Consider the following 72,089-nt stretch of genomic DNA (forward strand, 5'->3'; position numbering starts at 1 on the left):
TTCCTTAACAAACGGCATGAGATGATTCTTCAGTTTCCACCCCACAGTGGTTCATATTGCAAACACCACTTGTTGTCATCATTTTTCAGACAGGTGCTCAGCCGAAAGAATCCCATGAGACATGGGCACCAAGGGTCAGTGACGAAAACCTCGCTCCTCCTATTTCCACCTCAGAGATCACACTGTGCAAAGGGCCTACACAGTAAGCAGTCTCCAAGTAGCTGTGTATTTGCTGAAGCCTGAAGCTTTAGCTTTCGCTTAAGCTCCACACAGTGTTTAGCAATCAAGCACATTTAAGTCAGCACCGTGGAGCCCAGCAGCTGACCCTTTGCTGCTGTTAATATAGATGCTAATGAGAAGTACAATCTGAGGCAATAAGCAGTGGGTTGCTAAGGTTGCATTCAAGAACCGTTATCAAAGTGAGAGCAGGTTTTAACTGGATGGTCACATGCGAGTTCAAAGGAGGAAAAAATACATTCCTTGCATCTGTTTGTTAAATCATACGAACTGAGAGTCCATGCTGGCAGGTGTGTAGTGTTTGGGAATTATTTTTTTCATCAGATATTCTGCTTAGATTATTGTTGCCCAGTAGGGTGACTGGATTGAAAATAAGTTACTTTTATTAAACCAAAGCATTCCTGGAGAGTCTTGGAATGAGGATGTCATGTTGGTCACGTACACGGTGGAACCAGACTCCACCTGTTATAGTGTGCTAAGTCAGAAGTCGGGCAGGGAGCTGTGCATTGCACTGTGAGGAAAAAGATGGTGTGAAAGGCGAGTTCTGAGCAAGGGAAGCCATTTCATATAAGAGCTGTTTGAAGTATTCCTGGGGGATAAATAGCTAGGATGTCAAGTCTCTCATTCTGTACTGAGCATTCATTTTCCAGATAACAGGAAAACTTTTGCATTGACTGTTAATAACGATAGGTGTGTCTGAGCGAGGCGAAGATGCTGCTAAATGTTTAAGATATGTGGTATGTATCACAAGATAAATATTTAAGTAAGTAGATTAGAAAAGTGAATTATCAGATAGTTGTCTGTGTATATGTATGTATGTGGATGGTGAAACAAAAGCGCTCATGTCTGCAACCACATTTCTATCTCCCATGACTTAATCCAGAAATGTACCTGCATGTGAGACTTTAGAACTGGTACACTTCTCTACCTGGTTTGTTGTGTTTACTAATGTATATTTTTCTAAATATACAGATATTTCAATCTAAAAGTTCTATATTTATCTGTAATTTCTATGTTTTAAACAGTGCATGGAGGTGCTGTAAAATTCTGTACATATAGAGAGACTTATAGAAGAAACACTGTTGTTGCCCTCTGTATGAAAAGCTATACATAAAACCGCAGTCAATATGCCAATACCCGTAAGTTACTTCTTTAAATGCACCAAAAATTCCTCAAGCTCTACACCAGTCTCAACCTTAATGTAAATACTGTTTGGTGCATTTATACCCACATGATTACCTTGCTGTCTCTGTTAGACCTGCAGGTCTACTTTAGGTTCTAAGTCATGTGACAACATGCAGTCAATTAAAGTTTGGTGTAATATGTCATCTTGCATAGACTTACAAAGGGCTTTAATAATGTAAGCATAAAATGGAGGTAAAATTGGAGCAGTATCACGTACTGACACAGGCAAGGGAAATAAGCCTTACACCTGGTTTGGTACTCTCAGGCTGCAGAGTTCTCAGATCAGTGCAGCTCTGTGTCTCAGTCATACAAAAGCTGCAGGATAGCAGATTGACTCTTTCTGAATCTGTGTTTGTATTATCTGTCACATCCTTGGTGGATTCAAATGGAACTTTTTTTTTCCTTATCTTCTGTCCTAACTCATTGTGTCCTCTCAACTCCTACCTGAGTGATTTGCTGTACAAACTGCCGGCAGCTCAGCGTTCAGGAAGTGTTCCATGGTTTGTTTGTATGGTTGTTTTTTTTTTAAGACTGATTCAGATAATAAATAGGATGTTTTCTTTTAACTTTTAAAGACAGAAAATTCCAGGCTAGGGCCCCTTTGAAGCCAAGTTTGCAAAGGACCAGTGGAGAAGGACAAGTAGACACAACTCCGGAAACCAGGAGAGCTGGGTTATGTTTTTACACAAGCCATTACTGTGAACATGATCCAACCCGACCTTCTCTCCCTATTCCTTGGCTTCCCATCTAGTCTTCATCTATCTTCATCTTTCAGACTGAACTTGGAGGCAGATGCCAATTCTCAAAACATGTACAGTGCCTGCTGCAGTAGTTGCCCAGTCACTTTTTGTGCCTGTAGGTACAGTTTTAACACTAATTACAGGGGGAAGTCTGTCACATCTGTCATGCTAATATGAGTATTTGCTTCATGCAGGGTTTCTTGCCTCACCCAAATTCTGAAGGGTTAAAGCATTGTGTTGTTATTGCCAAGTTTAACAATGCTTCTTCTGCAAAAGTGTTCAGAGATTGATTTATCTGCGTTTAGATAGCGGTTACTGGATACAAGAGACTTCTAGTCTGCCAGACCTCTTGCCTTAAATATCCCTGTAGTTCTTACAGAAAACCTCTCCTGGGCTATTAACAAGATTTCTTCAGTGAAAGGGACTTTGATTTCTCTGCTGGACGGTCATGCTTGAAGGTGGAGAGGTTCTGGCCCTGGTTTCTTTGTTTTTTCCCCCATCCTTTTTGGTTTTCGCATCTTTAACAATCTTTCTAATGTGAACTGTCTGGGATTCTCACCTTGCCTCCTTCAGAGGACACAGTGGTCAACGTAAGCATTGGTACTTAAGAACAGTGGAACTTGCTGTTGGCAGTCCTGTACAGGATGCAAAAGAAAAAATCGTATTGCATTAAAAAAAAAATGTAAAATTAATAAATTTTCAGAGGCAGCTTTGGCTTCCAAATAGTATTAGTGTACTTGCACACTGACTTATATAGAAATAGATAAATAGAACTTAGGATTAATATACTGCAAGTATTTAAAACAGTATTTGCTAACTTGAATTTGCCATTTTGGACCACAGTGGGATACTGTTCCACAAACGGACACGATAAACTGCTGAATTCTTTGTTCATTTACTGGTACTGGAGCTGGAATTTACCTGCTTACATAAAAATGCCAGCTTGGTAAAGGCTGTGGAGGAGTTTTACCTCCAAACAGATTTTTTTTCTTCCTTTTTTAAAGGACAGTTTCAGCAATATTTATATTTTATAGGATACAGTACATTTAAAGTAAGTGTGAATTTTGTTCTCAATATTCTTAACCTTTTCTCATAGTAGTCGGGTATGGATTTTCTTTTGCTGCTCATGCAGAGGTTGGATGGGCAATAGGACCAGCCTATAATGATAATAGGGTTAAAGTAGTCCTGGAACCATTTTCTCCCATTTATTCATTAGCTCCATGGTAATGCATGTCCCTACAAGTGCGGCTGTCTTCACAGCTGATGCAAGTCAGCACTCCATGGGTAGGCAGCACTCACCTGGAGTATGGTAGAGCTCTTCCTACAGCCCCAGTAACTTGTCAGTCATTTGACATCTTGTATGACGTGCAGAGCAGCATTAATGACACCGCTCTGTACAGTTCTGGGAATGGCAGCAAAATCATTGGCTGCAAAATTCTTGTGGGTTGTTTTTCTTCTGTTTTTTTGGGGTTTTTTTGACCAATTTGTGTTGGTTCCTCTTGTGCAATTACTTATGGAGAGAGCTGCAGAAAGGGATTTCTCCCCCACTGAAAATGCATGTTGAGCTTTCCCTGGCCCTGACTCCTGCAGCAAGCATCTCCTGTATGTAACACGAGTACTCCGAAGTAAGGAGGAACCTCTTCCTTAGGTTTTAAAGCAGAAACTTTGGCACCCTCTCACCCCAAGCTGGGCTAAGAACTATCAAACCTTGTTTAAGTGTTTTGATTTAAATGTGTGTTAAAAGTGTCAGTGTACATCTCTTTCCCTCGCTTATTCTCATATCTGTTTTTCCCTCTTGGAAGCTTTGAAGAATTATTTTTTTTCCTTCTACAGAATATTAAACTAAACTGGATTTAAAACTTGTAAATGTTGAAGAACTGCTCTCCTGTAAAGAAACACTTTCTATTAGCTGAAAATATCCTACAAAACAATCTTAACTATTAAATAAATTTTCTAGTGCAAAACTGAAGCTGACTTAGTAGCAGCTAACTGTTGTTTGAATACAGTGCTTTAGAGCAGGCCTAGGAGGTGGGACTCAATAACAGGCTGACTTTCTATTGATCAGCTACCACATAGGACATTTTTAAATTGTAACTTGTTTTCTAAAACCCCCATTTGTCTTTTTCACAGCTAATATTTTCACAGTAAACACAGCCAAGCGTAAAAATATTAATGTACAAATTGTGAAATTCTCTTAATTCCCAACAAAATATTTTTGTATATAATAAAGATTTAATATTGAAAAACTACACTCTTTTTTGTTGGATTTTTTTTTGTCTTTTCTGTGACTTGTAGCTAAGAGATGCTATCCACAGGCTGTGAAGGCTTACCAGGAAGAAAAGGCAAGCAGTGCTGTGGAATTCCCCTGCCCTCCTTCCAGATTGAAGGGCTGTGCTCCTGTGCTAAGCTCTGGGATTCAGCTACAGCTCGGAGGGTGGGAAATGAATGGCATTCAACATTTGAAACTAATTTCAAGGGGGTGAAAACAGGATGGAGATTCTCTTGTGAAAGAAAGGTGTTGGTCACAGTTCAGAAATGTGACTTTTTGGCTTTTGAATGCACCCATTCCGGATCCTATGCAGAGCACTCTGGGCCTCTTCAACCATCCTATAAATACCACTGCCAAAGCGGGGCTGCTTACTTTCTAATCACTACCCTATTAAGGGTGTCAGTCTCCTATGTTCACATTGTAATTCACCAGCATACATAAAGCTCCGGCAGCTGAGGCCTGCAGCACAAGGTGAGCACTCATTACTCGTTACATCAAGGCTGAGGCTGCTGGAGACAAAAATAAAAAATAAATCAAAGAGACTGAAAAGCAACTGCTGACCTCACCTTCCCTTATCCCGATGTGATTCTGAAATGCAAAGCTGAGGGGTCTTCCTCCTTCTGTAGAAGGCAAGTGTATCAGGAAGCAACAAGGGAGAGACAGAGTGAAACAAAGCGCCAACCTCTCCTGAAGGACCCCAGTGCCCTCTTACCACCTCTGTTTTCTAGGCAAGACCCCAGCTAACCTTGAAGGAGCGCTTTCTGTACGAGGCCAGCCTGTCACAAGCAATCACTGCTTCAGCCAGGATGCGCTGAGTAGAATCTGAATTCATTTGGATCAGTGCAGCCAGGGTCCCTGAAGAGGCTCTCCTCATTTAGCTTAGGGAAGGGCAGAACAAAACTTAGAGAGAGACTCATTGCTGCTGCTGCCTCTTTGGATTTATGTATCCCCAGCCTGAGCTATTTTGAATGTTCACGTGCAGAAAGATGCTACTTTCAGAAGGACAGAGAGCACATAAGAGGGCAGACCCACGCCTGGTGGCTGCCGTGTGCAACCAATGCCTTTTTTTGTAACAGTTTCTATAGAATACCTGGGGGTCTTTTTCCTATGCAAACAAATCCCCTCATACATGTTCAGTACAGGCCACCAACCCTGAAAGCAGTTAAGTGCAGCACATACAAGGCTTACAACAAGAGTAAAATCAGGGTACGTGGACAGCAGCACTACATGGAGTCACACACATCTTGCTGTCTGCACGCACCAACTTTCAAAGCCAAGAAAAGGACTGGAATCAGAAAAAGGATGAATGGAAATCACGCAAATTGACTTTTAAAATTATTCTACTGTCCTGACATCCATGAAATACATCCATTAAATACAAAATTCTGATAAAACAATTACAGAGGCAACTTGCTTACGAGCAGTTGGCAAAAGCAAACCTTCCCATGTACAGACACACAACTCACACAAGCAGGGTAAGGTGCTCTCAGGGCATTTCTGTACGCACCAGTGCAGCGTTGGGCCAAAACTATCAGCTTCACTTCACACTCACATTACAAATGAGACACTGAAACACCACCACCTCAGTCTGAGCACCTCTCCTTCCAGGTGCCTAACTGTCAACCATCCCTCAGTGCTGGCTAAAAGCACCAAGAGCCTGCTTCATTGGAACAGCTTCCTGCATTTACAGTGATCTCTCCTGCACTTCTGTCCCATTTCCATGATCACAGAAAATTATGATCAAAAAAAGGCAGAACAGTTCAAAGCACAAAGTGCTTTACATTAACTGTGCTATAGAGCTCTGCTGTTAGTGAAAGACAAGCAGAACACTGACAGCGTCACATGGGTAAAATGACTGCTTTGTGGAGTGCAGCAAGGACTTCTGCTATGCACATACCAGAAGGCATCACCGTATCTCAAAGAGAAAGTTCAAAATACAATGTAAGCAGCTGAAACTTGCTAAGCTTAGTAAAAACTTATTGGAAAAGAGGTAGAAATCCCTAAGGTGGTCTCAGTTTTGGAAAAAAAGAAAAAAGAGTTCATTATTTCCTGCAGTGTGCAGCTCACATCCATAAAGCCAAACTACACTTAATGAAGAAAAACCTAATGAAGTGCCCTCCACTTCACGTCCTCCAGAGTGAAGGTATTCTGCACGTCAGGTCTTGAGTGAGCAAAGCACGTACTGCATTGCACAATGCTACATTTCCACAGCCTTTTTGCTCGCTTGCTTACAAAAAGCAGTTTGTACTTTGCAGTTTTCTCCCACACATATTAATGCAAGCAATCAGGCTTCCACTGCTCTGCAGTTCTGACAACTATCAGAATAGCTATGTTCAATTTCTCTTCCAGGCTCATCTTTTTTTTCCCTTCTTCCCCTGCATCCCTTATTTACTTATTTATGTATTTTCCACTGCAGACAAACCTTAGTGGAGCTGCAGAGCAGCAGTGTGCTCACTCCTTGCCTGTGCTGCCCTGTGCCACCTGGCTTCAGTGCTCTGAGAACTCAACCCCAGGGCTCTCACATGCTCACAAGCATCAGCGCTACACTGCAGAGCTACACAAGGAAGGACAGGGAGGGCAGTAAGTGCTCAGAAAAGCTCCTCTACAGCCCCACTCAAACTGTGAAGCCCGCAAAGCGCAACATAAAGAACAAGTGGGAAGAATCTGGGTTCTCTCATAGTTACAGCTTTTACAGAAGACTCTGTCTTCTCCAAATTAATGTTCGTTGAAGCAAAAAGCCTTTGCACGACATCAAATCTTCCTGTGTCAGTGAGAGTTGCCACCAAAGGACTGCTCAGTGCCAAGGTGCCATCAGCTGAAGCGATGTAAGGCTGTATTTATGAGAGAGAGAAAAAGAGAAACAAAGACATTAAAAAGGCCTTTCAAGCAGTGCTGTTTGGTGTCACAAAGCTTAGTTCTTTCTTACAAAGCCACTGGAGAGCTTACAAGGCAGTGTAAAAGGGAAAGATTCCCTGTTCCATCAGCCTTGACAAGTACAACGTACTCATCCCCAACCAAAGCTCACCTCCCACAGTTATGTTTCAAATACTCCATTGATTTATGATGGCCCCCAGCCTGGTACCACCCATGCCCTGGTTCACCCTCGTGATGCTGGGGATACCAGCACCCCCAGGACAGACCTGGGATTTACTGTACCAAGGAAACCCAAATGCCAACAATTTAAGTGTCCTGATGCAGGCACCAAAACCTGAAGCAGTTTTAAGGGATTCCCAAATAACCCTCCAGATTCCAACCATGATGAAGTAGGTGACTCACTACTGCTTAGAAAGACAGTTTTGACTTACTATGGCAAAGAGCTGCTCCACAGATTACAATTAACCCTCTTACTCTGAAAAACTCCAGCATTCATCTTCTCTCTACACATCTAAAGGGTTCTACTGTAATTTTTGTCACTGACCTTAAGAAATTCAGAGCCAATGTCAACTCTGTGCCTTCTTTTAAATAGTTTTAATGAATGGCCTCTGAGATTTCAAACTTCAGAATCTGCCAACGCCCAAGCAACACTGGTATCAAAGCAGAGTTTCTGTTCCCCAAGGGCAGGTGATTATTGCTAGTGAGATTTTTAAATGGGCTATGGAGACTACTAGTAAATTAAAACTCAAGTTAAAATTACTATTTTTTTTTGCTCTCAGCTCACAGAGTCACCAAAACGCAGAAATGCTTCAGAAATGAGGTACCCATCTGCAGTAAATTACCCACACTGTTTGCCACTGTCAGGCTCTGACCCTGTCTAAGCAATGCTTCAAGCTGAAATTCACACTGGAGCCTGACATCTGCTTTCTTGGGTGGGAACACAGTGAGCCAGGGAACGCAGCCATTACTGCTGCTGGTGCTCACATGCTACACGGGCACGCTCTGATTACTCACCAAGCAACACAATGCCGGAACAACCTGTAGATCAGAGCAGGCACGCAGCAGGACAAGAGTGTAATCAGACAGCTCTGTGAAGGAGACATTAATAGGGAAAGATTGTTTCCAGTGAGCAGCGTACAAGGCTGGCTGCTGGAGCTCTGCTATTGGGCTCTCCTGCTGAGCAGCAACAGCAGGCTGCATTTCTGAGGCCCACGCAGGTACAGAACCCTGGGAAACAGGAACAAAGAGATTCTACACCAAGGAGAGCTGTGACAAAGTGCTCTGCTGGACACAGGGAAGAGGCTGATCCAGACCTTTCCGGTTTGCTTCCTAGACTGTAGAATCAAAGGGGGTGGGCAGTGGGTGGAAGCAAACCCTGCCCTTGACAGATAGGTAGTGGTGGGAAGGATCTCCTCCCTGGCATTTTCTTCCTCTCCCCAGGTATTTCCCCAGTGTTTCTGGGAGCCTGCAGGCAGGCATATGATTTAGGCTCTGAATGAAACAAGAACCTCTGTTCTCAAAACCTGCTGTAGATGCTGACCTCAGCCAAAACACGATTTGAGAGGAATGACATAGCTTACTCTGCCCTGGGGAGATGGACTGAATGGTCCCTGTGGTGCCCTTCAACTTCATAACTGAAATCCGTAAGAGAAGCAACAGGCATAAAACAGCTTTGGATCTTAATCCAGCTGCAGTTATGCCTGGACACGAGAAGCAGACGTCATGTCCAAAGCCAGGTGATAATTCAGCATGCTCAATTAGCTGCACTCTGCTGTTAATAGCATCTGACAAGCATTACCACACCAGTGGCTGTTTTCTATCTCTTTTCCCTATCTACAAATTAGTTAAGCTTTCCTATCTGTGTACCATTCATACACGGATGCAAACTGATACTCTGCTGCACGGCGTCACATCTAGAAATGCTGCACTGTACCAATTCTAGCTCATATTGCACTGGATTCCTTTGTTAACCTTAATGTCAGGTAAGCCTTTATGTTTGACAGAGAGGAGAAAAAGCCAGGAAAGAATCTATCTTGGATTCTGCAGGTGACCTGTAATTAACACTGGTGTCAAATAAATGCCATCCTCACCACCTAGTTGGCATTTATATTTAATCTCCTTTTTCAGTGGCTGCAGAATAACTCTTAATTGCAGTGTCTCCATGTTAAATTCATTTTTGCTAAATATAGTTTGGCCCTCAACTGTTACAGAGAAGACACCACCTCATTTGTAATTCTCAGCATTTGGGCAGGAAGAACTCTGGCATGCAGCAAGAACAGAAATTAGCTTCTCAAATGGGAAATGCCCACATTCAGCAGAAACTAGAGTAATCTTGAGGGAATGTGTATTTTACAAGTAAAATCTGCCAGAGATCAAGGGCTGAATTTAATTCACAGCTAGGAATGCCTGGCATCATACAGATCCCAGAAACAGAACAGAACCAATTACATTTGCTAAGCTCATCAACTGCTCGAAAAGAGCCACATTTTGTGCAGAGGGACTTTCTAGAAGGGATGGAACAAAAAGGCTCTCTTCTTCATTCACAACATACCAGAGATAGCACTGATGAGGAGGTGAACAGCTGAGAGCAGTTCTTCATCTTGAAGCTGATAATTCTGCAACAATAGCTCATCCTGTACACTGCACCCCACCAGCTGGAGGAAGTCAGCCAGGTCCTGCTGCTGTGCAGGTTTTAACTCCTTCAGGTCTGGCTTGTCTCCTGCACACAGAGCATCTAACTGGAAGCCAAAGAAAAAAACACAACTTCTTGAGAAGCTCCAGGGAGACCTCATTAAGGCCTTACAAATTTGAAAGGAGAGTACAAACAGGAGGGAGAATGACTGTTTACAAGGGCAGATAGTGATAGGACAAGGGGAAATGGTTTTAAACCGAGGCAGGGGAGGTTTAGGTTAGATATTAGGAGGAAGTTTTTGACACAGAGGGTGGTGATGCACTGGAACAGGTTGCCCAGGGAGGTTGTGGATGCCCCATCCCTGGAGGCATTCAAGGCCAGGCTGAATGTGGCTCTGTGCAGCCTGGTCTGGTGGCTGGTGACCCTGCACATAGCAGGGGTTTGAAACTGGATGAGCATTGTGGTCCTTTTCAGGCCATTCTATGATTCCATAAAAAAAGTTTGAGTGCAAGATAATGCTCGCTCTGTTCTGAAATTACTTTTAGGAAGCAAGGAAAAGTTTCTTTATCTTACCACATCTTCCAGGGCAGTTAATGTTTCTTCATGCAGCAGGAGTTCGCACAGACTTTTATATAAAGCTCTTTGCTTGTCTTCTGGCAGCTTCACAAAGGGTTGGAACTGAGCCTTCAGCTGTGACAGACCTTTCCCAAAAAAGCAGTAAAAAGTAGAACTAAGTACTGCTACACCAGTGCCAGTAAAAACAGTTAATGTTTTTGCTATGCATTTCATAAGCTAGTTTATCACTGCATCTCGCCACCCTGATTTCAATCAGCGCAAGTTATAATGAAAGGCTGGAACACATCTGAATATATTTCCCTCATTAGCCAACAGAATGGCCATGAAAATTCTGAGGAAAAAAATACTGCTGCTAAGGATTAACATTCCATACGTTCTGTATTTTGGAAGTCAGTATTTTAATATTAACTGAATTAACCATACATTAAGTGTACAGCCTGGATGTTCATCTCTAGACAATGTCCATTCTAAGGCAGAATGCAGCTCATAACCTCACTTTCTGAACTACGGGTTAATGCCAATTACCAGTCAATGCTCTGAGTCCACACACAGAATTGGAGGCTTCTGCTGTGCTCAATTGTAAGCATCTTTCTATTTCAACAGAGGGATCCAAGCATTACACACCTTCAGTTCCCAGAATGACCAGTTATGCTTAATGACAAAAATATTTTCTTGATTGAAATACTGAATTCATTACAGTTCATATACAGAAACGCAAGAGAGTTCAATGCTTTTCTTTTCCACCATTCAGTTACAACTCTACAACAAAATATCATACGATTGTATCAAAATTGACTACTTAGGTAAAACAAAAGAAGTTTTCAAGTCAACAGTGTCAACTGGAAGACTGGAATGTGCTCTTTCACATTCCAAAAAATACGGGCATGAAAGCATTCTTAACCTTGTTTAAAGAAGCAAAGAGACTTTGCTTGATGTCTCTCCAGTAAGATGCCTTTCATATCTGAAAATTTCTTTATTAAAAAAAAAGACAAAACAGCTCACCCACAGGCAGTTTTTTTTTGCATCTGATGCAATACGATGTACTTGGACCTACAGACCCCTTGTCTATCCAAATAACAGCGTAAGAAACCTGCCTTAAATTGCGCTGGTAGAAATATTCTCCATTTTTTACCTAATTCAGTTAATTAATTAAAGTCTCCAAGTCTTCAAAGAAAGGCAAGAAGATATGTTAAGCTAAAACAAACTGCAACAGTGGCATACTATTTTTTCACAATTTTTTTTCCCCCAAAACACACAGAGATAGTTATTCCTTTATGACAACTCAATAGTAATAAGAGAACTGTCAGGACAACACACATTCATTTTGGTAGAAGTCAGTCTGTAGAAAAGTCATGAACAAAGGGTGAAATTCAGAGATAACAAAAGTAATGCTCAGCACCAGAAACAGCTGTAAGAGCTCAACCCAGAACTGATGAAAAGCAAAGTGTGTTCAGAGGCCTTGATTTGTTACCTTTTTCCATTCCTGCGCTAACCTCACCCCTCCTGCACCCCTACAAAAAGCACGTTATGCCTGGCACATTACATCCATTCACAAACTTCCACTTGTAGCATATTTTAATTTCACCAGCCTTAGTTGTTATGAAACATTCCTTGTAAGCTTGTCAGCAAATAATCACAGAATCACAGATTGCCAGGGTTGGAAGGGACCTCAAGGATCATGAATCTCCAAACCCCTGCCACATGCAGGGCCACCAACCTCCCCATTTAGTACTAGACCAGGCTGCCCAGGGCCCCATCCAACCTGGCCTTGAACACCTCCAGGGACGGGGCATCCACAACCTCTCTGACAGCCTGTTCCAGCACCTCACCACTCTCATAGTAAAGAATTTCCCCTGACATCCAACCTAAATCTTCCCCCCCTCAGCTTAAAACCATTTCCCCTTGTCCTGCTGTTATCTACCATTTCAAAGAGATGGCTCTCCCCTCCTGTTTGTAGGCGCCCTTTAGGTCCTGGAAAGAGAATAACTAAAGGAGAAGGAGTGGATGCCTTGGTAATTTTTGAGACTTTAATTGAATATTCAGAGTTTTTTCCAGATCATGAACAAATATTTTCAGTGAACTTTTCTGTATGAAAGCACAAATTATCACTGATTTTACAGAATCACAGAATCACCTGGGTTGGAAGGGACCTCAAGGATCATGTAGTTCCAACCCCCCTGCCTAGCAGGGCCACCAAACATACACATTCAGATCAGGTTGCCCAGTCCAACCTGGCCTTGAACACGTCCAAGGACGGGGCATCCACAACCTCCCTGGGCAGCCCGTTCCAGGGCCTAACCACTCTCCTTGTGAAGAACTTCCCCCTAACATCCAACCTAAATCTTTCCTCCTTCAACTTGGATCCATTTCCCCTAGTCCTGCTGTTGTCAGCCCTTCTGAAGAGTTTACTCCCCTCCTGGGTGTAGGTTCCCTTCAGGTATTGATAGGCTGCAATGAGGTCACCCCGCAGCCTTCTCTTCTCCAGGCTGAACAAGCCCAACTCCCTCAGCCTGTCCTCATAGGGGAGGTGCTCCAGCCCCCTGATCATCTTAGTCGCCCTCCTCTGGACCCTTTCCAAGATCTCTATGTCTTTCTTGTACTGAGGGCTCCACACCTGGACACAGTACTCCAGGTGGGGCCTCACAAGAGCCGAGTAGAGAGGGACAATCACCTCCCTCTCCCTGCTGACCACCCCTCTCCTGATGGAGCCCAGGATCCCATTTGCAACCCATTTCATAGAGGTTATGCACAATATAACAGAACTGACATAAATACAATCTTAAAATAGAGGGTTTTATGGCAAAGGGATTCAGTTTGTTGCCAGGGACCAGTTCCCTGCATGGCCCCATTACAGAAGTCAGTCTTTTTGTTCTTCTAACATCATTTCTTATGTACTATGCTACCAGATTATTGCCTTCTATCACACTGCTTAACTCCCTGCAATGTAATCATGTAAAACACTTCTGGTAATACCTTCTTTCAACACACTTAAAGAAGCGTGGCTGGGAATGGGGCTTTCAGCCCCAGAGTGCATCCCATTATCAACAGCATCTGGGTGATACAGGAACGAAGTATCTCTGAACAGCACTGAGTGGGGTGACGTCGAACCTTCTGAGCTTTCTCTTTCAAAACCTCCTTGCTGTTCATCTAGCAGACAGAATTCTGAAATCAGAAATACATTTTAAAAAAATGTCACAAAACACACAAGCAATAACTGAACAAGATGCTAGCTTACATCATCAAGTGTTCTCACACAATTTCTCCACACATCATCTCTTCTAAATGGAGATAATGCCAGTGGTTGCTTGCTGCGTGCTATTACTGCAGCCCTAAAGCACCAGCAAAGGCCCTGTGCTGCAGCCGTCAGCCACAAAATGCAACATCAGTTCCCATGAATTAAAGTACTGGAGCCAGGAAGTAACATGAAAACTTCTCATAGACACTGTGAACGCAAGTGCTGCGTGCAGATGTAGATAGGAATTGTTTGTGATTTCTATCAGTAAGAGATGCACTAGAATACCGTCTACAGAATCCACTCACAATGGAGGCACATGAAAGCACTTCCTGGGATTTAAAACAAGCTCTCAGAGCATCCCTTGCAGAACTTCTGGTCTGGCATTGACAGACACCTCCTTCTGAGTCAAGATGCAGATCCACACTCGAGTCTCCAGGCAGGTGAAAATTCATTGGCTCTTCTGGGTCTCTGAAGGACTTCTAGCCACGCTCACTAACCCTTCAATACACTGTCTCTTTTGCAAGAAGATGGAGAAAATAACATACTCTTGGTCTATTCCTCTTTCTGATGCATCTTCATAACATTCTCTTGGGATTCCAAGCACTGCTCTACCTCACCCAAGCAAGACTGTCTATCTCTTACTACTAGACTGCTCCTCACTGCCCCAGCTTTGTGAAGCTGTGGGACTCCTGAAAGGAAGGAGCCTTTGTAGAAGTTTTGCTGAGAAATTTACAGCATCATGTAAATTCCGTGCTCACGCATCAGACTCTCTGAGTCTTTGGGGCATGACACAATCAAAGCTCTATGCATTATTTTATAATTTTTGTAGAGGGTTAAATGTAAGATTTTAAACCATAGCCCTGGCACTCCAAAGCAGGCCTAAGGAGAACACAGGCAGGTTAGCAAGAGAAAGTCAATTTTGAAGTAGTACCTGACAGCAAAGGGAAAAACGTAACTCATCAAGCACATGCTCACACGTACTGGGCACAGAACCTAAATATAACCTTCCCACAGTTGTAACAGCCTGTCTCACCAAATTAAGGACATTGAAAGCAGATGAGAAAGCACAGAGAGCACTCCATCAGCAAAAAGCTTTTTCAAAGGGAGAGCAGACAAAGAAATCTCTGCCGTGGAAAATGAAAGAGACCTTTATGCCTGCATAACCCTTCACAGAGAAGAGCAAGCTACAGAGGAGCAGAAAGTGATTAACCCAAATTAAAGAACTTCCCAACGCAACAAGACTCAGGACGGTGGCAAAGGCATCACAAGGCCAACATGTTCGTGTAACTTTCATTGATGATGATAAGGCTTTCACATGAACCCTGAAGGAGGAGATAGGGCTAATAAACTACCTGCACTGAAAAAAGAGGAAGACAATAAAGGAAATAACGCGCAGTATCGTGCAAAGTGCACATCTGCTGTAAAATCTTGTAACAGGACTGTTTTGCTTTGTATTAACAAGACTGTTAATTAGTTTTATAACCTATAAATTTTATCAAAGAAGGAAAAAGACATGAAAGAAAGAATACATCTAATACTGTGGTATTTTTTTCTGTTGGATTCTATCACAGAGCTCGCTGACAAATCTCCACTGGCAGTTAGATCTTGGCAAAAACATCACCAAAAAACATAAGAAATACAAAGATGACCAATAAAAATGATGCACTGATGATGCACTGAGATGCTGTAAAGATTAGGACAGTTTAATTCCCAGGCACGTCGTAAGAACATCACAAATAAACAGCAATGAAGAGAAAAATGCTGGCCAGCCAGGTGCCACAGCCTGTTTTGAGAAGGGAGAACAAGAGGGCTTGTGGTAAAACGAAGAGAGAGAGAACTGAGCAGCATTTAATGGAAACAGCTATTAGCTCAAGGAGAAAATTAGCCTGCAAAAATCAAATGCATATGGAATGAGTGGAGGAAAACATTGTGGTAAAGAAATTGGAAAGGGATCAGACTTATTTTTTTCCTTTTTCTTTTTATGCTCAAAAACGTCCTGTCACATTAGCCAGGGCATTTTTAAGAAAGTTTACACACCAGTCTTCGGTAGCAAATAACTCCAAAGCTGTCTGTCAGTGGCAAAGAAAAAGGAACAAGGATAGGTGCACCTTATTCCACAATTAGCTGTGAAGAAAACCCCATTATGTTACACCTGCTATTGGCCACTTCCAATCCCATGAGAAAGGACCGCATCAGTCCCCAGCCTTAACTTCAAAGACAACTGTTATCTCCATAAACAGACACCGACCACTGCTCAGACATTAAGAAGCTGAAGGCTGAGCTCCACCATACTTACTCTTGCTAGAAACTTAACCTTTTCAATGACACAGTACTAACTGAAAAAAGTAAGATGGACATCGTTTGAGAGAAAGCATGAAACAAGCTGTGATGTTTCTGAAGCTTGAGATATAATGCTCAATGTGAGACAAAATGGAAAAAAAAACTAGAAGAAAAAAAAAGCAGAGAATTACAGATCATTAACAACACTCACATATTAATTATCAGCTAGAAAGGTAAGATTTTCCATCTTGAAATCATGTAAGCAGGCTATCAGCTATAACTTCATGGTTGTATATCAGCTATCAGCTATACATCCATGCTATCATACAATAGCTTTAATTGCACCTGATTTCAGTGAATTAGAGTTCTGTTTTGACCATGAAGTCAATGCCCTCTAGTGTATCTCTGTGTTCACTGTACAGCAGAGCAATTCCACATTTTTTTTTTACAGGTTATGTGGTACTTACACATATTCCTGAACCTACTTGCTTTCTTAATATCAGAATTCATCTGAAGGAGAATGATGGAGACTATTACGTGCATTTCTTATCCAAATAAAGCGCACCCTAGATTCAAATCTCAACTGTACCTCATGTTTCTTTCTACACCACCACTGTCTAACTTCCAGTCCTACTCAGCCCGCCCGACTCCTCTCCTTTTTGCATAACATCCCCTGAAACCTCTTTTAAGTCAGGGAGTTTAACTGAGGACAGGCAAGAAAGAAAAATCCAGCTGATACCACAGAGCAGAGTTACCACCTCATCTACTCACCAAACCAATTAAAAAATACATTTAAAATAAGGAACGCACAACCAAAAGAGATAGCAAGAAAATTTCTGCAACCATTCAGTGAACAATGTATATACACAAGTGTAAACTAGACAAAAAAATGTCTGAATTCTGGTAGTAGATTTTATGAGCAATTCTTCTGTTAGTATGACTGCTGTCTACACATTCCTGGTTGACTCTACATTTAGATCAAACCTGGAAGGATTTCCAGGTGCCTTTGCAGCTCTTGAGGTTCCTTGCTTCTGGGCTGCACTAGCAAGAGCGTAGATAGAGGACTGATCAAAGTGACTCTTCATTTGGCATTTGAGCAACTTCATTTAGAGTGCTGTGTCCACTACAGGAAAGACATTTGTATGCATACAGAAGTAAGTATATTAAGTTGTAGATGCCCCACCCCTGAAGGCATTCAAAGCCAGGCTGGATGTGGCTCTGGGCAGCCTGGTCTAGTAGCCAGCAACCCTGCACACAGCATGATCGTTGCGGTCCTTTTCAACCCAGGCCATTCTATGATTCTATGATTAAATGTAGCAATGCCACCAAGACTTCTGGGAGCTGGAGAACATCATGGATAAGAGGCTGAGAGACTGGATTTGTTCAGGCCCAAGAAAATACAGATAAGGGATGACCTTTCTGCTACCTACAGCAAACAAAGACCGACTATTCCATATGATGACAGGACAAAGATGCAAGAGAGAGAAATTCAACAAATTCTTGTTAGATATTAAGGGGAAATAGGAAGTTCATCCTGATGGTGGTCAGATATGAGAAGAGGCCACTCAGAGGGGCTATAGAATCTCTCTCTGGAGATATTCCAAACTCAAATAGACAAGGACACAAACAATCTGATCTAATACTGAACTTGGATCCTTTAAAGCTGGCCCTACATTGGGGCTGCACTGCCTGTGGTTCCCTGAAACCTAAATTACTTAATGAGCCTGCAATTTAGGTAAACAAACAAAAGAGCATTAGCAGATCAGAAGTGTTGCATTTCAAAGTGGAAGTAACTACCACGGCAGTGGAAACTATATAATATCATCACCTTTGATTACAGGAGAATGCAAAAACCACTGCTCAACAGTTTTTTTTTTCCCACAACTCAATGGTGCATCACAGAAAACAAGCTTTTACTTACCAAACTGCCCATCACACTTTATAAACAGTTCAATTACACCATAGGCAATAGTGGTTGCAGGAGGAATCTCGAGAATCACGCTGGAATCCTTCATCATACTTCCACTGTCACTCACTGAAACCTACAAAACATTAATTGATTATTTCATTCAGCTGTTGTGCAGCTTAAACACAAAAATGAGTACAGAAAAAAAACAGAGAAAGGACATGCTTCATGATGTCTAACCCACAGCACACGTCTGACATCTGAAAAAAAAACAAAAACAAAATGAGCAGCAAGGTAGGAGCACCAAAGTGCCAAGTGCAGGTCTCAAACTTTGCCATTCTGTTCAAAGTTGAGTCCTGGGTGCAGCTTTTGCCATGTGAAGCTCTGTCACCAGAACTGGCATTCTCTTTGGTGTCCTGTCCTACCCTCTCCTATCCTGATATCCCTTTGGCCAACTGGTAAGTGGTGCCAGGAAGATGGCACTTGTGCAGAGTTGCTGAAATGCACTTCCCAAGTGTCTGCCACTCAAGACTCTGCACATAGAAGTGATTTGTCATATCTTGTGACTTTGGCAATTTCTTCTCAATTCACAATGTCCTCACTACGCAATTAATCTCTACTCCCATGATCAAAAATACAGTAGATTCCCAAGAAATATTATTAAACTTGCTAACACTGCAAGCATTTCTGATATATCATTCCTTTGCTGTTCAAATGAATTTGCTTCAGTAATGCTTTCTGCTCTTCAACTTTCACTGAATTGTTGGTTTACGTTTTGCTGTAGACAGGATTCTACAGAGAAATCATGAGGTTGTAACATTGATGGAAATGTCATTTCCACACTAAGAGATGACATCTTTTGCCAGTGAGGCAATGAGGAATACATTTTACATTTGTAAAGTTTCACAGCTAAGTAATGTAGTGAGTTCTTGCCATTGACAGAGTTTAAAACGTTACAGAAAAATGCTCTGAAATTTATTTGGTACAGAGAAATCAATTGCAACTCAGATAATCTGCAGATTTAATGAGACAAACGTTCTATTCCTTACAGATCTGATACATTTTACCTGCACTATCTTCGTACTGCATCCCAGCAGACCGCTGACTTTTTCTTCTGTCTGGATATGTTCAGATATTGTACACCTTTGTGTTGTTATTATCTTCTCCCTCAAGATGCACAGTACTTCACGCTTTCGTTCTATTACTTGTTGCAGTAAACTACTATTTAAATTTATCATTCTGAAACAAAAAAAGACACTATTAACAACAAATACCAGAATGGAGAAAACTTGTTCCTTTGTTTCAAGAAGCTTTTATGAAAAAATAACAATGGTTTCTGTTTGAGCAGTCTGCACAAAATAATTATGTCCTCTTTTGTTATTTGTAGCAGCAAGGCTGTAAATGTCAGTACTGTGCAGCAAGCCCTAATATACATATTGAATTCCTGACCTCCTCCTCCAAAGAAAAATGTCATCTGGCTACCTTCTAAGCAATAATCTGATTAAGATATGTCCGTTATGTTATACTTTTGCAAAATACCCACCAGAAAGGTCCTCACATGAGATGAAGTATTTTCTACGAGCAGAGAACTCCAGCAAGACATCTGGAAGGTCAGAAGATTGCTATCCCTTGCTGAAGTCTTTTTTTTCTCTATTTTACTGAAGTGGCTATTCATGAGGCTACATGGCAATTCCCCAAAAATATGACAGAAAGACTCCACTTTATTTAAATCAAGATATCTCCACTTTTAATTAAAAAGTTTTAGATTTATTACATTCTGGAGTTTGGGATTTACGTGGTCCATAAAAGCCTGAAGTCAGCTTGGCTCGTTATTAAATTAAAAATAGCCTGAGGCAATTTTTGATCTTTGGAGAGTTACATGCTTATATGAAAGTTCAATCAGTTGGAATGAACTGTCTGGAAACCTTAAAGTTGATTGTTTAAACACAGGAAAGAAAATACCTCTGAAGCAATGCAGCAGCCACTAGAAAAGTACCCCCAAACATTCCTCAGATTATTAATAGAACTTCCTTTCTTTTAGTGAAAAGCCATGCTTTATGCTTGGAATGCAATGAATCTTTGGATTAAGAGAAATGGAAGAACTGTCACGCAATCACAAACACTGCCGTTCTTAGAAGCGTCTGCCAAACCGCAGCTATTAATTACACTGTATCTCGCAGAACTCCATCAAGCCTATCATATACTTCACAATAATTATTTATGACTCTGAAGAGGTGTGCTGGGCATCCTGAACACATAAATTAAGGTAGAGAGAGCTTGCAATTTTAATATACGACCTAAGAAGCCGCAGGTGAAGAAATATAATGAAGAAACAAGTACAAAGGCAATCTCTCACTTGCTTTCACATGATGTATTTTTTACTGCTTTAGAGCATGATAAGCCAAATACTGGAGCAAAAGAATCAAAACACTCAAAGACAGAAAATAAAACAGAAGCTTGCTGTTTCTGAATGAGCATGAAAAAGCAGTGAGGCATTGGAATAGGCTGCCCATGAAAGTGGTAGAGTCAGCGTCCCTGGAGGTATGCAAGAACAGTGAAGATGAGTACTGAGGTACACGGTCAGTGGGCATGGTGGGGATGTGTTGACAGTTGGATTAGACTATCTTGCAGGTCTTTTCCAACCTTAATGATTCTACGAACCTAGGAGGCACATCCAAGCCTGATTTAATCATAACCAAACGAATGACCAAAACAATTTGGAGACTTTTTCTTCCATTTATTACCTCAGTATTCTTTCTGAGGTAAACCTGTCTCAGACCTCCTCACATTCCTGGCTCTGAAGTTCAAATGAAGAGCCAACAGCAGAGCAGTGACGTGAGTGCCTCAGAAGAGATGGCTCAACTCACAGCATGGGTCAGTGAAGAAGTTTCTGATTTGCTGTTGCATGAGCCACAGCAACCGCACCACGCACAGGCCTGCTTCAGTCCCCAGGGCAGCACACCTCCAGGGACGCTGCCTCAGAGGTGATTCCAGGTCACTCACGTGGAGCTGCATTGTGTGCCACAAGCCACAGTCTCCTGTCCAAGTGACTTTAGTGCGATGCGTTCAGCTGTAAAGCTGACAGAAATGCCTCTTCCCATTGCATTTTGAGAATACAGGATGGAGAGTTTTAAAGCAATACCCTTACAAACAGTCACACGTTTTCTTTCAAAATTCCTTCCATGACTTCTACCACCAAGTTTTCTTCCCTAGATGCACTCAGGCCCCGGTGTTACATGTGAGGGCACATCATGGGTATCACAGCACGGCCTGGGGAAAAGGCAGAACACCCTGTCCTCCTCACAGGAAGGCACAGACAGTGACTCAAACAGGAGACAACATGAGGTAAACAAGTAACTGGCTTATCTAAAATGGTATTGAAAACAGTCACTGAGGGCAAACTGCACCAGGTTAAAGTTTGACCATAAAAGCAAGGCTGAAATTATCGCAGGGCAATGGCTGCTCCATCTGAATATATTTTTGCAAGGGCTGAACTCATTTGCTAGCATAACACTCTGAATATCAAGAAGAGCAAGACGAGTGGGCTAAGTCCCTGAGAACACAGGCATGCAGGTGCATGGAAGTGCTTGCTTTCTTTTATTTTGCAGGTCACATTTTGGAGCTCTTATTCCTGTCCTGCATCATTCTTCCCATCTCTCTGACCATCTACTGCATAGCAATCCTGCGTGACTTGTACTGCTGCTGAACTCGTTCCTCTCGTGAGAAGCTAAGCTAAGGTACACAAAAGGAAACACTACAATAAAATGAGATGCTAATTTCCTATTATCAACACACACGGTGTAAGTAGGTATAAAAAGACCAATTCAAAAGATAAGGATTATGGGGTTTTTGTTTTGTTATTTGTTTTTCTCAAATAACCTTCCTGAGGTCAATGATTTACTATGCCCATCAAACGAACAGAAAATTTAAGTTCTGGTCTCACTTCACATCTGATTGGATTTAACATTTTCACTAACCTATAACGCAAAGGTTTTTTTCAGGTTTTTTTTTTTCCCCTTCTTGGATGAGGAATGGAGCGGAGAAAGGACTGTCACAAAGGCAATCTGCTGCAAGTGAGGAACAGGAAAGGAGAACAGCAGAAACCACAGAAATAAGAAAAAGCAAACAACACCTAGCACCACAGCAGGCTCTCCCACCTTAAGTCTCACACTTCTCAAACTCAGAGCTGAGACCTCATTCTTTCCTCGGGGCACGCATCTCACACTGGACTAGGCACAGAGAATGTCTGCTAGAACCGTTTCTCCATCAAAACCTATTTAGTTTCCTCAGTAACCTATCCCACAAATCCCCCAAGTAAGGTGTTCACCACCTTGCCCAAACACCACTTCTCCCTTGACACCCACACCACACGGATGTTTTCCCTTCAAAACATCTCTCAGCTGCTTTGCCAGAATTCCTCCCCTTGTTTGGTCTTCCTCACTTCCATCAGCAGTCTGACTTCTTCCACCCAACTGCTGCTTGTTGCAGTGTCAGCCCTTATTCCGCTTTGTTCCTTTCTGGGTAAAGACCTTTAGATCAGTGCCAGAGAGTAAAATCCACCAATGCTTCACTCTGCACATAACACCAAGCAGAGACAGGTATTTCTTTTGTTAATCTGTTTCAGACATCACCTCTCTGACCTACTTTTACTCCTACCAGAACCCAGTATTTGCTGTAGTCAGCTTATTGATGGCATTTCACAATTTTTCCTACAGAATAACCTGACAATTACCTTACAGAACAAGTTACCCAAGAATTCCTTAGAGAGCACAAGTGACAGTTCCTGTGATTTCTATTCAGCGTCTTCCTTATGTTTTATATAACAGACACACAACTTATTTTATTCAACACTGTCTCATAACCGTGACTTCATACAGCTGATGCAGCACATTAAAGAAAACTGATGCATGGCTCTCTCATGATACTATAAATGCTCGAGGAGTTGTTAACAATAAATAACAAAAGGTGTGCATCAGAATGAGACTGCAAGTATGCCTGGACAGGTCAAGTCAGTGAAAACTGGGTGAGAGCGTGACTCTGGGCTGAATTTTTACCATAGTCAGATCAGTATGGTCATTCTGTCTCAGTGTGAACAACAACTGACTGAATCAATGAAAGTACAAATTAAAAGGCAATCTGTGATAGTAGAAAAACATTTATTTTCAACTGCGCCATATTTTATACTATTTATCCTGTTTTACTAACATGCTAATGAGTGTTAGGAATCATTCACAGGAGATGACAGAAATGTGAATGGCAAAAAAAGCCTTCTGCATCTGATGTGCACCAAATGCCTGCCATTTGCTGCCACCTCATTCTATTTCTTTCTCTTCTGTCACTGTCCTCCCAAAGCTTGTCTCCATCACCTAACACAACTTCATGAGATGGTAAAAGCAAATGAATGAATGGAATTCTCAGCTAGAGCAGACTGCCCACTGCTCTGTCATCCACACATTTAAAGCACATGCCCTGACAGTCAAACAGAGCCTCCTCTGTTCCAACAGTTTATGCCCACTCTCTCTTGTCCTGTCACTGGGCACCACTGAAAGGAGCTTGGCTCCATCTTTACACTCTCCCTTCAAGTATTTGTTCACATGGATGAGAATCCATCCCCAAATGAGCCTTCTCCAGGATGAACAGACTCAGGTCTCTCAGCCTTTTTTCAGAGGAGACACACTTCTGTCCCTTCAATATCTTTGTGGCTCTTTGTTGGACTCTCTCCAATACATCCACATCTCTCTTTACTGGGCAGACAAGAATGGTACCCAATACTTCAAGTGTGACCTAACACAGTCCCCAACACATACTGGTACATATGAGGTTACTCCCCCCCACGCACAGAACTTTGCACTTCTTGTTGAACTTCACGTGGCTTCTGTCAGCCCATTTCTCTATCTTGTCAAGGTCCTTCTAGATGGCATCACAACCCTCTGCTCTATCAGCCACTCCTTGCAACTGGGTGTTGTCAGCAAACTGTCTGTCCTTGAAGCACTGATCACCCTCCTCCAGGACCAACTGTTCAACCAGCCTGCTCATCTACCCATTCTTCATCAGCCTCACTGTGAGGATCTTACGCAAGAAGGTACTGATAATCTTAAAGAAGATAAAATATACTCTTAAATCCACAGCAATCTCACTATGTTAAATGCACAAGACTGCCCTAAACTCAGCCTGTATCAGTACTTTGAACTAGAGACAACAAGATAATACAAATGGAAAGGATAATCCATTACAAAATATATTAAGATTATATTCCCAATAGAACCCTTTATTTCTGCACTGCATACTGCATTAATACATGCATTCTGCATTCAGAATGTCACTTTGCAAATCAGGTGGGATCTCATCCCACACCCTTCAGCTGTCAGCCCCGCTCCGAAAAGGAGAGCCAATACAGCACCTGGAATCTAATTAAAGACCGGCAGGTTTCTCCTTTATAGGGTTCACCTGAGAAGCAACAGGAAACTGATTTGCTGCCATTCAGCACTTCAGTTTTCAGAATTTTGAAGGCTCCCATGACTTGGTAGAGAAGCTTTATCAGCATTAACATTTTTTAATGTGTGTTTTCTGCTATTTATATGCAACCTTGACTTAAGTAACCTAACACAAGAACAACAATTTCTACTGTATTTTAATTAGGTTACAGAAATAATAAGGAAAATAATAATTGCTCTAAAAAGCACAAGCAATATACATCATTAGATGAAATCAAGAACACTTAACTGACTCTCATCCCACAAGGACTGACTGGTAAACATAAGTACCATAATGCTTTGCATCCAAAAATCACTTGCTTCCAAGCACCACCATTCCCAAATACTGAATTCTGCAGCATGATCCACAGAGATGACAAAAGCCAGAAGCCATGGACAGGATGTCTCATAAATCATAGAATATGTTTTTTGTAAGGAAATGACACAATTTCCAGTGGGAAATGTTATGCAGAAGCTGGGCTTACTGGATATCAATTATACACTTGGTACTGTAAATTTGAAACAAGCTGTGAGCATAGAACTCGCTGTGTGAACTAAGGAACTGCTCCTTGTACAGAGGTGCACACACTGAACTGTGTTGTTTCACTGCCACAGCCACTAAGCACCCCAGTGGGATTGTGTACGTGCCCACCTTCTTCACAAGAAGTCAGCATCTCAATGTGTTTCCAACTCCAGCATACAAACAAACTGCAGATCTCTTCCAAGTCCTTACACAAGCAAGTAACAAGATTCTAAGTCCTGGCTGATGGTATTTTTTTGATAGTAGATGCATACTAAATTTAGAGGCCTGGTACATTATACACACTTAGCCCAGATGTTTTTTGCTTTTAATAAGGCATTTTGTACAAAGATAGCAAGGTGCCTTTTTAAAACAAGTTGGGTGACTTGAGAATGCTTAAGAGAAGGAATATCTGGCTCTCATTTCTGTGAGAGCAGGAAATTGAATGTTTCTAGCACATCAGTGGTACTAAAGAAAATTACACTGCTTGGAATAACTTTTGTGCTGACGTCAAAAAGTTATCATCCACATCTTCAGAGAATCAAAGGCTATCAAGATGTGTTACACCACCTCCTGCAGACAATGCTGTACAACGTTGCAACAAACAAACCACCTTCAACTCCTCTAAGGCAGAACTCCACCGCTGAGCAGAGAACCTCTGGCTTTTCAGCTGCTTGCCAGGTAGGCTTCTGCCCATGACTTATTGCAAAGGCAATCAGATTCCAGAGGAGCACACAAAGTGTTGCATGTTTTCTAAAATTAAAATTATCATTTGGAATATCTGTTCTTTTCCTCTGTTATTATAGTGCAAAGCAGTAGTTCTCTGAACTGTATTTTGTTCAATGACTAGAATGTACATTGATCACACCTCCTACTTTTCCTCTTAAAGTTTTCTACAAAAACATATTACAATTCTAAAGCTTCCTTACAAGAATACTGGCAGTTCTGAATTCAGTTTCCACACCATTTATCTCACTAACATCCTGGAGTCAAACCACTTTTTTCCTCCTTCAATACAGTCCCCCAAAGCAGGGAGGACTTCACCCTTGTTTCACCTTGTAATTTATGCCAACATGCAAGGTGAAACTGCAGAGAGATGTTTATAAAATGAAAAGGAAAGATTTGACCACCAAGATTTCAAAATCTGGAAACTTTCATTAGTGTGTTGCATTTTTCACCTACAAATGAGAGTTTACAATGAAAATAATTCTTGAAATATGCCAATGCTACAGATTCAGCTGTTCAGTGATCACAGCTGACACAAGTATTTTATCTAATCTTTTTCATCTCAGTCATCTTTCTTGGCTGTTGCAATGCCCACATTTAAAACATACCTGTCCTTGACGTCTTTCATAAGCTGCTGCAAGTCAACCTCTTGTTTCCTCAGGTTCCCAAAGGAGGACTGGCTTTCCACACAGCCCTTTGCTCCAGCTCCCAGGCTGATCTTTCCAAATGAAGTTTCAATACTTCCTTGGACAACATCTTCAAATTTCCCCATGTATTTTGCAAAGTCAGATTCCACGATTACTAGGAAAACAATAAAAGTAACTGCTTACCACTAAGACAAGTGCTAAAACAGTCCTGGAGTCATCAGATAAACAAAAAGTTAGAGAAAACAAAGATTTAATGTCAGTGAGGGCAAGAACAGCAATGAGCAAATAAATGGGTAAGTTCACAGCTCTGCAACTTCTGCTTCACAGAATCACAGAACGGCTGGGATTGGAAGGGACCTCAAGCATCATGAATCTCCAAACCCCTGCAACATGCAGGGCCACCAACCTCCATGTTTAATGCTAAATTAGGCTGCCCCATCCAACCTGGCCTTGAACACCTCCAAGGACGGGGCATCCACAACCTCTCTGGGCAGCCTGTTCCAGCACCTCACCACTCTCTGGGTAAAGAATTTCCCCCTGATATCCAACCTAAATCTCCCTTCCCTCAACTTAAAGCCATTTCCCCTCGTCCTACACATATCAACCCTTTCAAATAGTTGATTCCCCTCCTGTTTGTAGGCTCCCTTTAGGTATTGAAAGGTTGCAATGAGGTCACCCCACAGCCTTCTTTTCTCCAGGCTGAACAAGCCCAGCTCCCTCAGCCTGTCCTCATAGGGAAGGTGCTCCAGTCCCCTGATCATGCCAGTGGCTTCCTCTGTGCTTTCATCTTGGATTAGCTATCTTTTATGTTCTGCCATTTTAGGAAAACATTTGAGGAGTCAAATACTGAACTCAAACACTAAAAAGCACTAAAAAGACTTACAAAGCATGACAAATTTACTTCAGCTACAAGGAAAAACTGAAGTAACCTGCTTGTGCAGCAGACTTAATATTCTGCCATTATCTCTATACATCTTATAACAAGCCTGTCCCAAAGCTCACTGAAAATCAATGGAAATTCTGAATTGGCTTAAATCAAAATCTGAGTCTCAAAATCAAAGGACAAAAAAAATCAAGGAGTCTCATAATCAGCTAATTTTCCATGTTAGTCACAATTAACATCTATGCTGAAGGACTTGTTGTTTATCTACCTTCAGAATCATGACATGCCCAGAAATATGGGATTCCAGATCATCGCTCCTACTAGCTGGTGAGGTTTGGTGCAGCTGGATGGCGAAATAAGAACAAGGATCAAATATTTTTAACAGTCTCTACAAGAAGAAAGGAAGCCACAATAAAACTTGTAAGCATTCTCTGGGCTACTATCACCAGCTTTTGTCCAGTGCTTTTTCACCTGGAGCACAGTACAGTTTCATGCCGTTATCGTCTACCAGAAACTTCCCAAAACAATCCAGGGGAATTCCTGAGGCTGCAGAGAGCACTGTTACAAATACCAACACTGTATGGCTTGACAACCTGCAGCACTTGGTTGCAGTAGCCCATCTAGATTTTTTTAAAAATTAAATATTCAATAGTACTGTTCTTAGCTAAACAAATAGCCAAGGGAGAAAAAGATCCAGTCATCTCAGTTCTAAAGATAGAGAATAATTCAGAGCAAAGAAGCCCTCTAGTAACAGGACTGGGAATAACAAGGAAAAAAGTTAGGCTTCGTATTCTTTTCATGTGCAATAATAGTGCTGCCTGAGTACAGCTTTACCTGGTTTTATAGGTTTGTCTTCAGTAAGCACATCACTCAACGAGACTGCCAAGAAATGATACTTGGGCTTCTGCCAGCACCAGAATTTCTTCCTCTTTGTAACTAAGCTCAGAAGCTGCAGCTTGTCTGAGGCGTTCAAATGGGAAACAGGGATCAAGTCACCTCCACTGTCCGTTTCTCTCACAAAATTCCTTGTTGCTTTTGCAAACATCTTGGTGAATCATTTACAGCCTGGAAGAATAAATCTGTTTTTCAAAACTACAGTTAGAAGATACAAATATTTACATTTGCACTTTAAGGAGCTCTTCACATTACTGGCATCAATATAGGAATACTGTTCTCACTCCACCTTCTCCACTCTAAACTGGGAATTGTGACAGTTACTATCATTTCCCCCAAAAGGTTTTCAATGATGGAATTTTGGATAAAAACTTAAATAAGCAACAGTGAATAAGTAAAGAACAGTGCACTGCAAGCATGATATAGAAGACTTAACCACTACAGTAATCCTGAAATTCGTAAGCACACAAATAATGAAGAAATATATAAGAAAAGAAGCAACCCAATTTAAAACTGAAAAAATCCTTTAAAGAACACCCACAGGTAATTAATCTGCTAGGGAGGAAAAAAACTTACACAACCTACCTGAAGTTCTAAGAAAAAGCATCTCCTAATGAGCAGCCTGCAGAGACTCACCTGGCTCACAGGAACACAGGTGCAGTGGCAGAGCACTCCTGCCTCTCCACAGGCTCCTTTTATGACCTACCATAAAATCACCTTACTCCACAGAAGATAACTGAGTATTATTCATACAGATTACCTTGTTTTAACAGTCCATAAATACATACAGGGATAATAGAAATTATTTCATAGTAAGCAACAAATATTTCTACTGGCAGCTCTGTGACTAAATTTTCCTTCTGAACTTCACCCACGGAAATTCCCAATTCATATTTTCTTCTTTTGAACTTTTTTTTTTTTTTTTAACCTTCAGTGCTTTCCAATTTTCTATTTCCCATTAGCAGAACTACAGCTAAACAGAACATACATTGTTTACAAATGTTACTTACATCTGCTAAACAGCTACATAGATTATCTTATTCTAGCTTTTAAATGTCTTGAAGTTGAAAATACTGCCATCTTTTCTCAGGTAAGGTTTCCTTTATCCAACATGATATTGTGCTATTTACAAGAAAGTTTTTCAATATGAGAAACTGGCTAAAGGCATGGGAGAACCGATAAAAAAGACCACTCAGAAATGCTAAGCATTCAATTCTAAAAATCTACGTTTTCAACCTTACAAGAATTTTTCTTTCAGTTGTTTTATTTGATCTGGTGGCATTTCCACTTTTTTTTTTTTTCCAGTTGGCAGCATCCCTTTGTACCCTCCTCCAGCTGACAAGCATAAATTGCCCCAGGTGCCCATTTATCTTCTTTGAAATAGCGTGCACACACATTCTCCATTAATCACCTATCCTGCTCAAACAGATGTTGGATTTGTCCATCACCAACACAGGCCAGAATAAGCTAAGGCAGGCTTCAAAGGAATGAACAGGAAAAGATATTGTAGTTGACGCTTAAGACTGTGGGAAAATGGAAAAGTGAGTAAAGATATTACAGGCTGGACTATAGGGTTCATGTTTTACTATCAGCTGGGGGAAAGAAGAAAACCACTCTTTGTAGACAGAAACACAGCTTTCCATTAGCTTTTCCCAAATACCATTTCAGATAATATTTCATTCAGTATTTACCAACTCACATTGAGATAGCTACCTTCCTATGAAATCTCCATGGCCTACTCTTAGTTCTCCCCGTAAACAAACAAAGAGCATTACTCAACAGCACCTGCAGAGAAAAGATTTGAAGAATGTCATTCTGTGCTTCCAACACTTTGCTGAAGTATAATCTGGGGCTGCAACAAACAGCCTGGAGCTACGCTGGGAGTATTTCCACTGACTTCCAGTGCATTAGCTGCTGTCACCCAGCACAACCTCCTTCAAACATTCCTGTGCTTTATGAGATTGCTCACTCGTTCTGATCCCATTCTCACACAATGGACTCACGTTTGTACTCTCTTAATTGAAAAAGGCCCACCAATTTCCAAGGAGCTCACGAGAAGAGAAATTGCAACAAAAAGTTCTTGCAATTTGTCTTTCTGTTACACTCACTAAATTTCATGAGAAGAACCAATGACACCATTCTATAAAACTCCATTCTGATTCATGGTGGTTTGACTTCGCTCCCAGCAGTGAGGCTTCTGACATGCAAAAAGAACATCTGGGAAAGATCACAGAGAGCTTATGAAAACTGTGGAGACTCATACAGCAGGAAAAAGATTCAGCCTTCAGCCACAGGTGTTGGTGACACTTCCTATCATGGGAATATCTTTGCAAGGAGCTTATTTACTGGTGCAGCAGTACCTGCAAAGTATTAATATTCTACCCAAATTATCTCTTTGTGCATAGTACCTTTAACATAAACTCTCAAATGCATTCCACTCTCTTGTTTCAGTAGCTCATAAAAGGACAGAGACAGTGGTAATTCCCCATGGTCAACATCAGTGAGACAATACAGGACTGAGGGTGTCCTGACCACATGGTCACAGATGTAGCACTAAGATAACTCTCCTTTTGGAATTCCTTGCTCTGAAGTTTTGTTGAACCACGTCTGACTTGCCAGAACTAGAGGGACAGGTACGAGAGCTGGTAGAAAAGGCCTGAATTCACTCCTGCAGATTGACAGCTAGGTGTGAAGGCGGGGAAGGAAGGAGTAGGCTTCTTGCCCACTGAGAAATTTAAAATTAGCCTGAACCTGGGCTACAGGCAGATTATTCAATGAAGAGGATGAGATCAAGCAAAGATATTTACAGTAACTTCATCACTTATTGCAACTGTAAGGGAGTGCGTTGGAAGGCTGACGCCTGCAGACTGCAGACTGCCATGCAGAGGACTTCAACTGACCGTGTGCCACCCTTCACATCCTCAAGAACTGTAGAATCGTGGAATTGTGTGAGTGGGAAAGGCCCTTTAAAGGCCATCTGGCCCACCTCCTGTGCAACTAACACACAGCCCCATCAGCCAGGACTCGTGCTGGAAGAAGCCTAAAGTGAGCAAGCGATGACAAGCAGTGTATGGATCGTATTACAAAGCCTTGTTTTCTTCTCCTTTCTAGATAATTCAAACAAAAAGCCATAAAATCCTAAAGGTTTTCAATCCCTGATCGAGCAGTACCAGCCCGGACCTGACCCGAGACCAGACATGGTGCCGGCCACGAGGAGCGGGCACTGAGGCAGCTCGAGGGGGCAGCCAAGCGCCAGGCTTCTCCTCAAACACCACCCATGAACTGCGGCGATTCATCATTTTATGTGAGGGTTTTGGTGTTTTTTCCCCCCGCAAAGAAGCCGGAGAGCACACGAGCAGACAGAGACGGCGGCGGGCCCGAAGCCTCACAGCGGGCTGTGCGCGCCCCGCCCTCCCGGCGGCGAGCAGGGCTCAGCGCGGGCACCGCCCGCCTTACCGCCCCCCCGCGTCAGTCCCCGTACTCACGGCCGCTCCGGCGAACCCCGAAGATGTGCTCTGCACCCCAAGGCGAAGCTCCGCCAAGAGCCTGGAGGAGCGCCGAGAGGAGGGGGCTTCGGGCCAGCAATGATGCGCGGCAGGGCCGGGCAGCAGCGCGGGGGCAGGCGGGGGAAGCAAGGCCCCGCCCGGCGTGCGGAGGGGGCGCGGGGCCTCGCGGCGCCGCCATGTTGTCGCCCAGCACGTGGCTGCGGGATGCTGCCGTTGTCCAGAACAAAATGCCGTAGGGATTGCAGTAGCACCCATTCAGTGAGACCTTTATGAGTCTACAGAAATACCGAGTAGTTCTTGAAGGTATCAAAGAAGAATTTTTGAGTGAGCCGTGCTATGAGCTGGGTCCTTATGTTCCCATTTAAAGAAAGCATTTGGGCGAGCAGCCGCAAGTGTTGAATCACCAGATCTTAACAGAGTAAAGCTGGCTGGTCTTTGGAAGGAAAGGAGTTTGAAAGGTGGATATCTTGAAATGAGCACGCCTGGGTGAGAAATACTGCTCAGTGTTCATAGCTGAAGTCATACTCATTTCTTCCTCTGTGTTAACTACATTCCTTATCCAAACCTTCCAATTAGCTTCAGTGGGTTTTAACCTATAAACCCTTTCCAATTCCCATAAAAGACATCATACCCAGACTCTAACGCCTTATTTTCTTCAGGAAATATTCCTTTCTTCTCTTCGAAGGAGGGGCAGTAGAGCTGTGAAAAGTCTAGAGCACAAGTCTAATGGGGAACAGCTGTGTCTGCATATGTGACAATTTACTTTCTATGAAAAGGAAAACTGTGCTTCTTCAGTCTCATACTGAGAAAAGCACCTACAAGTCCTCAGGAGATCTCTTTTTAGGGTCAGCACCTAGCTGCAGAATTACTAGCTCCAGGCATAATCTCTAGTGGCCAATAGCAGCACGTTTCATTAGCAGTCATGTGCTTTTCTAAGGAGTGGCGGCATGTGATTCATTTCCAATGCAAGTGTCTGCTCAAGCAGATTTTGAGAAATCAGGCCAGGAAGTGACACTGAAACACATTACCATGGAAATGTTCACTAGGGAGGAAGGAGGCAAAAACAGTGAAACTTGCCAGTCAGCTCAAGGAAGTTAGTGGTTAATGTGCACAAACTAAGGGGTGTCTGCACCAAGGATATTTCCACATTTTCAAGAGAAAACATCAAACAGACATCTTTTATCCACTTAACACACAAGCCAGCATACAATAGTTTTAAGCTGACTTGCGTTAATTAGAAGAGACAGAAACAGGTCTGGACACTAACAGTTTTGAGGCCATGCAACAATTAACGTAAAGGCTTCAAACACTGATATTGAAACTGGCTGCAAGTGGGAGACATTTAGGATTGAATACCTGCCTTGATCTTCCATTATTCATTTCCATGAATAATGAAGGATGAAAGTGGTGAGAATCTGGACATAAGCCAGCAGTGTGCGCTTGGAGCCCAGAAGGCCAGCTGTATCTTGGGCTGCATTAAAAAAGGGGTGGCCAGCGGGGAGAGGGAGTTGATTGTCCCCATCTACTCAGTTCATGTAAAGCCCCATATGGGGCACTGCGTCTAGGCATGGGGCTGTCAGTGCAGGAAGGACGTTGGAGCTCCTGGAACGGGTCCAGAGGAGGGCACTAAGATGATCAGAGGGCTGGTGCACTTCTCCTATGACAAAAGGTTGAGGGAACTGGGCTTGTTTAGTTTGGAGAAGAGAAGGCTTTGGGGAGACCTCATTGTGGCCTTGCATTACTAGAAGAGAGTGTATAAACGAGAGGGGGAACAACTGTTTACATGCCTGATAGTGACAGGACAAGGGGCAATGGTTTTAAACTTAAGAGGAGGAAGTTTTTCACACAGAGGGTGGTGATGTACTGGAAAAGGCTGCCCAAGGAGACTGTGGATGTCCCATCCCTGGAGGCATTCAAGGCCAGGCTGGATGTGGCTCTGGGTGGCCTGGTCTGGTGGTTGGTGACCCTGCTTATGGCAGGGGTGGTTGAAACTACATGATCTTTGAGGTCCTTTTCAACCCAGGCCCTTCTGTGATGATTCTGTGATGAGATTCTTCAGATGTGTAGCACAGCCAAAACTCACAGCATATAGCTTTGTCCTGACTGACTGGGGAGCCAGCAGTGAGAACACAGTATGGGAAATGTATGTGGTGAGTGTGTTCTGTGTTAAGATCTGTCATGTGCTGAATCTCTGGAGCTGAGACATGATGTGCATCAGTTACATGTTGGAAGATTCTTTTGCATTGGCACTGTATTAGAAGATCCTCATTTAGAATGGACAGAAGGAGAAAAACAGGAAGTTTTGTTTGTGTGACAAACTGCCTTTGGCACTGTACAAGATTTGGCTATCTTATTTAAATAGAGTGGGACAGGCAATTGACACACGAACTTCACAGCCTCGATTTAAAAAAAGGAGTAATACACATCACCTGTGAGTAATTACCCATATAGAATGGCTTAGACTGAAAAGATTTTGTTGTACTGAGGGACGTGGTTTAGTGGGATAGGTGAATGGTTGGACTGGGTCATCTTGGAGGTCTTTTCCAACCTTGGTGATTCTATGATGCTGTGATATCATATAGTTTTTACCCCCCTGCTGGGTGTCAGGTTTTCCACTCTCTAGATCAGGCTGCCAAAGGCCCCATCCAGCCAGGCCTTGAATGCCTCCAGAGACAGTGCTGCCATAACCTATCTTAGCAACATCTTTTCATGCTGTTGCTCCTACACAGAATGCCACCAGATTGATCAGGCACATGCCATATTTTGGAAACTGTGCAGAAAATTCCCTGCCTTTGGTTAATGCACAACAATCTACTAATGCAATATGTTGCAGACCCTGCAATATTTCTGCAATATGTGCAGAAAGGTTACGTGATTTAATTAGGGGATTGTTGTGCACTCTCTGACCAAGACAGAGGGGAGCTCCCCTTGATACAAGATGGGGAGAAGTAGTGCAAGAGTTAGTTATTTATGGGAGACTCATGGGATTTGCTAGCCAGGAGGAAACAAAATCTAGGATGGAGGCCAGAGGGAAATGGGAAGATGAAAATAATAATTCTGAATAGTTTTTTACGACCTCACCTCTAGGGGAAGCCAGCATGACCTCCTGATAATAAGAGAGAGAGAGAGACTATAAGTGGAAGGCATTTGTGAAAAAATTCCTTGGAAGGTTAATGGATGGTTTACTCTTTACCACTCTAGAAAAACTGATAACTAGCTGGGGCAAGATAAAAGGGGATTATCTGCCCAAAATGCAGCTTAGTTTGAAAGGAAACAAACTAACAAACAAAAAAAGCAAACAGTAGTTGTGTGCTCTTACTATACTTCTGTGAAATTCCTCAGTCATTATATTAAGAAAAGAAATCACTGAGCACCACCAGATGTCAGCATTGCAGAATGGTTATTTCTACCCAGTACAGAAGAGGTCTTTGTATCCTATGAATATTATATATTAATTTTTTTTTCTATGATAGCATAATCTGTCATATATTTTCCAGTCATTAATATTAGGATAGAGTGTAAGACCAAAATTGTCCGCAAAGGGGAATTTCCTAATGGTTATTTTTTGTCTTATATCTTCAAAATTTTTTAAAATGTTTTCACGAGGGCAGCATCAACAACTGTACTAATGGTATATAATGCCTCATAGCAGTCACAGTGTTGTTTCAGGCTGCAGGCAGCCCAGCTAGAGAGTGCTCACTTAAGTCAAGCCTGTACATCAGAGTATCAGGAGTGGTTCAGAGCTCTCTGTTGCTGTATGCTAGGCTTTATTTAAACCCTCATGCTGGCTGCAGAAGGGTCTGCTGGCTTCAGTTCTGTGGAGGAAATGCAGAGAAGTAAGTGTGAAACTATTTCGGGCTTCCATTTAGAGAGAAAAAAAAAGGACAGCTAGTGAAGCAAATTCTTTTGAAGGTGTCCAGCAGCGTAAGCCAAATCACCACTGAAAGGGTGAAAGTCTTCCCCCCATTTCCTGTCACAAGAATACAAGATCTGAACAGATTTTTTGTTTCTTTGAAATCAACCAACCAGCCTCATTTATATTGTACATTAAGATCCATCCCATTTTTGTTGTACATGGATGTTATACAGTTTTCATTGGTGCCAGTCGGTCCCGAGAAACATTTCCTGCTGCAAACAACAGCTTTCTCACTCTCCTGCTGGCACAGCTGTCACCAGCCCCTTGGCAAAGCACCAGCAGCCAGGGACAGGCTTCACAAACAGCAAGTTACAGGATCCTGCTTAGTGGAGGTCAGTTTGCACAGTCAGTCGGAAGGGACTGTGTCAATCTGGAGTAGCCACAAAGCCATTTTGCTGCATTTCTCCACGTGTTTCTATGAGCTGCTGCCCATGAAGCTCTTGAAGAAGGAAACAGGAAGGCACTAATTTTAAGCATTGGAGATTTTCCCCATGAGATGAGTTTGGCCACTGTTTAGAGGTGATCTGTTCTATTGTCAGGTTATCTCCATTGCTTTTGTGTATCAGAGTGAAGAAAAAAAGTGTCCAGTAGTGGATCTTTTAGTCCCATGAAAGGAAACTGAGGAGTACCATGCTGACAGCTGCAGAAATGTGACAGACAGACATGTTCAGTGTAACTCAGTGTATCGCCTGTGCTGGAACTCAGGTCATGGTGTCAGTGTTGATGTGCATGGGAGATGGGAGACACGACACTGTTTACCCTCCTGTAGAGAATATCCTCTGGCAATAGGGCTCACCTTTCTTGCTGTACAAGCTTTCTCGTCTCTGCCATGACTGTGTTTTAAAGTAGCTGTAACTTTAAACATCTTCCTATGAAGAATTTGTGATTATTTGATGATTTTCCCATGATTTTAAGAAAAATGGCAGAAAAGGTAGGCTACGATCGTTGTGGTTACCTGAAAAATCATCTAGTGACGTCTGTAACAATAATAGGGAAGGCAGTTTGCATGAAGATGCACAAAGTGGTTCTACCTTTAAAATGTAGATTAGATGACGGCCACAGAACTTTGCTTCTTTTACAATAATGGTAAATGAAGATATAGGGATAGGTGATGTTTCTTGCGTGCCTCAAAATTCTTTTTCCACAATAGCTTATTATGAACCATCTGGCCTCATTAAGGTTTTATCAAAGACCATCTGGCCGTTGCATTGTTCAGACTGCTCAGCAGCAGAACTTGATCATAAACTAACCAAATGGAACGGCTATCAAATTTTTGCAAGAGCCCTAAACATTTATGCAGGTCCTACATACACACAGTACTTTTAAAAGCACATTATTTTACATTAATCCTAAGAAAGACATGAAAAAATCAAATCTGAAATGATTTTATCATTAATTAATTTTATAAATCTTAAAAATATTTCTGAGTTTCTTTCCATTTTTTTTTTATCTGCTCTTTGAGCAGCTGGAACACAAGCTATACTGTCGAATGACTGCATTAAAGTAAGAAATACTAGGATTTCTTCTAAAAATGTTGCGCATAGAGGATAGATTTCATCGAGCTTCAAGAAGATGAAGCTTTTTACCTTTGCACATTGATCTTTCAGAGCACAAGCACTCTCAGATCCAACTGTGAGAGCAAATTATTCAGGCGGAATTTTCCACAGAACCCACAGAAGTTGGCAATTTCTCACGAGGCAGCAGGCTGGATGGTGTTTGTATTACCATGAACACTACTGGAGCACAGTCGCAGTCAAACCTTGCAAAATGTTCAGCAGCTAACATTAATATTTCATTGAATAACACCAGATGGATGTTTTCATCTATTGCAACATTTGTAGCTATAGCTTTATTATGATTTAAAGCAAATTTTGTGTCTCTCTTTTAGTTTTTGTGGCTCCTTTGTTGTATTTCCCAATTATTATGCAATTCCTTAACCTTCATTCTTATTATTTGTTAACTGTCAGCTCAGTCGCTCTTTCAGAACTGAATTATGACTAGCATTTCTTTTGCAGGGTGAATTGAAAAGAGTCTCTCCAGAAGAATAAAGTAAATGCGTTTTTTGTACCTACAGAGCTGAAAATGGAGAAATTGGTTTTGAGAGCTTTGAAGCAGGCCATGGCTCATATAAGAAGTGGATGTGCTGAGGAAATGACTGCAAGTGGCAAAAAAACCAGAGGGTTTTGAGGAGCTGTGAGGCTGTGCTGCCACAGTGGGTGAGATGGGGCTCCTGGGGTTTTTCAGGGTCGCTGCAGCAGGAGCTGCCGGTGGCCATTTTCATCATCTGCTGCAGGAAGGCACATGGCAAGGAGGGACTAAAGGTAGAAACAGACCTCACTTTATACAGCTGTGATCATTCAGAGACTGTGATAGGAACATGCTTAATTTCCCCAGTCTAATATGAAGCAGGGTGAGAAAAGCACACTTCATGTCAAAACCAGGAGCAAGAGCTGGCAAGCAGCTCAAAAATGTGTGGGCTGCTAAGTGTGGATATTTATGCTATTTGTTATATAACAATTACATTGTAGACCAGGTATTGATTGCACTGCAAAAAAAAAAAAAAAAAAAAAAAAAATCAGCTATGAAATAGTGTTGGTCTGTTCTCACGCTATTAAAAATACAATTTTCTGTGCTCTGTCACAGGAAAAACTGGTGTCCTTGCTCATTATACTGCCCTTGTTTGTCTGAATGACACACTGATTTGGGTGAGCAGGTTCTGAAACGGCCGATGCAAGTGACCTTGGGTGGATGACTTTCTTATTTCCAGATCCACTTTCTTAGCAACTGGGAGACAAGGATGTGCTTCCCTTCTACAGAATTGGTTGTAGTCAGCTTGAACCTTTTATGGTTTTACTTGGTTTTTATGTGGCTGCAGTCCAGCTTCACCAGTACAAATATACTACAGTGTGAGCAATGCAACTTGAAAGAGAGAAGGAAGACCAGCCTGAAAGGAAATGGTAGTGCAAAAGGAAGCAATGAGCAGTACTGTGAACACATGAACTGCATTCTTTCAGCAAGGACCTCGTGACTGCACACCTCAGTACCGAGAATCTTATTTCAGCAATATATACTCTTTCCCCTCATCCCTTCTCCCATCGTTTCAAACAGAGTCGTTCCTGTTGGTATCTGCATTGGAGCCAGTGTCAGAGAACAAAGCATTCATATGAGCAGTTTTCTGAAACTTTGTGACTAGATAAAATACAGTGGAGCTCCTACCATGGCCTTTCATGCAACGTAGCACATCTTTTCCAATTTCTGATATCCACAGAAGGTAAGAATATAATATCCATGAGTTAAGGATAAGCTAGGCTTGCAATCTCTTAGTACCTGGAGAACTCAGACAGAAGAAATCAAGTTTGCCCTCACTGACCTATTGCAGGGCTCTCTTTTAGGCAAACTTCTCAGCCTAAGTTTTCCCACAAAAGGACTTAAGAATATGGTGCACTATTTTTGAACTTTATAAGAAAACTGATTTTTTCATCCCAAATACCTATTCAGCTATTATGTAACTGTTTTCACAAGATTGGATTCAGTGACTAAAATGCAAGCAGCAAACAACTAATATAAGTAGGATGATCTCTTGATTTCACTCCATCTTCAGTTTGACAGTGGCAGAGGTGACAACGAACAGTAAACAAAACAGTAAATCAGTAAAGTTATTGGACTTGTTCTTATCCATTGATAAATCTACATAATCTCCCTTGCTCTAGGCAGCAATCAGTGCATTTCAGACATACTCTTACAAAATCTCAGAAGGAAAAGATTTTTCAAGGCTTGTACTGCAATAACTCGAAGTGGTTTTACTGCAGCCTTTATCATTAGCGAGAAGCTTGTAATTTAGTAATTATAGTTCATTAAATAAATTCTTCATAAAGAAAAGCGATGTTAAATATGCAAAACAAAACAAAAAACCCACATATTTTCCAATTCTGACATCTGATCTTGTTAAACAGAAACTGAACTATCTGCTCAAACAAAATCCTTAAAGAGAGATAGTACCCTAGTAGAGAAAGCCAAGTAATTCCCCAAGTCAATGACATTACAAGCAGTAACTGCAGCTGATGTATTTGTATGTGACATCTTAGCTTCCAGGAATTTATTGTTGTTCCAAGAGCCTAAAAAAATATACATCAATTAATCCAAAGACTCAAGTTCTCAGTTAAATTAAGTCTCCGCCATATCCCACTCAGTTATTTCCTTTGGAGCAGACTAAGCAAAGATAGAAATTCATAACTACACAGTAGAAGTTGGTATCTGGCTAGCTTTTAATATCCTTAAAAACCTGGACTGACCCTATGAGTTTCTATGTATCTTGCACTAGAGGTAGGGAAAAGGGGCCGAGTTAAATATCAACAAATTGAGCATGGAAAGCAATGTATCCAAGAAATGTAATGGAGGCATTGTAAAAAAAGAAAGAAAGAAGCAGCCAATATGTGACAGTTACTGTGCAGAGCAAACTTTGCTCAGCTGTCATTGTTTTTCCTCACGCTATGGTGCTTTAAATCATTTTGCAGTAAGCACTGACTTTAAGTAGAGATTACTGTAAATGAACAGGCAGCTGAGGCGAGACACCAATTGGATGCAGGGCCTGCATAAGCCACGTTCACCTTACGCTTCTATGGGGTAAAAAAACACACTCTGGGAAGCACTGATCAGAAAGAGGGAACTTGGCAACCATGAGGAATTCACCCATATCCATTTCTCTAAGAGAAATTTGTATTGCCTGAGGTCTTCATGATCCAGAGCATAAGTAATAGGGATTCCCTTGCCATCTTCCTCTCCTTTTTATAATCATGGGAAAAAAAACCATCACTAATTCTGTAAAGTTGTTTTTTTTTTGTTTTTTTTTTTCCCTCACTGATTTGCTCTAAATGCCAGCTGTTTCAGGTACAATTAAAGAAGATTAGATCTCTCTGAAATTAATTGGCAATGAAGTGACTCCACTGATAACATGACTAAGTCCTAACCAGAAACTCGAAACACAATCAGAATGGATGGATTTCACAAAACAGAAGGTGATTGTTGCACTCTATAAAAGCTGCATTTCTTGTGGCCTTTCTCCTTTTTCTGCTTCATAACACAGCTGAGGATGTTTTGTGAGGTAACAGACTCATTGATCCAATTTTCCCAGCTCTTCCTGAAACATCCATGTTTCCTCCTACCAAACTTTTTACACGTTGAAACTGGAAAGCACTACAGAACTGCAGTCTGGAATAAGAGCTTTGTCAAGTACCACGCTTACTTTATTTCCACCTTCTTCAAGACCCTAATCCATCTGTATTGCATCTTACACACACACGGTGGGCCTGTCAGATGTCGGTGACTAGCAGAATTGTACAAAACCACTATTCTCTGGGGAGAAAACATCACATTGATAGTTTCCTTCCAGCCACTTATTTTAAATAGTAAACAATATGTTTCCTTGTATTAAAAGTTGTTTTCTGGAGAATGTGCAGTTTGTGGTCTGCACTTTCATGCTAATACACAACATTTGTGTTGCACATCTGTCTACTCAAAACTGCTTACAACTTAGTGCTGTAATTGAATTTTTCCTGCTCCACTGTCTGGTATAACAGCCATGCAACTGTACCATGCATGCAGGTAACTGGCAAACAACTGGAAAACTACTGAAGATAACTACTAGACAGATTGTAAGAGCGATAAATAAGACTTCCAGCATATGCAATTGCTTTTGTACTTGCCATTTTAGAAGGTATAAAAACCACAGCTAAAAAACAGTAAAAAAAATAAATACAGCAGCTAGCCTGGGTTCAGCTGTCACTAACAGCCTTTGAAGAAAGATGCTTACAACTCCTGGCAAAAAGTGAGGGTGCTCTGTGGCCTTTTTCAAGTATGATTTATTAACATCCAACTAAATTGGTTACAGAGACAAAAATGTAAATGAAATTGTGCATCAAGGTGCTCCAACATTATTACAAATTTTTGCGTTAAGTGAAGCAGAAAACAGGAACTATGATGACTACAGAAAATTTTCTCAAAAATCTGAAAGCTGGTGGCCATCCTAACACAGAAGATAACTTTCTTCATCCCAAAATCATTAACGCTCTATCGAAACACACAACAACGTCAGTATTTAGCAGCACCGCATATGTAATACCTCATACATGTGGCATGTTTTTCCAGTACTGGAACAAGTAAAACACTCAACATAAATACAGTTCTCAAGAATACCAAATATTTTCACCATCACCCCAGACATGTGAAGGTGAAAGAGCTCATAATTTCTATTGGATCAATCTCCAAAACTTTCCCGTAAGTTGTAATACAGTTTTGTTTTATACAGCAGTAACATCTAATTGACGACTTGTATATATAAGAAAAAGAATCACTTAAAATATTTTTTTAACATACAGCAACTATTTATGTGGGAAATTTCTCTTATTGCTTTCAAAAACTACAGCAAGAACAGCATCAAAGAACAGAGCAGCACAATAATGTGTTTGGTGGTAAATTACAGCATTTACTAAGTTTTAATAGATAAGCCAGATAAGATTTGCAAGTCCTTAACTCCAGCTGATGGACTGAGTTGCACCCACCAGCAGCTAGAAGATAGAAAAGATGAGTTTATTTATAGTATGCAGAATCCATGAATGAAAACATACCTAATCTAAAGAGCCTTCCATTTGAGCATCACTCCTTTGAATAGCACCTCCCACTCCAGCTCATGCAGGCTGTACTCAGTTATGTGAAGATGGATTTCACCCTTCACTCTTACGTAGGTGTGGCAGTCCAGGTTTTGTATTCCTCTTCAGCATGCCCCCGCTTCCTAGGAGCTACATACAAAAACTGAACAAAACAAAATTTTCAGCTCTGAAAAGTTGGTCATCCAGAGACATAATAGAACAGACTTACACAAAAGCAGATGCAAGCACATTAACTCGGAGTACGCTGAGCAGATTGAGCTGCACCGTTACCAGGCTGTGGTCTGACACCAGAGTGCCAGCCTGCGAAAGTCCTGTTTGCAGCCAAAGGAAAAGTACAGAAATAGGCCACGATGTTTATAGGAAAAAAGTAACTGTTTTGTCATTTAAAAGCTTGTCAGAATGGGATGTTCTACTACTTTCCAGGATTTTCTTTTTAATAAAGAGAAAATAGGACATTGAATAAGGACCTTTAGATGTGAGGGACCTAAAAGCAGTGTAAACAGCTGAGGGAAATTGAAGGGCAGATATTTCGTTTTTTAATTCAAGAACAGCCCTAGCCCCATAGCTGCCTCTGGTTGTATATTCCTTTGTGTTCCTTTCTGTCCAATGACCTCATCTCAACAGCCTGGAACTCTTGCAGGGACACTAACCAGTAAGCTACCAAATAATAAGGTGACTGTGTCTGCAACCACCACCTCCCCCAAGAGCCAGCTTCAGATCCTTCAAAGGAGTACAAGTCATGCATAAATGTAGATTATCCAAGCTCTGTATGAAGAACCTAAGTACTTGACTGGATCTGTACTTCAAAAGCACCCAAAAAATAGATTAATACAGGCAAATTAACACAAAGCATATATCAGAGAGGAAAGATTAAAAAAGAATGCAATGATGAATGGCACACACTACATCCACTCAGTCTATACAGCACTTTGTACTACCAAGAGTAGTGTCCTAAGCAAGTTAAACTGTTGTTTTTTAATACCAAACTTTGCACAAAATGTTCAAGCCTGTAAATCTGGAAGTACAGCTGTGGGTTTCTGTCTCTCTAAACACTATTTCCCTATGACCTTTTCTCTCTTTGCTGTGCAATTTGAAAACTGAGTCAGTGTCGTAACACTTGAAGGCATGAGCTGTTCCATTACGTTGATGTAAATTTGTAGTGAGCTTTTTGCTCTGTGAAGGGGTGCACAGAGAAGGAGAGAGCTAGATGAGTAGTGCTCAAACTGTCCCCCCACAGTATCTTAAGCAATGCTTACAAAGTCATCAAGTAAGTGTTAAAACAGGAGGCAATGGTCCTCAGGAAATCTTAAGATTGATGCACTGAGTGGTACAGTTTGGGAATCACTGCTGTGCAGGAAAGAAAGCAGTCAGTCATCTAATACTTTATTTCTACCACTCAGGGTAGAAATGTCAGTTACTAAACACAACAGATCTCCTAGTGCATTGCTGAAAGAAAATGGAAGTTATTTGGGGAAAACCAAATTTCATATTTCACCAAGAATAACTATAGAGTATATTAAAGTTTGTGAATGATTAATATATTTTTAAACAGAAATACACAGAAATAACATCAAGACAATTTCTTTCCAATTCTTAATATATAGTTGACAGAAGCTCAGCAATTAAACTCAACTCTTTCATACAAACATAGGCAGGGACAACTATACTGCAGCTGGAAATATTGGCCAGAGGATCATTCACCATTGGTTACACCAGATATAAGCCTAGCATAATCTTGGGCATTATTTTACTGAAGAAAATAGTGAAATTCTGATGTTTGCCTTCTTGATAAGGGAATTTTGCTAAAATTTTCTGTAAGGCACTTCCCAGTTCACTGCTCCTTGTCTTTAACTAAGTGTCTTTTAAACATTTCAGACTGTAAGATACAGGAAAACAATGCCGGTTGGATTTCTCAAAAACTGTGACTCAAGCATCAAAATGAGATGAGTTTTGTTGAACACCCACAGACTTTAATGCATTACAGTTCGTTAACTTTGTCCCTAGCCCCTTTATTTGAATGCTATTAACTATTAGTTCGTATGACAAAGTATGGGGAAATCCACTCCATTCACAGAAAATGCAAACCAGCAATCAGATCAGACCATAATCACAACAGCTGCCAAATATGACAATGAGAAGTCAATGCATCCATCACAAATGTTACTCCTTTTCTCAAAAGCATTTTTACACTCCTTTCTCTTACCATCCTTTGTTGTTAAATGCATGTAATTATTAGTTATAGATGGTAATTGCAAACAACAACGATAATTACAAATATCCACTCACTTCTGTGTCAAGTTTGGTAATACAAGAATAAAACAAGAAAGATTCAAGTCATGAAGAGACCTTCATTTTCCTTGAAAAGCCAAACAGCTCCCAAAGGTTAAGATTCCCTTCTGAATAAAAGCCCAGATTTTGTTTTCATGCTGACTTGAAACATGCCTTGTTGCAAGCTGCTGGAGTGCTAGCTGAGTTTTTAAAAGACACATGAAGTATAAGAAAATATACTAACATTTTTGGTGATAAATTACAGAAATGATAGTGAGCCCAGAGTTCCTGAGCAAAGTGAGTAACAGTGAGAAAACATTTATCTGCCTGGGACACAGTGAAGCTTCAAGGTAGCAGAAAGCAAAACTTAAATATACATCTAAATTGATACCACAGATTTGGTTTAAAATGGAAGTTTTCATAGTATTTACTTCATGTTACAAGTATTATATTGATCAATTTTGATGGGTTTTCTTTAGAACAAAGCAGCACACAGTAAGCTGTAAGCTTTTCTAAGCTACTTGTCCTTCTAACAATCACTCTTACCCATGCACTGTCCAGATGTTCCAGTCATAGTTCACGTTAACAATGTTTATCACAGACAGGGTTTATTTTTTTGAAATGGTATGTAAGAAAAAAGAGTGGTGGTGGACATTGACCTGCACCTGAAATCCGTGTTGATGACAGAGAGTCACAGATACACAGAACAGATTTGAAGAATCATGAGTCAGGCTTGAACTGCAGATAGGTTGGAATGCAAATTATCCTGTTAATGAACAAAGCATTGTGATTTCATGGAAAAAAAGATACTGCCCATTACTATAATCTTGACTCAAAGCAAGACTTCTGCTACATTTTTTTCCTGTTATATTTTAATCAGAGACTTAGTGCTTTCGCAAATCTATCTGAATGTATAAAATTACAGGAAAGAGATGCAACTGATTTAGTGCAAGACACTTGAACGTTTATCTAAATATAACAAACAGAGGAAGATCAGAGATTCCATACATTTCTCCATAAGGCAGATGGTCATTTTTTAAATATAAGATCTTAAATATGTCATTTATTTCTTAAGAGGTAGAAAATATCAAAATACTAAGAAAAAATTTCCAGCTTAAAACAATCAGTTAGTTTGCTTAATTTTAAAAAGTTTTACTGTTGCAGTTTTTAGGTTAATAAAAACAAACGAAGCTACGGAAGCACACGATTTCGTGCTCTGTATACATACTACTTCCTGCAGAAAGAGAGCTGCTTCATTTAGACAGTGCTCAAACATTATATACAAAAGATCTCCTCGTGCCCTGTTGGCAACTATAAATCTGAAGATTCTCAGTGGAAAATTTTGGCGATTCCTGATTTTCTAGAACTACTTTTAGCCAGGCACAGCTTATATTTATGACTTGATTCTATGATGTAACTGCAGAACTTCCCCTTCCAATAATGCTAGTAAGAAAGCTAATAGAAAGAAAAGCTTATTTAAATATCTTTTCCACAAGCAGCAAAAGATTGTACTCAGATTTCAGCACCAGCTGATAATCTGTTTTAGCAATTTAGACCAGTCCATAGACAGCTGAATTACTCACTGAACTGTGGAAGCCTACTTACAGTTGGAGTCATAAGGCTTAACGCTCGTTTCTCAGCACAGCTAGGAGACGCTGATGCTACTGTCTTCAATGCAACTCGATAAGGCATAAGTTAACTCTTAACTGACATTACTACACATTGGGAAAGTAGTGTAAAAGCTCTTCTTTTCCCTCTACTTGTTCATTCAGTGCTATTTATTAAATATTTTACAAAAAGAAGTTAGGGTATTTGTACATTCAAACAATCATTGAAACAGAGTAGAGAAAACAAATGAATTATCAGATTCTAAATCAAGCACAGTTCTGAAGATATGCACACTTGCACACATACACACTCCACACACATATAATATATGTGTGTATATATATATACACATACAAAAGTATATATATATATACTTTTTAAAAATCAGATCCAGGAGTACAGCATGGAATATCTTCACTTGGCTCCTCTTTCACCAGAGGACAGGATTGTCCAGTTTGGAAAAACCCGGTTCTTTTCTAAGGTCCATGTAGGTTCCATTGCTCACCCAGGAGTCATCTTTGGATTTCCTATCAAAGATTAAACAGTTCTTTTTTAAACGTAAAGCTTATCTTTTCTATGTGTTTGGTGTGTGATGCAATGTAGCACGCACTACATACAGATACCTAATCCAGCCCATAAACCAGATGCAATGAAGCTCAGTACAACATTCAAACAAGGCGATATAGCTTGGTGAAGATAATTGGTAGATTTGGGTCTTGGGGAAATACAAAACGCCCTTGTTTTGCTCTCCTGTGTCAGTCCTTAGCACTGAAAACTGCGCTCCAGGTTTACTTCATGGTCTCAAATGCCATCAGGCAGCTTTGCATAAGCTTCTGTAAGAATATGCCTTTTTAAACCTGAACTGTCATTGACTCTGTCCTGACTGAGATGGAATCTGAAAGTTTCCTTTTTCCTCTCTGAAGGTGGCTCACCACAGCTGTTACACAAGGAGAGACACAGCTCTCAATCAAGAAGCAAGGCTCATCATTCTATGTGCTGTACCCCTGGATGCACTAATCTTTTTAATGTAGCGTGCAGCATTTTTGAAAAAAAAAAACAACAAATTAATCTATTCAGTAAACCAGAACTTGTGATTTATTGAAGGAATAAATCACTACTAAAAAGCAAAATGCCTAATTCACATCTACTCTAATACTTGCTCATATTTTTGCTATACAGTAATAATATTTTTTATTCTGTTATTTAAACATATAGCACAAATCTCAGCTTTCAAATCCTCATCCTTCTTTACATTCCTCATTGTGAATATACAATAACATAGTACTAGACCTTGCTTCTCTTCTGTCTGTTTAGCCTCCTGGAAGGAAAGCGTGCCTCCATTTCATTAGCTCACCAGCTCTTCAGACAGGCAGAGGTCTAAGCCATTTTCTTTTTGCATCTATTGTAAACATTTCTGTGTTTCTCCAAGTCTTACTCCTCATTAGTACTGTGTCTATCTAGAAAAACAATTAGTATCCCAGATCTGTTAATTATGACACATTCGCCCATACAGCACTCATCTTGGGTCTAACTCTTTCACTGCATCCTGAACAGAGAAGCTGGAGGGCATAAGGCCGTGTTGTCACTAGCATTCATTCTTGTCTTTCAACAGCTGAAGTCCCCTATTAATTGATTTAGAACTGGAAGAAATAAAATGACCTCTAAATCATAATTCTCTTGCCATTAGATGGGGGAAATGTTCAAAAGCAGCCCTGCTGCACAAGGCAGTCCCACCGAGTTCAAGGTTCAGCAGAGCTAATTAAGCTAAAACCACCCACACTTCACCTTGCTTGAAAGAATCAAAGATGCTACATTCACTCCTCAGGCAAACCCAGACTGAGACCAAACACCATTTCCCTTTGGAGCAAAAATTTAAAACAAAAAAATCAGGGATGTGGTAATAAAAAAGCATATCCTGTATTCCTTAACTAAGTCTGCAGTGCTTCAGTATAAAAATCAAGAACAAGGAAGAAACCTGGAAAAACCTGGAGCCTTCTTTATGGCAGATCAGAACCAGATCGATAGTAAACATTTCAATAAATGATGTTATATACAAATTATTATATAATACCTGAAAAATCTAGGCTGATGCTCTAGATTGTTTTCTTCCAGCACCTTTCGTCGTTCTCTCTGTAGCTGCTCAATTCTCTGTTTTTGCATTTCAGCTGCTTCAATATTCCCTTCTTCTAGAAACCTGTACCACCAGCAGTGATAAAAAACATAATTAGTGCTTCAGTCCATTATTTTTGTTAGGTCCTCTAGAACTCCAGAATCTAATATTTACAGAAGACAGCTTGGTGTTTAAAAGATAAACTGTATCTATAGACAATAATTACATTACCAAAAAGCACTTATGGAAAGGTAACTGACAACAAGCTTGAAGTAATATTTGTGTTAGATTCTTTTCCCTAGAAATTAGCAATGGTAGAATTCCTCCACAGAAAGAAGTTTCAAGAGTCTGAGGTTTCAGTTCTTCAAACACAGTATGCTCAACAAAGAATCCCTGAAAAGCTGTAACATCTTTGTAAAGACAGTTATCTAGAAACTGGAGCATCCAAAACCAGTTCCAGAAAACACTGGTCTATAATGACTAGACATCTCTTGATTAGTGATTAAAATTCTGTTTCAGATACAGAATTAATGTAGATATGGGAACATTCTGCAGGTATCTAAACAAAGTAGCCTAAGCTTAGGGATAAAGTGAATGGGCAGATTTTGAGGAAGATACTTAAGAGGAAAAACTTCTTACCTTTGGTCTGGTCTAAAGCGTGTGTCAGTGGATGGGAGCAGTGACCTTGTTTGCAGGTCCAGTTCATTTAACTCCAATGCAAACTGAGTAAATCCATACCACTGTTCATAGTCTTTAGGCATTGGATCTACAGCAGAAAAAAGAACATTTAGAATTCCAATTAAATGTTACTGTCTTTAGAAGGACAACACCAAACTCCCCTCAGTCTTTTTCAAAACCTCTGAATCATGGCCTCAATTTAGGGGGAATAAGTTGAGTCAAAGCATAGCAGTGATGAAACACATTCTACAATCATAGTGATTTTTCAAACTTCAGTAGGTAAAACCCCACAAGGTTTTGGAAAAACTTCAGATATGGTTCTCATTATGGAACTGAGCTATGTGCACAATTTTCCAAAGTTTAATATACATGAAAACCACCATAGTTCACACAAAATAAAGTGGGTTTTTTTGTTTGTTGTTTCTTCTTTGCTTTTAGAGTCCTCAATACTTTCTTCATAGCCAGATATGAAAAGGAGGGAGAATGAGGAAAATATGGGAAGCCATGGGATTAAGTTCCCAATATAATTTGAGTGATTTATTTTTCTGGTCTAAATTTTAAATCCTTGAAAAACTTCTAATATTCTTTGCAATAAGAAGTTGAGGTCTACTAGGTAGATTAAAATAGAAAATAGATATTCTTAAGCATATTCTAAGTTCTGTATGTCAGCCGTTCTGGTCACTAACTTGCTCTCCATATGCAATTTGGAGATGAAGTTGTCCCACAGTACAAACTTTCATGCCACTTCCCAAAGAGTCGATGCACAACATTCCCAGTTTTATCCATGACACTGCCTTCGATCTCATGTGCATTTGGATTCCAATACTTTGCCTAGAATCAAAAAGCGCACAAGAGATCAAGTGAGAGTGATATTGCCATGCTGTATGGTATTTTTTCTGAATTGAAAACTATTCATTTAGGTGCACATTACAGTATCATACATAAAGAACTACGGTTATTACAACTATAAATTAGCCTACTAAAATGGGCTGTTGAGAATTGTATCTATTCTTCCTTTGTTAGGGGCAGCACTAGGCGAAGCACAGCTGACCTTAAACTTTGTCCAATGACACATAACACTGATTCCTGATTTGGTTACCTAAATCCTCCCCAGATTTGCAGAAAAGGAAGAGAAGGAACTGTTACAGTGACCTCCATTTTAGCCAATTTATAATATCGAATATATAAACTAGCAGTCTCTCCATCTCCAAAATCTACTACAACTCTGAAAATACATTACTGTGCTTGGAATAAAATACCAAAAAAGATTACTCTAATGCTTCTTAGAAAGCATACAGTATTCACAAAAAAAAAAGTAAGAGCAGGAAAATGATGATGCTCACTTTCTTTCTGCTGCTGAGTGCACCATGGTGCACAGGCATGCTGAAGTACTTACAGATAGACCATGCAGCCATGCAGATACAAGCAACGAAAAGGAGAGCCTTGCTCCAGCAAACAGATACAGAAAACTCAGGTTTAGGTAAGTTTCTTACAATGCTGAGCAAAACTGTTTCTCAGGTTAGAAATTCTGGCATTATTTTAGGCTTTCAGTTAATTTTTCTTTTCTTGAAGAAGTTATCTACTGCCAAAAGTTAATTTCCATTTCAGTGATGAGGGCATTTCTTGAGGTAGTTATATATCAATGTCTTATCACAGAATCACAGAATTGTAGGGGTTGGAGGGGACCTCCAGAGATCATCGTGTCCAACCCCCCTGCCAAAGCAGGTTTCCTACAGCAGGTCACTCAGGTAGGCATCCAGGCAGGTCTTGAACATCTCCAGAGAAGATATATTATCTTTATCTATTTATCTTTATTATCTTTATCTTTATTTTATCTTTATTATCTTTATCTATTTATCTTTATTATACTGAGGAAAAAGCTTTGAACAATACAATTCCTCACTTAGGCTCCTCCAAGCACCTGCAGAGGGGCTAGAAAAATGCACTGCAAGTGTAAGCACTGTAAGCTTACACCCTGTGTAAGCACTGTTTCCATAGCTGCTGGATGAATGCAACATAGCACATACCAATGGATTAGTAAGAGATGTATGGTAAATCTCTTTCAGTGGACACCTTGTGTCTACTTCTCTTGTCAAACATAGACTAGGTTTTTGATCATATTTCTTCCTTTCCTTCTCTCTTAATTTTTTTCCCCTGCGTCTCATCTAGAATCACCTATGAAGGGTGATTTTCTTCCTTTCTTCCAAGAAAGAAGCTTTTCTTTCTTGCCTGGCTCTACCTAGTAAGCTGCAGTTCATTTATAGTTCACAATTCTCAAAGAATCACAGGTAATTTCAGAACTGTCTGAAAACACAGTTTGTAAGCAGTTGAACTGAGTTTCAGCAGACAGCATCCACCCCCTGCTGCGTTTGCTGGATAGGACACTGCCAAAATTACTGTTACTGAAAGTCACCTTTATGAAAGTCAATTTGCAGTAACAAGTGTCGTCATTAAGATTTTTGATGATGATCTCTCCATAGTGTTCAATCCATCTTTGCCCACTTAAGATGTTATGGATGCAAGATGTCACCTTGTTCCATGCAAAATGGTCTCTAAAACTGTAACAAAATAGATACACGAGAAGTCTTATGCCATGTTTAAGCTAGTTTATAAACTTCTGAAAAAAATTCAAAGAGAACTCAAAAGAAAAAAAAAATATCAAAAACAAATTTTTTAAATAAAGCCTTTATATTCTTGAATACCTGTTTATTATTAGTAAAGCCTATGGCAACAATTCAAGTATTTTTTTCCACAGGGATACAAACAACACATGAAAACCACATGTGAATCAGAAAATTTTCCAGTTCATCAGCTCTAATGGGGATAATGGGTGCTAATCCATAGGTTACTTTACCTCTGAACCTTCACTCATATTCTAAAGACCTTGGAATGCACAGCTTAGTCTAGCTACTACGAACAAGAGAACACAATATCTTTTATACACACTGCCTTTCGGATACTTTATTGGGTTGTTTTTCTTCTTTCTTAAATTTGGCAGAATAATTAAATTTGTAGACTCTTTGGAAAACAAATTTAATTACAACAATACTTAACCCTTAGACCTGTGTTTCTGTTACTATGCTGGATACAGGGTAGTTTTTGAGTGATTCTATTTGTTGATCTATAACAGACACTTTGACAAGCCAGCATAGGAGCACTGTAGATTTTTATTTTTAAAAATCAACCTAAACTATAGTGGTTGTGAGTGCTTACTTCCTTGAATAATAAATACTAGGTATGCTATTGGTGCTATTTGTCACAATAATTATTTCAGCAGTGAGGACAGCTGTCAGCCTCAGCTACAGACCTAGACCCCATAGTGGTAGGGTCTGTACAAATGTAGACACAAAAGAGCAACAACCTCCCAACCTCAAATTCATATTCAAGCAAAAAAACAAAAAAAAAAAACAAAAAAAAAACACCTGCAGCTTCCTTTATCACACAGCTTTTCCATGTAACTAAAAAATGCACTAAGCTTGAAATTGAACCTAAGTATGAAAATACAAACTTTGCTTTTTCACCAAAGCATATGAAATTGATGGCTTTTATCTCATCATTGGTTTTATAACATTTGAAAGATGTACAGCTTGATCTTTGAAAGATTTAGAGCTTCCATTTTGTTATTTTTTTTTCTCCCCTCTTTATTTTTAAACTAAATCTTAATCACCAATTCTTTCAAAGGTCTCATCTGCACAGTACAGGTTCTCATCTGCAAAAATGGAGCTTCGGTGCAGGTGAGCCTCTATGTTGTCTGTGTGTGAACAGCAACGCGTGATCGCAGCACTTACGCTGGAAGAGTTACATGTGTTGTACCAATGGGAACAATTTCCATGGACTTTCCCCAGAATTTGTTTTTCCATCTTACATCTGAAAAAGGATGAGGGAAAAAGAAATAAAAAATAAAAGGCAGGTTCAGTCATTGGCATGCGTGAATCTATAGACATCTTGGCTCTACTTTAAGAAACACAAAATAACAAAGTGTAACATAATAAGGAGTGTTCAAAATAACGCTACAAACAATTAAGTGTTTATTCAAAATATTACTGGTTATTTAAATAGAAAAGCACCAGAGTTTTAAAAGTCGTCTCTTAAAAACATTTTCAAAAGAGAGGAATTTAAATAAGCTGTAGGCAGTGTACATTCATCTTTAATGCTTCATTCCCTAATGCTAGTGAATGAATGCAGACATTTTCAAAAACCAGAAAGAAGATTCCAAATACAAAAATATAACAACTACCAACATCCACAGGGCAGAAAATCAGGTAGGGATTTAGTCTGACTTCCCCTGGAAGTTTAATTGGCCTTTTAAAATCTGGTCTGAATCAGAAGAACTGCCCAAGTCTCGCATCATTTCCTCCAAAAAAAGATGATAAATCTCAATGAAAACTTACAAAAATATCTTGAGGAAACTGTTAAATTAGCAATTCACTTCAAAGTGAAATAAACATGGACAGAGAAGCACAGCATAAGGGGTATGGAGTTAAATTAGGCTAGACAATCAGACAGTAACTTTAGTGCTTGCAAGATAGTATCCTTGCTGTACAAGACACCAGCATCTCCAATTCTATTCACAGATTCATTTGACAATAAAGGAAAAAATCATCTCCAGTCTCAAAAAGATGCTAAGATGGAACGAAAACCAAACTACAGCTTCCAATGCAATTGTCCTTTGCAAGCAGGTCCTACAAAAGTAGTGTTAGTTTCCTAAGTAAGGGAGAAGAGTTTCTGAAATAAGTGTCCTTATGTTGAAACAGGAGCTAAGGTCACTCAGTATCTGGTGGAATGACAGCACTATTGTAGCAATGTAGCTGAGGGCTGTCTCCTTTCAGCAGAGAAGACTATATGATAAGTGGCAGATGTTTGCACAGACAGAACTTATCTTGTTGACAAGATACCTTTATGATTAACTTAATGTTGATCTTTCCACATAAGTTAATATAGCCCTGTAACAAGAGGCCACGGTATTTACAGATTACATTTACATTAGAAAAAAATCATTGTCTAGATCTCCAATAAGCTCAGCTGGACACATTCAGAAACACAACAAAAAACAAACAAAAACAAACCCTGCTGCACCCTGACTGAGTCTTCTGGGTCACTGGGACCAGAACCTCAGACTCTCTCTAATCAACCAGACTCTCAGTGCTTGTTTTAACAGAACAAATTTGTTCTCTGAGTGCATATTACAATAGTTAAGTGACATTAGCTTTCCAAGATCTGTTTAAGAAATGTATCTTCAGTTTTTGAGATAGGCTGTTATCTAGTCTTGTATATACAAGCAAATGGATACATTTTTGGTCATCTTTGCTTTTCAGCTAAGAACAGGATTCTTGCTCTGTATCTGTTTACAAAGCAAAGAGTTAGACTAATGACAAAGCTGCAATTTCTGTTCAATACAATTCCACCTGTAATAGCTCTAATCAAGGCAGCAAAGCCGATCCTAATAGAATTAAAGGCTATAATATGCTACACAGCGAACTGACAGAAGTCTGGGCAAAGGATTTTAACTGAGTTAAAAGGCATAGTTATGTCCTGTGTCCACTCCAAAAATATTGGATTGTTCAGGTATTCTAACTGGCTGACATCTTCACCAGATTTGTACAGCAAACAAAGCTCCATTGCACTATTTATTGGAAGACAATGTTAGTAGTGAAACGGCATGAAATTTGATGCACTATAATAATACTACAAGAGACAGACACGGTGAATGTGCTGTCCCTGCTGTTATACATATTTCTGGAAATTATTTTCAGAACAGAACTGCAAGATCTATCATGGCTCAGGATTCAACGCACAGTTTTCCAAGTTCCATTCTAGGTTGTCTTCATAAATATCTTGAGGTACAACTCTCCTTTTGTAAACAAACCTCTCACCAAAAATAAACAAATGAACAAAAAAACCAAGAAAATTATTTAACAGATTTTGAATACATGCACATAATTGTAATGGCAGAAGATCGAAGTAAAAAAAAATACCAGTAAGCCAAGGATTTCTTATAGCCATTCTGTTATGATTTAAGCAGAAAAATTCATCTTTTCCCTATTTCTGGATATTTCATGTTAAACATACAGTGCAATTATTATGAAGGCTGTGAAAGTAAATGATACTGTATATTTACCTTGCCAAAAAGCAAAATTCACAGATTCAGCATGGCATGCAGAAATAGGTGGATGGTGACTGACCTAATAGCAAGACATGAAAGAAAGAAAAAAACAAAGATAAAAATGTTAACCCCTGAAGAGTAATTTTGTTTTGTTCTACCCCTTTTTTTTTCCCTTTATTTTTCATTCATTTATTCATATAATTCATTCATTTACAATTTGAACATTTACTTTCCTTTTGCAGTTGTTTCCTTAAGGGGGAGCCAGTGGGATTTGTAATGTACTGAGACCTAGGAAGCCTTGAAAGAAAAGGCAAACACTGTTTAAAAGGCCTGTAAATTTGTTTGTTGAAAGAAATCTAACCACGGATTTTGTACATTGTCTCTAATGTAATATTTACACTTCATCTGAAAGCCTCATTTATATTTTAACAGAAGATGTGCTTTGAGAAGACAGCAAAAACGTAGAAATTACCAATCAAAAAAACAAAAACCAAAAGGCCAAATGCTTCTATATAGTAGATCCTTACTAAACCCTGACTATGGGGTGGGACAGCAATCAGCATCACTGAAGGGGACAAATGCTAGAGAAATAAAACCATGAAATTCCATCTAGCAATTTTAAGCCTGCACAAGTGACACATCCAGTTTTTTTTGTGTGAAGCTCTAATCAAACACACTGCATTTTATCAGCTTTGGGTAATAACAGCACATACATAACAATGCAAGGACTGAAACAACAAAGTGAGCATTGTAAGTAAATAAATAAATGTTATGCATACTGTTCAAATAAAATAGTAAATAATAAAGTGACTGTACAAAGCAAAAGCTCTCTACATTCACCCTTCTGGGTGAACAAGACTAAAATCTGACCAGGACCAACACCTTGATGTGTAACGACTACTGTTCTTTTGACAAAGACACTTTTATTTTCAAATCAAGTTGCTAATTCCAACTATGAATTTCATTTCTTAATCACCCATATGACTTGAATGCAGTTTTACTTTCTTCTTTGTTTCATTTTGCAAATCTGTTATTTTATGCAGTTCTCCCTGACCAACCTTCACATGGTTAAAAAAGAAATAAAGTAGTACTGATTACTCTCAGCTATGCCCTAATCCACTGAGAGAACACTCTCTCTCTCTCTTACATACTGTGTTCAGATTAACCCCAGATGTCACTATAATTCCCAGGTTAAACTTGGCTCTCACTTAAACTGTGATAATTCCAGAGTAAGGTCATGGAGCTAAGTAGAGCTATTCTAAACATATCCTAATAACAGAACAGATCTCTATAATTTTATACATTCTACTTCTCTATTTCACACGTTACATGGTACCTGCACTAACAAGTTATCTAGAGCAAGCATCAAAATGCTTGCTCAAACAAGCAATAAATAAGAGCTCCTGATGCAAAAAGAAATATTCAGTGCTTGCAAGCTGTATGAAATTTCTTTCCTCCTATACCACCCTCCCTTCCAAATATTCCTCCACCCCATAATAATACAGTAAAACTTTACCACTCATGTTACATACTGCACATATTTGAACAACAGTTATTAACAAAACAAGAACACTCATATTTTAAAAATCTCCTTTAGGAAAAGTAGCCTTTGTAGTGATTTGTCTAATACTTAGGGGAAAATCTTTTCCTTTAATTCAAACTTACACTAAACTAAGTTCCAAACTTTATTATCTGCTTTGCTACTCCAATTTGACGTTACACTGGTGACTTAGAACTAAACACAATAAAGATTCAGACACATTGCTTGAACTTTAGACTTGATTCTTGCTTTGACTGTTCTGCTTTTTTTTCCTTATTTTTTCACTTGTCTGTGATACTTCCTAGACTAAGGAAAGATCACATAGTGCAGCTTCTTGTCCTCTGTAAAACATGATGTACAAAGTGCATCAAAAACACTTTTCATTTAATAATAGAAGTCTCTTACGAGGCTTTCACTGATCAAATTTCTAGGCTGCACAGCCTTGCCTACTTTAATTTTCTAATTTTTGTTGCAATGCCTAGACAGAATAAGACAGCTTTCAATCCTTCTTATATTCTGACAGGAACCAGATTCTTCAAATTCTACCTCATTTTAACTTATGTCTCAAGCTTAGCAATTTTGGTATCCGGACTGGTTCAAATATTATATATTTTTTACCCACGCTTAATAACCATACTACAGGAAGGCTATTTTCAGCAACACTCAGACCTTGATGTGCTGTATACATCCTTCAGCTACTAAGCTGTGGTACCAGATTTGACAGGCTTAGCCCACAAAGTATTTGGACAGGGAGGATAAATATTCATGGTGCATAGAAAATACTGGTGGTTGATCAACTCATGTGAATGAAATATTTGCTGTAAAAAAGACAATTTGTTATGAAAATTTTAAACGATTGCACACAAAAGAACATGACAAGAACATAAAGCCTTTTGTAGCGATCAGATTTCAGAATGAGAAACTTAAACAAGTTACCTGGTTACTGGAGTAACAGCCTGCCAAGCCTTTGCTTCTGACTGTCAGTGACTGATTGCCACATTCCATCCTAGCGTTAGCTGCCTTTCCTCAATAAACAAAGCCATTTCCTTCATTTATAATTCTAGAGCATCCCTTGAGTTTTGCTGGGTAAGGTGATGCAGAGTAATGTATTTTGCTATAGCTCTGGGGGATACCAGCCATGCATTCAGAATTGAGTAGTCTATCAAATAGCAAAAGTACATGTTGCAGCATACAGTACCTGTTCTGCAAAGAACTGGAAACCCTTATCTTCACGAATACATTCATAGGTTTCTCCAAGAACAGGATTAAATGGCTTGCTTCCAGCTCGGTAGTAACTGGATGCATATGCAGATACTGCAAACGCAGCTATATATACCTGGAAATAACACACAGAGAATTCTGATTACTTTATCACAATCATGCACTTTTTTTTTCCAATAGATTCAGACTTAACAGAAAATATAAACAAAGGCCTTATCCTGATATCACCTATTTCTTTTTTCCATTATTTGCAGACTACAAATGTGTATGCCTCCTCCTGGGAGTTAAGCATTAGTTCATACATTATAGAGTTTTTCAGTTTTCAATGAATCATTCAAGAGGCCAGTGATAGAGTTAATAGGATCAAACTTCACAAATTATTTGACTGAAAACAGTGTCTCTGAAAACAGTTTGAAACAATTCAGTATTTCGGAACACACAGAATTGAAAGCAGTAAACTTAAAAACCACTGACAGATTTTGTATTGTAATTGGCTTTTACAGTTATGGTCTGTTATTCTATGGATCTACTCACTATCCTTTCCCTAAATATGGCACAGGAAATACTGTGAGAGTTTTCACAAAATTTGCTACATTCAATGCAACTTGTACCATTTTTCTTCCTTTTCTTTTCCTTTTCCATGTTTTATGAGAGTAGTGTGTTCCTTTCACAAATTCAGAAACTGACTTAATAAATGAGCTATTCTGAAGCAAAATGTTGCAATTACTATACAACAGTTAACAATAATTTTACCTCAAGCGTTTTTCAGAGTCAAAGAATACTACGTTCCAATTCAATTTCCAGATGCTTAGGTGTGGGAAGGAGTGAAGAGACTTATTTGCATTCCTATGCAAAGACCTACTGTTCATTTTCTTTTAACGCTTATTCTTAACAAAAACAAAAACCGAGTTCTATACAAAGAACAAATTAACAGCCACACTCTGCAGCAGAAATGCTAAGTCATGGCTCCAAGCAGTAATTGAGCACTTGGTAGGAAAGCAGAACCAACCCAAGGGAACACAGGTGCAAGCAAGGTTGGCAGTGGAGGTAAGGGTATCTTGCTAGAGACCCCTGCATAGTTGAGACCTTCTAAAGGTAAGTGTGGTTTTCCTTTATCTCTGTGATGCTGACCATTGCATTTGAGTAAACCCTCACCTGCTGCAACCTAGGACCTTCTATTTTGCTGTCATTACTATGCTCTCCATTGTATTACACTCTCTAAATCCCAAGGACAGACACAAAGTTATGATCCTTGTAGAGTTGGAGCAAGTTCTTTTTGAGCAGTATTTATAATGTAATTAATTACATTCATTAATAGTCTCATTTTAAAGTAAGAAATATTGATCAGAAGACTTAATTTAGTGTATGGTACAATCCATCTCTTCTATTTAAGAGAATGTAGTGAGCTTTAAAATCTTTTATTTATAGGCATACACATTAAGTAACTCTTGTGAATCTAGAAGCAAACAACTGAAATAAATTTTCTCTTGTTATCTATCAAATTCCAAATTCAGGATTCTATGGTAGTGGAAGATGACATCAATATAGTAATCAACATACATAAGCAGTGCCTGGTTTTGAGTTTCTGACCACTTTGTAGCATCTTCAGAATTACAAAAAATCAGCTGATAAAACAAATGGGGCTCACTTAATTGACACAAAGCTATCACAGTAGGGTAGGGCTGGAAGACCCACTATCTACCATGGAGAACTGCTTCCAGATTAGGCAATTTCACATTATAAAGATATATAGTATTGTAATTTCCATACTCATAAGAGAAGCATAATAGTTCACTCCTCTGCTCCAAGTTTTTCTTCTTGGAAAACTAGAAGAGGAAGGAGGAAGAAAAGATACAAACCAGATTTCAACTTGTACTTCACTTAACCTTGCAGGATAAGGCACTTCAGGAGATATACTTCCTTAACAAAGCAAAAGGAATTAGGCAGAATAAAAATTAGTGGGTACACAAATTGGAAAACAGTGGAAATTGGAAAAAAGTGGAAACAAACACAGACATGTTGGAGCCTGCCTTTCTCAGCTGGATGGAAAGAAAAATGGAGTAGAATGCCTTCATGTATTTGACAGATTATTATTATTTTTTTTTACATTGTACTCTCTTCTGGTTGTACTGATTATTATTAAGAATCTTAAGTGTTTACCATCCGTTCAAATGGGTTGGCTGTATGAGCTGCTTTATCTAGTAGCTCACTGTATTCCAGCTCCTCGCAGAGACGCTGAAGGGTGTTAAGTGGCTCATTCAATTCCACAGGCATGGCCACTTTGGAGAGATCCTTTCCTATGTTGTTTCTTAAGATATTCCATAGGCTGATGTTACTAGTATTGGGACATGGAGCTGGTAAACATGTTCTCCTTTTAGAATGACATCCAATTCCACTTTCAGAAATACAGTCTGAAAATAAATATGCAGAACGAGTTAATATGTCATTTACTTACTCTTTATCCCTCTTACAAATATACATTAAGATGTAACTTTTTTTTTGTCAAAACCACCTTTCACTCTCACATTTCATTCAAATAACTTCACCTGTGGTTTAAAGATAGTCTGCTACAAAGGGGTAAAGAATAAACATCACTTTAATATCTCTAAGTTAACTGAAGGTAGAAAAGCAGCGTGAAAACTACCTCCTTTCCCTTAAAGGCTAGGAGAGAGACTCAGGCTTTCTGCTGAATTTGAAAGAGTAAATATTATTGCTGTCTTAGTCGTAACACAGATAGATTCCTATCTGTTTAAGTGACAAAAAACCTCCCTCCCTGACAGAGCTTCAATTAGGTTGCCACTTCTCAGAAGACAAGGAATAAATTACAGATCCAAGCACCAAAGTAACTCCTATCTATTTTTTTTTTTTTTTTTAATACTGCTTCCAAGGAAATCTACTGTGCCACAGATTTACATGAAGGCTTTCCTACTGTGCTTGCCATAGCACTGAGCATTTTAAAAATGTTAAACCACATTGACTTTTAGATATACCCATGTATTGCTTATTTAATTGCATATATTGCTTTCTACCTGCTTAACAGGTAGAAAAACTGAAGCAATTCTGGAACTTAGGGTTTGCTAATATTTAAAAAAAAAAAAAAAGACTTAACCACAAGAATACCTGAGGTGGCCAGAGTTGTCAAAGCAGTCAGACCAGAATAAATAGTTGAAGGTGTGCAATGAAATTACATCTATTGAATTAAAATAGAGCTATGAGATTCTGCAACAGGTACATTGCTTAGTTATACATCAATTTTGATTCAGATGAATGAGATTTTTGTCAGAAGGATGAGATTTCTCTCTACAGTGTAGTTTGCCCACTCCTAATGAAAAGAAATCCCCTCTGGTTTGCAAGACCTGTGGAAAAACAGCCACAACAACACTGAAGGAGACTAAGACACCTGACCTTCTGCTTGGATCAGTGACTTTTCAAGTCAGATTGGATCACTGCTGTCATCTGGTCTGACTTTTGACAGTGCAGTGGTCAAAAGATTTTTATCAAAACCCCACAGAATGTGCTGCTCAAAAGCAGTCCGAGGTGATAAGAGGGGAAAAAGACCACACAAGCTGTCTATATCACAATCTGTAATATCAAATGTTTTCTAACAAAACGCAAATTAATACCCCAAACAAGAAACAAATTCCCAAAACATGATATCATAAGACCCTCAACTTACCTAAAGTTTGTCTTTCATTCTCTATGTCATTGCTTAGGTTATCTTCTGAGACATTATCACTGATATCGCTTACGTATGAATCATCATCTGATACCTACGTGCAGGATAAGATATGTTACTCACTAACATACCCATTAAAGTAATTCCACGTGCACACAAATTGTTACTTTTTGCTGCAATTAATATTTCTTGTAGATCCAAACTTTTTAAGCTGTATTTCAGTATTGGAGAAAAGTACTAAGTGGACCTCACAATTAAATACTTTGGGAATTATTACCATCAGCGATAATTCAGTTTTTTATCTTAATGAAAATGTGCTTTATTCTCTTGGTCTCAGAGCTAGAAGGGCTTTCACCACATCAAACACCAAGAATTTAGGGAGTCCTGGAGAAGTGAGCTAGTAACTTTTAGTATCTGTAGTATTGGCCCCACGGTATACCTAAAGGGCAGATATATATTTATATTTCTGTGATAGAATTTCCTTAGCTCTTGCACGATGACTCAAGGCAGATCATACAATATATGCAGTGCCTGCATATGAGCTACCTGTTTGCCATTTTCCTCAATGTGCATATAAGACTTTTCCACAATAATTTTTTACATTCAACTGTAAAGAGATAACAAATGAACACAAGCAGCATAGTAACTTATTTTTGTCAAATCATCTGATGTGCAATTAGCACACTGAAAGACCACATGTTGAGTAGCAGATAATGAACTAGATAAGAAAAGTGTCAACCTTAAAGCTCAGACCTCATTTTCTGAAGAACTAGCAGACAGTAGGACTTCCTGTGCATCAAAAAATTCTGTAAGAGAGTCAGCAATAGACAGTCTGCTTTCATTGGAGATCTGGTGAACCAGACCTCTGTTTTCTTCTCTTGAATTTTCCTGTTCAAAAGAAATACAAAGTGTTGAGAGGAAGAATACTACAAATAGCATTCACGCATATAAATCCAGTCACATAAGTTAAAGGGTTGTAGAACACCTGGGACAAGATTGCACATGCTCCTTTTCAAACTTAGCGAAAGGTAGCATGTTCTGAGGAGGGTATTTAAAACCAAATGAAAATAGACTAAAAAAGAAAAAAAATCTACAATTCAGTAGATCAGTTCATACTGTGCCATGTACTACTTCCTCTGACAAAAAATGTGAAAATGCATTGATATTTGAGAGGTTCAGCCAGATGCGTATGCAAGTGTATCACTAAGAAATCCCCACAAAGGAGAAAGTTCCAACTTTTTTAACTACATGCTGGATTCTCATTCTTTGCTGATCTTAATAAACATACTAGTTTTCTCTTTTCCCTGGCCTTGCTTAATGCAAGTCTGGTCAAGCAGTAGCACACAAATTCAGAGGGTTGAAGTTATTTTCTATGCAATAGCAATGTTTTCCTGATTATCTCCACTTGGCTACCTTCCTTGCTATGCTTCAGAAAGCTTCATATTCACACCCAAGAACTGTGTATCAACTCAAGCCAGCATATTATCAAAGCTGCATCAATGATATTGCTTTTGCTGCTGAAGTTCTGTTTGTACAAAATGTACAGATTTCATGACCTCCACCTGCAGAAACCCCAAGTTTTCTCTGTAGGTAGTTGGCATAAGCAGAGTTGCCAAATGTAGTATAGCAAAGGTGGGACTACCAGTGAGTATTGGTAGTTCCCTCATAGCTCCATCCCTACTAAGGAATAAGGCTGGCTGGTCCAAATTAGCATATCAGCTGCTCTCAAGCTTCTTTCTGTACGTGATGCATTCTTGTAACCATGGCTGCCCTTGCTATCATAATTTTGTAGGAATTGCAAAATTAAAAAATTTTTAGAGCTTTACTTTCAGAACTCAATGAATTATCTGGGAAGTCTGTAATCAAACTGACAAATCTTTTGAGGCTTCTCTGTTGGTTTTATTACAATATAGAATGTTATTCACTGTGTGCTGATAATGGTGACATTGATAACAGTTTGGTTTGTTACTTACAGAAGATTTCTGCTTTATTTATTTAATTTTTTTTAATTGTATAATCCCAGTAAAGCCACAAGAAAGAAGTAACCTCAAAATTGACTCTTCTGGGGGAAGGCAGTTACATTGGCCTGCAAGTCAAAAAAAAAATTTCCTATGTGCATGAAGAGTGCTACTGGGATTGTTTCCAACTCTATTTTGAATCTCAGAAGCAAAATGAGCAGAAGAGGCTCATAAAAGAACACTTTGTTTTTATATTTAATCACATGAGAGCTTCACTTTGTCTTTGTTCATGTTTCAATTGTGGCATGATGAACTGCACCATAAATGACTCAAAATATAAAGTAAATGTTCATTTTATGCAAAGGCTTGAAAAACTAGTTAATACTGCTTCAATTTCCACAGGCCTATCATAGCAGCAGATATATCATCTAGAGCCAAGCTTTGTGCAGTGACCTCACAACAACAGTACTGTATTGCAGTCCTCAGACAATCTAATATGAAAATTTTCCAGTATAAATGATTTTTGTCTGTAAGTTCCAGAGGGATTTCATCAACAAATGCCCTAAAGGACATTTTAAAAGCTAATTTTGTCACTATATATGCAGTGCATACAGCACGGACTTGATGAGCTATAAGGTCTTTTCCAATCTAAGCAATTCTATAATTCTATGTGTGAGAAATAACCCAATATCTTTACAAGGTCTTCCACTAAACATGATGATTGCTCTTGAAATTAAAAACCAATGTACTCATTCATTAATGCCTCTCTGTATACCAGTGCTACTCAAGAACTTTATGGGATTAAAAACAAAAGACACTGAAATGATCAATTACCTTAAAAGAAAAGAGAGGCAAAATATGACTAAAATCAGTACTTCTAAAATGGAACTAAAATAGGAATGAACAGACTGAATGACTAAACTGCCTTTAAAAATGAAAGGAAATAGTATGTTATATAAAACCCAACACTACATCCATTCAAGTTCTAATGCAGGATTTATTATACAAGCACAGCAGAAGTTTCTGTATCAGTCAGCATGTAGGAAAATTCATCAGAAATAAGTTCTTGCTTCCCTTATTGGAATCTTAAACATCTAGGTCCTATGATCTATAAATACACCACATTCATATGCATTCTGAAGTGAGCCAAAAAACTGCCAGTACTTCAGTGCATCTCAGACTGGCTAACTGGATATGCAGAAGACTCCCTGTTCTCAAACACACAGAACTAAATGGCTGAAGATCCCATACATTTCATTTCTTTGATTCTTTCATGAAAAGTCTATTAATGGCTCTAAACATTAAGTCAGTCACACCAGTAGTTACTGTTCTGGGCTAACAGTATTCAGACAGGCATGAAAGTTAACAGGAGAATGCAAGGAGAGAGAACCACTGGCAGCAGGTGACAAGGCAGCTTTGTTCATGCTGAATGGGAAGTGGGCAGGAGGTGAGGGAGAATACCAGGAGCCAGTAGCAAAAGCAATGGTGGTATGCTTGGGAAAACTGCTCACAAGGAAAATCTTTGAAATTAAATATAACACAATGCATCAACAGAAATGATTCATAATCACAAAAGCGGACCCATTTTGCTAACACAATACACTGCAGGGAAGACATGAAGAACAGGACAAAAACACTATCTAGATGTAGGAGCTTGAGGAAAAGATCACTGAAAGAGGAAATCCATACCCACCTTCACCAAATCTGGACTTGATTTTGCATTAGATGCTGAATCAAGGATCATAGATTCGGCATGTATTCTGCGTAACCGGTCTTTTAGATCTGTGTTTTGTGCTATTGCCTGGAATATTTAACAAAAATATTGGGGATATAAAGTTCTCTCAACTAATTTGAACAGTGGTTTCATTGTGTAAAAAGAAAGGGAAGGAGTATTTTAAATGCAGTATTAAACACATAATTGGTTACTGGTAGCAAATTATTTGTTATAAATGGTTAAAATCTTGTACCTTGTCTCTAAAATTATTTCTGTTCAGTGTGAGGGAGAAGACAAGTGGAGAACAAGAGCCAGGGATGGCACTTTCAAGTTACTAGATTGTGCAAGGTGATATAATTAAGAATGAATGAATTTTGTGCATCATCATTTTTTTAATCTCCTTTCCCTCACCTCTATCTTGTCTCTAAATGTTCTCATTCTTGCCACACTGAAAAGTGACTTTTTTTTTTCATCAAGCTGATATACTGTTCCCTTTGTCTTCCACTAACAGAGATGTAAGACTTCAGACTAATTAGTAAGACAAAGCTATCTTCCACTTTTGTTGCTGCACCTCAACTGAAGTGGTACTACTGCACTAGGCAAGAACAGAAAATATTCTGAATGAATATAAGACAACCACTGTACGTGACATTGTTTTCCCAGCGACAATTCCAGAAATGGCAGGGGGCAAGCTTCACTGGATGTAATGAGGCCCTAGGGGAGAAAGACTCCTCCAACCATACAGAAAAACTATGAACAAACAACATACTTAAGAACCAACCAAACAAAAAAAACAACAGCTAAGCTCTGTTTTTTGTTTGTTTTTTTTTTTTTTTTTGCTGAGAAAAATATGTATTTGTATTAACTACAGTTGTACTATGTATTTTTTAATATTCCATACTATTTTATATTCTACTGCTTTATAATTATGTATAAGCATAATGAGCATTGTTTTAAATTTACTCCATTTAAAAAATAAGCCTCTACAGATATTGATAGTGAAACAGCTCTTTCTTTGCTTCATTTCAGAAACTGGGATGCTTATGCATGAAGAGGAATCCAATTCCTCAGTGTTACAATTACACGTAGCATTGTAAGACCAACTGTACTTATGGTAATATATTCTTTTGCAAGTGCATGGAGCATAAAGTTACACAGAAGCAGTTACTGTCTCCCAGCTGTGCAGAATAATTCAAACAACACACACTCTATGGACTAGCTAGCACTCCTCCAGCCACTGCCCCCACTGCAGTCCTCTAGACAATACTACTTCTGAGATCAGGTGCGTTTTCCCCTGTACTCTGTTGGAACTACTGAAGGTGGAGAAGCTCTAGGAGCCTGTTTGTTGCTTGAGGATTAGCCTGAACCAAGAGTCTGACAAGACTTCACTCTGCTGGGGTGTTTGGATGGCCCTATGAGCTTATTTATTCCCTGAAACCAGAGATTTATTTTTTTGTGTATTTTTTTTTTTTTCAGATGCTTTCCTGCTGCTTTGACTACGTCTATAATTCCTGGATGTTTACTTGACCTCTGAAAGGTATGCTTAGGGGACAGCTGTTATCTCCTCTTGGTGACTGTCAACCATGAAATCATAAAATGGCATGGGATTTTAAAGACTATATGGTTTCAACCACTTTGTCACAGGAACTTTCCTCTAGATCAGGCTGCCCAGGGTCACATCCAACCTTCAATGCATCCAGTGACTGAGCATTCACAGCTTCTCTAGACAACCTGTTCTAAAGCCTTATTCATCCTCATAGTAGAGGATTTCTTCCTTATCTTACCTAAAATCTACCTTTTCATTTAAAACCATTACTCTTTTTATTATCAAGACATACCCCAGTAAAGTCTCTCCTCATCTCTTGTGGCCCTCCCTCTCAAGTATCAGAAGGCTGCAATAAGGTCTCCCCAGAGATTTAATCCCAGCTCAGTCAACCTTTCTTCCTAGAAGAGATGTTCCAGCCCCAGCCCTTTGATCATCCATAAGGATTTCAAATTTGATTTAACCACAGAGGGAAGCAAATATAGGAATAAGCAAGCATAAAACAGTTTTGTTTTTTTTTTTTTTTGTCTCATCTTCTTCAAGAGAACCAAGAAGCATACTTAAGTTTCTGATGGGGCTACGTAGATTACTCTGTTTATTTTAACATGTTCTCCTTTAAAAACTGCTACAAAAGAGGTCTCTTCCACCTGAACATCTTCACATTTCTCCTGTCATACAGAAACACAGCAGTGAATCTTCTTGCTAAGATACATCTGAAATATGCTCCACCACAGAATATGAATGGTTTGATGTAGAGCTAAAGGAAAGGGGTGACTTTGGATAGGAATCTGAGGAATAAGTTTAGTGCTTCTTCATCCTGCAAAATCTGTGCAAATCCTTAGATTGTTGGAAGTACCGAGAGCATGAGATATATTTGGTCTCAGCTTTGTATCAAAGTAAAAGTGAGAATGAAGAAAAGATTTTTCTGTAACATTCTTTTCCTAGGATTTGTTCTTTACATACCAAATCTCTTCTATGGCAGCCTGCTTTAAGCTGTATTCTAAATTAATTAGATTTTTTACTATTTTGAAATACTTCTTCTGGCAAAAGTAGACAGGATAATCTGTCCATTCCAAGTCATTCTCTACAGCTAGCAGAGTTGCAGAACTCTTTCTAACACTGAATCAAAAAACAGTTTACAGTGTGTGTCCTGATAGCCTTTTAATGGAAATATTTAGGGAAAAAAAAATCCTTCTGTAGCAGAGACTCTGATAGACACAAAAATTAAAAGAAACAATCCAGCCATCAGGATGGAACAAAACTGAAGCTTTACTGCCTGCTTCTGCAATGTGAATCAATACGAGAGCATTGCAATTTATGCATTTACTTTGTCCAATTCTGATTCTGAGAGTAGTTTTTGTTGGAAGTAGGAAAGACAGTAGGTCTGAAGTAATGGTGAATAGGAGAAGAAGTGTTCTCTTGCTTTACATTTGTGTGGTCTAGCTTCAACATACTAGCATTTAGCACTCGTCTCTCAAGTGTACAGTCTTACATATTATACCCACATCATCAAACTAATACAATAAAGAATTTATATAGCCTTCCTGTATATCATGCTAAAATCACTTCCTTCTCTTGTGCTTTCTTCCATTCACTTTTTCTGTTCACTTTTGTCTATTTGCTGTGTGGAGGTCAAAAATAGCATGCTGATAAGGGAAAAGCAAAGGCGGAGATGCTTATTCTGAAAAATGTGTTTTATGCACTTCAACTTTGTTTTGATTTCTTCCCCTGCCAGATCATTAAGAACCAAACAGCCTAACAGTTGATAGCTTTCAACCTGTATGAGTTTTGGTCCTTATGAACTGAATAAAAATTTTAATAAAAAACAAATACTGAAGTCATGATTACAAGACTCTCTTGAAAGGAACAGTCTTAGAGTTTATCATATCTGTGTTTCCAGAACACTTCAAAGGAAGCTCATTCTTTTCTCCTACAGGATTCTCTGCTGTGCATGGTGAGAAAGTTTCTGTTGGCATCACAGCTTTACAGAGCTAAAGGCTAAGAACAGCTTTCACATAGATGTTACTTCTGCTGGAACTGCCAGAGTTCAGAAATCGCATCTGGATGGGTTACAGAAGGGTTATTAAATAACAAATAAGAACAAAGAGCATGATTTTTAAAAGACAGAGGATGAACAGAATTTTATCACTTAAAAAAGAATCTAGGTTTAGCTGAGTGTTCACTCAGTTCACAAACCTTAGAACTGATTTTTTTAAATGTAAAATTTTAAGCAAATAACATTGGAAAAAGTGAAGTCACCCAATTAGATGCCCCAAGTGGAACAGCTGAAAGCCAAAAACAAATGAGTGACTGTAGTTTTATGCAACAAGCTCCACTGTTCTCCAAATTCTATGACAACATCACAACATCTACATGTCTAGGGAAAGAAACATTTTAACCTAAAACGCTATAACCACACACAACTTTTGTAATACAAAGCAAGCTTTTATTTTGAACTGATTTTAAGATCTATACCCTTTTATATTGAACTGATTTTAAGATCTATACCACATTTAATCAAAGTCACTCCTGCCTCTGATTAGCAATTTGAAACACAGACTGAAATTTTAAGATCATGGTAATGATGGCCCTCATTGTTCTGAAATCAGGTTACTGTTGATGTATTGAAACAGTTTGAGACCAGTTCATGTTGAAAAAAATGTACCAACCAAATCCAACCAACTTTTTAAAGAGCATAATCTTTTGTCATTTAGGATTTTGTTCTAACTAATCCATTGCTGCTTTCAGATGACTAACAGATGAAGGTGGAACCCAATATAAACAAGCTGTACTTGAGTTTGTTTTTCAGTATTTTGGTGCAGAGCAGCAAAGCTCTGGTGCAACAGAAAGGACAGCCGAGTGCCTTCAGCTGCTCCTTTCTTTATTTTGTGTCAAGTTATAGCAAATGTTTGGTGCTGTTTAGGAAAAGCCACAGCATATCACAATGGAATGACTGATCCAGACAAAGTAGACTCAGTCACAAAGCAACTCTCATACTTAGCATCAAGTAACACATTTATTTAGGGGCACAGTGTGATCTATCAAGTCTTCGTGATTTCACAGTACCTTTACCATTTAGGAAAGACAGTCTTTGTAAAATACCATGTATAATCATGACTCATTATTCTTCAATATTGTAAATTTTAGCACAGAGCAGACACTAACAAAATGGAAATTAACTACTATAAAATTTAAAAGTAATAACTGATGATAATGAAGCTTGCTGAACTTCAGCATATCACTTACAGACGTTAAGGCATTCTTCAAGCCAACTATTTGTGCAGATGGAGATGATGATGCCTCATGCTCTAGCATCTGCTTCAGCTTTTCCCTCTCTGTAGATATGCTGCTGAAAGCTGATTTCAAGGTGAAGTACACTAGAACCATTTTGTAAAAAAAAATGAGGTTAAAAGCAGCTACACATAACACAGCAGTTACGTCAAATTTCAATGAAACATCATTTATGGAGATAGAAACAAGAATCTAGTTTGAGAGATCCAGGATAGTATATTATTCAATATTATCAGATTTTATTTTTTTTAACAGGAGAAATGTTTATGGTAAATGCTAACACGATGACTATATTAGCCACAGTCAAAACTGCTTTGATTAATTTGTGACAGATGGCAACAAAGCTAACTAACCACGGCTGCTCTTCATTTGCTTTTGTTTCCCAATTAGCTTGAATCTTCAGATGGTCATGATTCTACTCCACATTCCTTTATGAATTCCAGTGGGGGAGGGGAGAGAAGGAGAAAAATAAATCACTCAAGAAGGCAGCTATAACACATACAGTGTCACAGCTATAGAGTTAGTATTTTCACCACAAGTTAACAGTGGTGATTCATTTTGGGTACAATGACATTTCAGCTTGTTAGATGATTTATTGACTCAACAGCTGAGATCCTGAACGCAATGATGCTCCCACTTCTTTCTGAGTGAATTTCTTTCTTTTCACTAGCCCAAAACAGGCAAATTAGATAATAGATCACACAAGGTTTTTTTGAGACATCTTTTACATAGCCATGAGGAATAAAAATTTAATCTGGTAATGTTTATGTAGTCCTTCAACATTCATCATTCTGCAGAACTAGCAGATTTTTGAGGGACTGTTCAAGTCTTACAATAAAATCACAAGAATAGGAAAGGCAAAAATTTATCAGGGAATTTACCAGTGAAATGGAGATTAAAAAAACAAACAAACAAACCCTGAGTGTAGATGCATGAGAAGAGTAAAGAACAAGGCCTGTTTTATATCTCCCAGATTTCATCTGTATAATTATTACCTTATTGAGTATTTCACGTAAGATAACTTAATCTTAAAAAGAAAATAATCCTTAAGTGTATTTCATCATCAGAAACCATTATCAAAACTAATTTTCACAGTTTAATCTATGTGAAGAAATCTAACAACTTCCTTGGGGGTAAAGAGGAAGATGTGTCCATTACAATCTATTTTACACTAGCCTTTCACATGTAGGAGACATGACCAGAACCCTCAGTGACCTTACATCTCATTTAATAGCTGGTATACTAACATAAATTTTCAAGAACGTTTATAGAATAAAGTACTAACGATACATTTCAGCTGTATCGAATGTCAAAGAATAAGTTCACTTTTTTTCCAGAAAGCTGGTGGTATAAAGTAGTTTTTGCATTCTTAATAAAATGTATTGTATTAAATAGCATGTAGTCCTTTGTCCCTTTAGTGCATAGTTCAATCTAACCAAAACTTGTGACACAGACATTTTAGTTAACATCATCTTGAACAGGAGAATTCAAGTGCTCCTGTAGATAGCAACTTTTCCAGCTGTGCTCCCACCCTCTTTTCTATTTTCAGAAAACATGCATCAGTTTTGATTACAATTTACTTTATAAAGTTTACTGCTGAGATAGATATATTCTTTCCATAACAGAATCAAGATACATCAGCACCAGAGGGCAAAAACAATGAAAGAATGCATACTGGTAACATCAAACAACTCATCTTACGCAAAAAGGAGCAACGCCTATCCTTCCAAAAGTCTTTCAGACATAAATGCACTTAATAAAAATGTTTCTGGTCTGAGGGTGACAGGGCTAAGTATTTCTATGAAGAATGACTTCAAGAGACAAAACATTTACAGTCAAGCTGCCCCTCCTGCGGCTTCACATGATTTTACTCTTATGTATTCACTAAAAATAGGTTACTACCATAGCAACCTTTCCATCACCAGCAAATGGTGAACTCTCAAATACTGTGAGCCAACGTTAGTATACAAACATACTTGTGCTCATCTACACTTGGGCAACAAACAGAATCTTGATCTAACATATTAAACAAAGGGAGGCCCTTCATAAAAAATAAAAATGGGACAAGTCATTTTGTTCAAAAGACTCAAGACATCAACATTCACAGTCCCACAAGGGAATTAAAGGGAGGGCGTTTTGTGCTTTTTCTAAATATTAAAAAGGACCTGTTTTCAGAAATCACATTAAATTGAGATGATATAAAATACGAAAAACA

At 39.4% G+C, this 72,089-nt stretch overlaps 2 protein-coding genes across 21 annotated transcripts in view; both read right to left on the reverse strand.

The window, feature by feature from the left end:
- Nucleotides 1-1,897: 1,897 nt before the first annotated feature.
- Nucleotides 1,898-31,732, reverse strand: GSDME (gasdermin E). Of its 7 annotated transcripts, XM_052693560.1 has the most exons (11): nucleotides 31,563-31,730; nucleotides 29,791-29,862; nucleotides 28,018-28,248; nucleotides 26,262-26,454; nucleotides 19,002-19,173; nucleotides 17,950-18,070; nucleotides 13,487-13,675; nucleotides 10,511-10,638; nucleotides 9,857-10,043; nucleotides 8,320-8,393; nucleotides 1,898-7,262 (listed from the first exon to the last, which is right to left on the reverse strand). In XM_052693560.1, exons 3-11 carry the CDS (start codon nucleotides 28,226-28,228, stop codon nucleotides 7,020-7,022), a joined length of 1,518 nt encoding a protein of 505 aa, XP_052549520.1. In that variant the 5' UTR covers nucleotides 28,229-28,248; nucleotides 29,791-29,862; nucleotides 31,563-31,730; the 3' UTR covers nucleotides 1,898-7,019. The 7 variants fall into 7 exon arrangements, with proteins under 7 accessions (XP_052549520.1, XP_052549523.1, XP_052549517.1 ...); XM_052693563.1 differs by lacking the exon at nucleotides 29,791-29,862 and having other exon boundaries at nucleotides 13,487-13,660; nucleotides 31,563-31,732; XM_052693557.1 differs by lacking the exon at nucleotides 29,791-29,862 and having other exon boundaries at nucleotides 28,018-28,262.
- Nucleotides 31,733-41,337: 9,605 nt separating this feature from the next.
- OSBPL3 (oxysterol binding protein like 3) overlaps nucleotides 41,338-72,089 on the reverse strand; it is an 88,200-nt gene continuing 57,448 nt past the window's right edge. For 12 of the 14 annotated variants that reach the window (XM_052693543.1, XM_052693533.1, XM_052693535.1 and 9 more), the window contains 13 exons: nucleotides 69,830-69,960; nucleotides 65,020-65,127; nucleotides 62,122-62,256; nucleotides 61,369-61,462; nucleotides 59,853-60,103; nucleotides 57,670-57,807; nucleotides 54,947-55,010; nucleotides 52,617-52,695; nucleotides 51,242-51,386; nucleotides 49,515-49,659; nucleotides 48,790-48,916; nucleotides 48,112-48,234; nucleotides 41,338-46,567 (listed from right to left, as the gene is read on the reverse strand). In XM_052693543.1, coding sequence (XP_052549503.1) covers nucleotides 46,471-46,567; nucleotides 48,112-48,234; nucleotides 48,790-48,916; nucleotides 49,515-49,659; nucleotides 51,242-51,386; nucleotides 52,617-52,695; nucleotides 54,947-55,010; nucleotides 57,670-57,807; nucleotides 59,853-60,103; nucleotides 61,369-61,462; nucleotides 62,122-62,256; nucleotides 65,020-65,127; nucleotides 69,830-69,960 — 1,637 coding nt within the window. In that variant the 3' untranslated portion in view covers nucleotides 41,338-46,470. The remainder of the gene's footprint in view (nucleotides 46,568-48,111; nucleotides 48,235-48,789; nucleotides 48,917-49,514; nucleotides 49,660-51,241; nucleotides 51,387-52,616; nucleotides 52,696-54,946; nucleotides 55,011-57,669; nucleotides 57,808-59,852; nucleotides 60,104-61,368; nucleotides 61,463-62,121; nucleotides 62,257-65,019; nucleotides 65,128-69,829; nucleotides 69,961-72,089) is intronic. The other 2 variants (XM_052693545.1, XM_052693544.1) reach the window with 1 other exon arrangement.

Source organism: Tympanuchus pallidicinctus, unplaced genomic scaffold (genome assembly GCF_026119805.1).
Source record: "Tympanuchus pallidicinctus isolate F22 unplaced genomic scaffold, pur_lepc_1.0 scaffold3, whole genome shotgun sequence".
In the NCBI taxonomy this organism is placed as follows: domain Eukaryota; kingdom Metazoa; phylum Chordata; class Aves; order Galliformes; family Phasianidae; genus Tympanuchus; species Tympanuchus pallidicinctus.

Coding starts and splice junctions, on each gene's coding strand:
- GSDME (XM_052693557.1), bottom strand. CDS start 28,228: ATGTTTGCAAAAGCAACAAGGAATTTTGTGAGAGAAACGGACAGTGGA. Junction 26,455..28,017: donor AGACAAACCTATAAAACCAG/GTAAAGCTGTAC, acceptor TTGTTTTCCTAG/TAATCGTGGAATCTGACTTT. Junction 13,676..17,949: donor AAAGTGTGATGGGCAGTTTG/GTAAGTAAAAGC, acceptor TTCTGATTTCAG/AATTCTGTCTGCTAGATGAA.